Raw genomic sequence first — 71,149 nt, forward strand, 5'->3', positions numbered from 1 at the left:
AATGAATTAGTGCTCCAGGAGCGACGGCTGCTGGTCAAGGAAGAGACCTACGTAGTCGAGAATGGACGGGTGGAGTCCCAGTCTGACCACCTGACCCTAGAGTGTCCCCATTCCGAGCTGTCCTGTATCACTGGAGAGGCCACATACGTGTGGGACCACCTGGGGGGGAGATTGCCCCTTGAGGCTGATCCGCAGCCTCCAGCCCAGCCTGGTGATGGATGCGTTCCTGGTTGACCATCAAGCCCAATTCTTCATCAACATGACTACCCCCACCTCAATAGTGAACTGCGACTTTGAGGCCCATGCCACCAACCACCCAGCATTGTTCGTGGCAGCCGACCCAGCCGCGGCAGCGTTGCCCAGAGTATCGGCCAGGGACGTGGATGTCCCCCTCCAGGCCCAGATACATGCAGGTTACATCGGATTTACCCTGGAAACTCGAATGAGAAGCGCAGCAGCAGAAGAAGTAGCGGCCAATTGCTGGAAGCTCCAGCAGCTAGACCCGGCCCATCCGGTGCGCGTCCAGGGGAGCACGTTCTCTGTTTTGAGGGGAGATGTATTGCTCCAGCTTACCTGCCAACGTAATAAGTACGTGGTCAGGGAGAGCAATGAATGTTGGGACAAGGTGCCGGTGGAGCCCACAGGATTTGTAGATGCCGTGACAAAGGTGTATAGCGGCCACGCCACCAAAATTCCCTGCTCCTCCACCTACCCCCTAACTGTACACGCTGAGGAAGGATGGATAGAGCTAACTCCTGCACCTAAGAAGAGGCCGCCCCCGTTGGATACACCCAAGCAACTGCTGACCGAGCCCTTGGATGACTTCAGTTCGGGAGGATTGTATTCGCAGGCCGAGCTGAACGACTGGCAGCAGCTACAAGCGTTTCCAGCGTATAAGGCCGCCATGCTGACCGGCCTGTCGTATGGCTCATGCGTCCAGCAAGGCAGCTGTTCAGCCACCGGAGACCATGGGATCGTGTCCTACGATATTGACCAACTGGCGGAGGAAGGAGAAGCAACCCTGGATGTCTGGGCTGGGTTCAGACAGGCTATTCACGAGTGGGGAGATGGCGCCGCCATACTGTGTCTGCTGTTGTTGATCCTCAAGCAGCTGGGAGACTTAACCATCATCTCCCTGGCAGCCGCACAAGGAGGTGTACGAGCCGCCCTGAACGCGATGTCACAAGTATTCCTGTACCACCCAACCTTGTATCGCAAGGCCTTGGCCAGAGCCAGGCTCACCCATGCCAAGTCCCGGGACTTTTCAGTGGACTGGGATGCCATTCCTATTGGCCGGGAAGCAGCCAAGGAGATGGTATCCATGCAATCAGCCGATAGTGGAAATGACCGCCCAGGCAGGCCTGGGCCACACTCTGGAAAGCCCCGCGGCCCCTCGGGAGGCCAGGCTGTCGCCCAGACGGTCAACCTGGTAGCCAGTGCCCCAGCCGCTGCCAACAACAACCAGAATGCCCCGTTGCTGACCAGTCCCGCAGCGGCTGCGCCCCATGCCAACCTGACACCCGCTGGCGCCGAGCTACATGTCCAACAAAAGCCAGCCTCTACCTTCTATCCCACGTTGGGGGCCCATCAGCCCTGAAAATCACCACTAGGATTCCATTGAATCATTATCTCTTGTATATAATAGCCCCTAATGAGCGGGCCGAAGGCCTCAACCACTGTCGGAAGTCTGGCAGGGAAACCCCCTCCCAGCCTTCCAAGGGGAGAGTTGTGGTATTCGGCAGCCGTGAGCCATGTCTATGGCAACCCTGACCTTGGTTCGGAGAAGGGCCGAGGGCCCTCCCCCGAGTACTGGGGAAGGGGTCAGCCGACCCCCTCCCTATGCCTAAAATTAATGATAGATTTTGACAGCCTTATTATGGTTAAGCTGTATTGTTAATTCCCCCCACCCTTTCCAGGGATGGGGGATCATTATTGCCCAAACTGATTATTGTATATGTATTTATATTGATTCTGTTTATGATTACTTATTCCAATCTGTGTATTTATTGTTTGTTGTATATAACTTTAGTAAACCTTAGACCCTGAATAAAGGAACATCTGAATAGACTCTGTTTGTTACTTAGTGATTGCTAGAGAAGCGTAGCTTCTCTATAATATATGTGTCCACGTCTGTACGCACTGCCGTAGTCATTTGAACTCGGGTGTCTGCCATTTAACCTAGGCGGATACCACAATAACAATGGAGGTTATTCTTGTCCGCTAGAGAGATAACATATCTAGACAGAATATCCAACAATTATTTGGAAAAGATTTCCTAAGGTCCAGATAATTTTTGGCCGGGAGTTAGCACAAGAAAACTTCTCCCACACTCCGAGAAATTAAAAAATATGTGTAGAACACCTAATGAATAAAAGTCTCTTGGGACTAATAACGCAACAACTAGTCTAAAGCAATTGAACAATAGAATCTGGGGGTGAGATTGCTTTATGTCCTAGCGTCATATTCATGGTTTGGTTGCATTAATAGTTGCAAGAACGCCATGACCAAAATCACGAAACCTTAACTCTCCACCCTTGAGGTTGAAGTGTAAATTAACCATAAGTCCTAATTATAGTGTCAAGGAAATTGATGGGAAGGATGCAAACTCAAATCCGCGTTATACCAAAGACGTTAAAAATAATACCTACCTGCTCTGTTCGACAAAAAAACATCAAATAGTTTGAGTATGGGGAATGCCTTGGCCCCAAACATGCACAGTTGTCTGCAATGTACAGTACCACGGGTATAAGGTGAAGGATCAAGAGTCTAGTCTGTTGATTACAGATGCAACTCAACGCGATATAAGCAACATCAACCTCCCTTTTATTTTCTACATAATTATTTTAAAAATTTTAGGGGGGGGGGGGAGATGTACTCAACAAGGCACTTTAAGAGAAAACACGAGATACTTTTGGTACATATAAGTATTTATATTTATGTGTATTTGAGTAATTATGTATACTGCACATATGGTGAGGCATTTTGCATATTATACAAGGAAAATTTGTGTTTCCATTTTACTGCTAAAATTAGTCACCAGAAACAATTAGCAAAAAATCCACAACTAATGGATCTTAAGGGATAGGACAATGAAGTTAAATTGATGTACATTGTACACCCCAGTTATCAATAATACAAAGTAGCTTGATGTCTGTCCGTCCGTCCGTCTGTCATTTAAGATCTCGGTAACCACTGAACCGATCGGATTATACTCTTCAGGGTATATACCTATTGGTCCTGTGGTGGTTTTAAGCTATTTTTTTTGGGGGGGGGGGGGACACCACCAACCCCCCTAAAAATGAAATTTCCCCTACCTCACAAAAATTGGGGGGGGGGGGGGAGAGTATTGAGCACCAGAAATTTTTTTTTTTAAACTACCTTATGAGGCAAAGCCCCTAGAGGCTAGGAGCGAAGCTGCTAGTGGAAAATAAAGTTACCCAGACCATAAGTTGTACCAACAAATTAAGGCTTAATAAACTCATCCAAAGTTTTTAAGCCAAGCAATGAGAGATGCATTTGAAATTTTTTCTTTATCTATAAATCTTTGTTTTGCTATTTCATCTTATTTGTTGAGGCGGGGCTTTTCTACAATTAAGGTCGTTACGTTCCTAAATTTAAATGTTTGTATTTTTTGTCACACCCTTCATTAAGAAACCCTAAATGCATATACTTTTACATTAAGCATCATTATTTAAGCAATTTGTTCAGTCTCCTAAATCTGTTTGTGTGTATTTGTCTGAGAGTTATATTGTGCTTCCCTAAAGATATAAAGTTCAAGAATTGGTTTGCTGTTTTTTAAGTCAACTGTTTTATCAGTTTGAAGTGAACACCAATAAATGATTTGTTGATAAATAATTAATTATATTGTTACATTAGTATAATAGTTATAGTATTATAAACAGCTTTCCGTGGATATGAAAAAAAATCATAAGATTAAAACCAGTTTTGTTAGACCCGAGGGGCCAAGACCTAGGCTAACAAAACTTATATTATTTTTTAAATTTTTATTTATAATCGTGGGAAATTGTCTGTAATACAATGCTATACATGATTTTTTAGAATGGCTGAGAAACGGTTAAAATCCAGCGGATAATAATTGGTTTCGAAGGCGTACTGGAAAGGATATTACTGCATAGTATATTTCCTATTAAATGCATATACAGGTACTTTATTATAATCTCTAGCACTAACCTTCAATTTATTTGTAGCTGAGACGAGGAAGGGGGCATTGGAATGTAAATCATACCGTTACCCAAAGATCTATCGTTCATTGGCTTTAAAACTTTGGGAACTAGGTGTCCAAACTATTTCCACAAAAAAAGTAAATCTACTGAACGGGGTTATATTGTATAATATAGTTATCTTTCACTAGCGGATACCCTTCCCCAGATTAGTTGTAAACAGAGGCGTGCAGAATGTGGGTGTTTTCAACCCACTGGTTCTATACGTTGAAGCGTTACGTATGGACAGACCGACCCTAAATATAGTAAAGTCTCGCTTCTTATAAAGTCATTGAATAAATTGAATTATTTATTGAATCTAAGAGCAATAAATATAAGAAATATAAATGTTATAACATGGTCTGCATGAATTATAAATGTAAATATAGTAGCATGAATCACTTGAAACTTAGGTATACCTATCAACTAAGATAAGGTACATAATATAGGTCTACCACTTTTGTAAGCAAGCTATAACTCATATAAAAAGATGTGTCAAAGTTTTATTATAAAGTTTCCTTGGCTTATCATCTTAGGGGTCTTCAGTTTATTTTGATATAGGTTGGTTTATTAAGTTGAGTGTCTGAAAATTCAAACACTAATTTTAATCTACAGAAGGGGTAATTTTGTGTATCATCTTTGGTCTGGATGTACATCAATTTATCGGTCATTGTCTTATCCCTATAGATCTCTGCCCTTTACAGCAAGCTCATGGAGATAGGTATTCCTGTAATGTTTTTATGTGATTCCTGCTTTAAACAACAATAAAGACTAGAAGTATGAATTCTTTGATTAGGGATAAGGATACAGTTTAAGGAAAACGTTTAGCACCAATTTGTTATCTTTTAAGATTTAAGTAGTTAAGGCAAAAAAAGGCTTCACCAATGCAAGGATTGATGAGACATTGGTCTGTATAATGTGTACTAGTATCCAAAGATTTTATGGATAGATCTCCATTTTATTTTCTTAGAAAATTTGGATAATTGTTTATAATGATTGGTGTAAAACTTTGGATACTTAAAATCTTTAGTACCTTGGACACTGCTGGTTTTTACCAACTAATCAGAACTTAATAAAATTACCCAAAGTTTGAAAGACAACTTTGGGTACCGGTATAATTTACAGTCCAATCTCCCCTGCCTTCTTGCATATTTATCAAATCATTTTCCATAATCCATATCCTGATTCCAGTTTATGAGAAGATTGAATTTTGTAAAGATTTGTGAGGTAATCAAGTTCTGAAATGTGCTATCACAAAAATGTTGCAAAATTTTCATAGAGATTGAAGAAAATATATCTAGAATATTTTTTTTAAAATAGTTTAACTACAATTTTTAATTAGTTTCTAGAAATAAAGAAGATAAACTTTAAAGATATTAAAATTGTGGTAGTGTTGAATGCAACCCTTACTCGTTAATGTTTTAATAGAAAACTATATAGATAGAACTGTAATATGAAAAGATATAAAAACAAGATATAATTTGTCTTGTAAAATATTCAGATTATAGAATCAAAATGTCAAAATAAAACTTCTCATAAGCAAAACATTAATATTCAAGGAACTTCAAGCAAAGAATAATAATACTGAATTTAAATGACTACGACACAAATTTCTTAATTTTTTGTACAACTTCTTTGTCAAATTTCTCGTCCTTCTTCACAAGGGCTATAAATACAAACACAGCCAAACCTAAAATAAAAAAATATTTTTCGTACTTTTATTACAAGTAGGTATAATCTAATAAGGAAGAATATCAAATTATTGTCTACTGTCTTGTAACATATTTCTTCATCAAATTCTAGAAAAAATCCTGTTGAATAAAAAGTGGAAAACATCCTAAAACGTCTAAGAAAGATATTCAATTATTATTATTATTTCAATTAATATTATTTAAGAGTATGTTGAATTTTTATATAATTCTTTTAAAAATAATCAGAGTAATTTGGATGTATATTACGAAAAAAACATTTTTACTTTAATGAAATAGAATAGGGAGTTGCTACTTTATAATTATGTTTAACTGTCACATTTTCTGAGTGTTATGCTTCGCTTTGTAAGATATTTTCATCCTCGTTGAAAATATTAAAAGGTGGATAACACTGACCTGCAGAACATACTCCTATTAATGAACCAACCCACTGAAACAAAATTTTTAACATTAATAATTTTATCTACAAGAACAATGAATCTAGTGCAGTTCACGGTAAAATGTTTCTGGAAACGATTATGTTTATAAAACAAGGATGACAACATCCATAAGTAGCGAAGCTCAAATATTATGATTGTATATCAGGAAAAAAATACTATAAAGCAGTTTCATATAACAAATATTAATATTGGTAAAATAGGGAAATCATCACACCTTTAAAATCACACAACCTTATAATCATGAAAACTAGGAATCGATCTAGCACCGCAATTAATAGACAAATCCTAATGAGACTTGATGGAAATATGTAGAACATGAGCATACTCAATCCCTGATAATTTCAACCGTAAATCCTGAATAGGAATTGAGAAAACCATGAAAACCTTAAAAATCTAGGAATCGATCTAGCACCCCAATTAATAAAAAAAATATTAATGAAACTTAGTGAAAATATGTAGAATATAAAATTAATTAATCCCTAAAAATTTCAGCCCTTTATCTTGAAAAGGAGTTGAGAAAATCACAAAAACGTAAAAATCTAGGAATCAATCTAGCACCCCAAATAACAAACGGTCGGACAAAACAATGTATATATTAGATGGGCATATATAGTGGGAATCGTCACTAAAAATTTCAGCTGTCTATCTTGAATAAGAGCCGAGAAAATCACGTTTCCCCCAATTCATTAATTACGGACGGACAGACGGACGGACAGACGGACGGACGGACGGACATTGTGAATTATAGAGTAGCTTCGCTACTAAAAACTATGAACTTTAAAGACTCCCCCCCCCCCCTTTAAATAACTTTAAAGTTAAGTCTGAATGAATCCTTCAATTTTAGGGAATCCTATCACCATCAAAATTTGCAAAAAGTTATTCAGATTGTCATTCATGATTATTGAGATACGTTTCAATTTTATAGAGCAAACATTTAGTGTATGCTAAATGTTGTTTGAACATGAATAAAGAGGGTGCCATGTTCACCAAAATATTTTTCAATAAATAATTAGAAGTATAAAAGACTTTGTCACTTGGTGAATTTATCAAATAAGATAAAGTTTAAGTTTTTGATATCTACTTTACCTGAATTCCTGATCTTGCATTTAAAGTGGTAACTCGTTCACAGGCAGCACCTCCAAAGCCGTCTCTTAACAAGAAAATTTAATCAAATTTTAATGTCTATTGTTAAAATAATCAATATAGATTAAGTGCCTACAAAGGTTTAATGTTTGTCCGTTAGGATCTCGCTAACAGCTTAATAAATTTGCTTCACCATTTTAGAAAGGCTTCCTATAGGTACCATGTTAGTTTTAGGCTATTTTATTGCCCCCTAGACTTAACCCTCTCCCCCAATGGAAATTGAGCCCCTGGATGCTAAAGAATAGAAATATAAATACCTGGCATGAATATGGGTTTTGTGAATAATTTGATCTCCAGGTACTTGATAAAACTGTTTGGCCTCTAAAATATCAATATTCATCATAAACATATCCTTATTAACCATGTAGCTAGCTAGATGTTCTCTACATGGAGGGAGGGGACAATGGACTTTAAATTACAGTTTCATACCAATTTTCATATCAATCTTGATTGGTTTTTTGAACCAATAATTTTAACTACAAAAGGGGTAGGTAATTTTGTTTATAATTTCTAAGTATGTACATTGAATCATAAAAGAGTTAGGTGCTATCTGTCTAATGCATCACTCCTAAGATCTCGCACACAGCTGGTCCAATTAAAATCTTTAATTACAGGGGGATATCATTTTTGAATTGGGACATAAATAAAACTTATGTAACTCTACAAACCCCAAAGATTACAATTCTTTTTAAATATACATTATGCAATTAATATTTACCTTGATAATAGCCTGACGAAGACTGACTTTTACCAAATATCATCTCAATAAACCCCATTTTTCAATATAATTTTTACAAGTTCTGAAAAAGTACCTATACATTTATTTTTTTTAAATCAAATAGTTTAGTTTAAAATCTAAACTTTTTAGTATATATTATAAATAGATTTTCTAAATTCTTAATGTATACAATTGGCATACTAAAGGTGTAAATACTAAACTGTTACTGAATCTTTTAAAAGTGTTCTTTGTAAACTGAAAATTTGATTCTATAACAGTATTTTAATGTTTACATAAGTTTTGAACTCAGCTGATTGTTATGAAATTGTTTTGATTTTAATAGCAGACGGTTTTAGTGGTTGGTCGAAAACTTTTGTAATTTTTTTCCCCAACACTAATTTTCCTGATAAAATTATTTTTATGTTTTGTTTCATGGTGTAAAGTGAAAAGTTTTAAATAAAATATATAATATTTAGCTTTTAAAAGAAAAAATATCATTAAGTTTATTTAAACAAAAGTATATTTTTTTTTAACAAAAACAAGGGGAAAAAAATTAAGAGAAGAAAAATGTAATATTAGGGTTGATTTGCCTGAAACGACGACTTTTGTGGGTGAGGTCTTTATGAGGGTTAGAATTTGGGGGAAGAAATGAAATGGGAGCAATTTGAGGCTGAATAGCATTTTTTCTGGGAAGGGGAAGGTGAATTATCAGGAATAATGAAGATACAAACAAACATTAAATATTTTTTTTATAAGATTTTTGTTTCATTACCTATTACATGAATGCGACATTTTGTTTTTAAAAATAATTTGGATTTTTTTTAAAGTTGCTTTTTTTCGCTCTACGCCTGGTAAGGTGAAATCGGTTAAAAAAGGGAAGTAGAAGTGAAAAAGGGTTGATTTTTGTATTGATCTCTTGGAAAAGGGGGAAGGGGGGCCGGAATGTGCGTCTGTATTGCCGTCAAGAATAAATGGAGTATGAAGAAGTATTTACTTTTTCATATTTCAATAATGAATATAAATATAGGTAATATTTTACAACCCTCCAAAAATAGCCTACAATCTTCGGAGTGGATACAAAACCGCGACAAACAAAACCGCGACAGTTACAAAACCGCCTCAAAACAAAACCGCGACAGTAACAAAACCGCGACAATAACAAAAATATTACTATGTAGGAATTTTTGTAGGGATACATGGCCGCAGCGCTCGGCCCCCTGGCCTACCTAGCCGCGGGCGCTCGGCCCCCTTGCCCATAACCTAACCTAACCTAAATATTGTAAAAAAAATATTAAAAATTTGAAAAAAATCTACCAACCACTTTTGTAAAATCCAGAAAATTCTAAACTATAAATAAGTTCATGTACATTAAACATTCAAACATATAAGTTAGGTTAGGTTAGGTTATAGGCAAGGGGGCCGAGCGCCCGCGGCTAGGCAGGCCAGGGGGCCGAGCTCTGCGACCATGACCTTCTAGCATTAAGATTTTTTTTATTATAGATTTTTAGTATTAATAGTGACTGCGCCCCTTGCATCTAGGGGCTTAATATTCAAAAGAATATGGAAGGGCCAAAAAATAGCCTAAAACCATACCTACCCAGATTTGTATAAAAATAAAGTAGCCTAAAACTATCCCGAGACCTTTCAGTAGCTTCACTGTAAAGGAAGACCATATCGGTTCAGTGGTTAGAGAGATCCTTTGCTACAGACAAAAAAAAAGCTTATTACTTTATATATTGGACTAGCGGCTTCGCCCCCAGCCTCTAGGGGCTTTGCCCCAAGAGGTTTGATCAACCTAATTTTTGCATTTTAGATTTAAAAAGAAAAAGTAAAAAAATTTTTTTTTTTTGGGGGGGGGGTATTTTTCATTTTTGGGGGGGTTGGAGGTGTCCCACCCCCCGAGAAAATAGCTTAAAACCATCACAGGACCAGTAGGTATATTCCCTGAAGAGTAGAGCCCAATCGGTTCAGTGGTTACCAAGATCTTAAGCTTCAGACGGACAGACAGACGGACAGACGGACAGACGGACAGACGGACAGACAGACGGACAGACATCGTTCTACTTTGTATTATAGATGATAGATTTTTTTGTAATGTCGCGGTTTTGTTACTGTCGCGGTTTTGTTATGGGGCGGTTTTGTAACTGTCGCGGTTTTGTATCCACTCCCAATCTTTGCATGAACAATAAAAATATTCCCTGAAAAGCATAGTTCTTATTATTTCTATATACGTTTTTGTTGACCTTCTTCGCCTAGAAGGACGCACGTACCGACAAACACGGCCTAGCAAGCATCATAAAATCCTTACATATAGTAAAATTATTTTTTGTCATAAATTACCCTCTATTCCTGAAAAAAGGGGGCTCAAATTGTAATGGTATGAAGATTATGTGGGGAAGCAAGAATTTAAGCCAATTGTTGCATAGAGAGGGGGATTGTAGCGTGGTCTCCATACAAAGGAAATAAAAATACTAAACTGCTCAAAAACAGAAAATATATCATACAATAACTAAAATCGAAAAAAAATAATCTAATTTAAATTTGAGTTTTAAAAGTGTTTTTTTTCGTCAAATAAATTATATTTAGTATTTATTTAATAAAAAAATAATTTTTAAAATGCATGATAAAAATATTTTAATACGTCTATTGTGTTTTGTTTACTACGACGGTTGTTTTACCACGAGTGCGGCGGCTTGGTCGCCATCTTTAGTGGGGATTCGGTGGCGGAAGGTCGCAATTTCGCCGTCTTAGAGATCTTAACTTGCAATAATATAGACTATTAAAACGTTTATTATTAAATATTTTGTCTTTATTTGTAAGAATTTTAGTGTTTTATTATAGTTGAGCTACTCTAGTTTTTTTGTTGAAAACGTTTTGGTTAGATTAGGTTTCGTTTGCTGTTATGTATTAGAAGTCTGAAATTTGTTGTGAAGATTCTCTAAAATTGCTTTGATCGAACCGTTTTGAGTTCTTTCTACATGGGAAGGTTCAAGGTTATTTTCTCTGTAAGTCAAAATATGTGTGCTTTTATTATGATTAAATTTTCAGACTACCACTCCCCCAAACCAAATCCACACACAGAATGTCCCGCGGCGGAGATAGAGACGACAGACGCGGGGATGGGTTCAGACGTCCCCCCAGGGACATTGATACCATGACCTCTCTCAGAGTTGGTAACCTGCCATTTCAAACACAACACGATGTAAGTAGAGAATTTTTATTTAATATTTATTGTTCTACAAATGCGATTAGTCCGTCTGTATACAAAAAATCTTAGAGGCAATCGAGCAAAGACATATTTTTGATATTTTGATTCCTTTAGATAAGAGGGGGGGGGGGGGGGTTTCCTTTACTTTTCCAACTTTTTGTCCGATTTAGGGAAAATAGACCTACCAAGAATTAGTCGTGCAATATTTTAGATCGAAATTCGAATTTTAAGTGCAATTTATTGATAGATTACGAGATGGCTGCTTTAAAACCCCACCTACCTTATTTACTTTTGAAGGGTTTGTCATTTTAGAATAATCTTATAGGCTTTGTAAACGTTACGGAGTTTTTTTAGTCCTGTGTAGATAACCTTAGCAGCCCTATCGCTGAAACTTCTTTAAATCATTTTAATTTACTTTGATAACCATACTAAGCCTTTAATTAATTATATAAGTTTCGTGAATTTTAAATAGTTTGTAATAAGATTTTACTTTACAAACGTTTTACATTAGTTTTTTTAAAACAAAACGTTTTGCTAATTTATACGTTTCTAGCTTATTTTTAGAAATGCAGCTACTCTAAAACTAAGGTCTTTTTATTTATGGGTGGGTATATCAGCATTTGTCGACTAGAGCCTCTTACATAAAAGTTAATAATACTTGCCACTTTAAACATATACCTTTTTAATGGGTTTTACATTCTTCGCCCTTCCCTAGAAGTTAGGGTCCCCCAAACTAATACTGTTTGAAATTTTAGGACCTGAAAATTCTGTTCGGCAAGTACGGAGATATTGGAGATATTTTCCTTCCCACAGACAGAAACACTGGCAGGCCCAGAGGATTTGCATTCGTCAGATATCATGACAAGAGAGATGCCGAGGTAATTATTATTTTACGCATATTTCCGTAAACGCGGATAATTGTCCACGAATCTCTGGGATTTTCACGGATAAGACAATGGACTGTGAATTATGTTTTAAGATTAATTATATTATTAGTTTTAAGTTAACGAATGAAGAAGCTTGTTATAAAAATTTGGGTACTTGTTTTATTTACATTTTACAGTCCAATGTCTTCTCCCTCCCTAACCTAACTATACCAAAATGTGCATAAATATTAAGCCCATGGAGGGGGGGGGGGGGCTAAATTTTAAGGCAAATATTCTTTTTATTGTAAACGTAATAGAATAACGTCTGATTAAAGACAAGTGTTTCATAATATTTTATTTGACTTCGTAATTTTTTTGAAAATAAAACCATAAATATTTGTATCATGAAAAGAACAAAATATTAAGAACTTTTTTAAAATTTCGTCCGCAAACGAATTCCGACTTTTAAAACTTTGAACTAATGGTTCAATATTTTAGAGTTGAATGGTGTGTGAATGAATAAGTTTAAAGTTGATTTGGTTCATTACTGTGTTTGTTGTTGTACTGTACAGACCTGTACTGTACATACACACACACACACGTGCAGAAAATAAGATGGAAAAGAAAGTGGCAGAGAAAATTTTCGTCGGATGGTTTGGGAAACAATGGTTGTTGATTTGTTGAGCTAGTTGCGCGTCTACTGTACAGTCACAGTGCCCCCTATTCAACCCTACGGGGGCCGTTACTTCCTTATGTTCGGCGGTGTCTGATAACAACTGCGGCAGGCAGCGGTGTATGCACATGATTGCTGCTGTGCCTTAGCTTTAAAACGGCACACAGTGCATATTGGTGTCTGTACAAAAATAACAGCTGATTATGGATGATTCTTACATTTTAACTTTTTAGTGGAGAATTTTCTTAACCAGGTAAATAACTAAATATTGGATTCATGGTTTTAATATTTATATTTAGGTTCAGACTTCAGAAACTTATTTAAGTACAAATATATCCTTAGTAGCGCAGCAATACATTTCAGTATATAAAGTTACATTTGGAATGCAATGAAAATTTCAATCTTACTATTTAAAGCTTCGCAAGTTATATTAAAGAAAGATTTTTAAAAGACAGACTGATTAAAAATGTTAGATAGATAGCTAGATCATGAATCCAAATGTGGTTTTTATCAAACCTTTTAAGTCTCCAAATCTAATAATTATCTTTCTGCAGGACGCGCTCGACGCTTTGAACGGCCGCACATTCGATGGCCGTGACATGAGGATCAGTATTGACGAGGGCAGGCCAGGAGGTCCCAGGTACGAGTCTTTATCATTATATTGAGCTGTACAGCTTCTCTTTAACTAGGGTATTTCGGTACCCAGTGGTAACTAGGGATTTCAGGGATAAGATAAAATGTGAATCTTGTTTATGAACAAAATTACAATTTCTTTTGATTATTATTAGATGTATTAAGATAAAACCAGCCAATTAAGAATAAGTCATCTATTTTGTAATATTTGGTAAATTACCTTCATATAATTTACTTTGTTCAGAGGACATGACCGTGACCGTAGAGGTGGTGGTGGACGTGGAGGTGACCGCGATGGAGGCCGTGACCGCAGGCGTGACCGTTCCAGGTCTCGCTCCGGTGGTCGTAGAGACAGATCCCGCAGCGGCGGCCGCAGGGACAGATCTGATTCACCACCTGCCCGCAAACGCAGGAGCCCTTCCAGTAAGTTTTATGCTATTTTATTTAAGATTATTTACAAACTTTTTATTACATACAGGATATTAAATCTATGCAGATTTTATAGTGCCAAAATTAAAATTCAGATTAAACTTATAATTAACAGGCAAAAGTAAGTTTAGTTCTTAAAAGAAAATCTGCAATTTATTAAATTGAAGTGTTCATTTTTACTAATCTGAAAATATTTTGATAGAGCTTATCATATTTTTTGCGTTTAACTTTACAGAGAATTCTTAAATTCACAATTAATATTTTTATATTAACTTTTTTTTCAGGATCTAAGAGCCGTTCTTAAGCCAAGACACAGCTCTCGGGCTCAAATGAAAAGTTTTTTTATTGTAAAATTTACTTTAAATGTTCAGCATTTTGATAAAATAACATTAACCAATCTTTTCATAATTGATTTGTAATCAAGCTAAATACTGTATTTCTTATAACCTACCAAAACTTTATTAAAATTGTATTTGTATTTTAATTTCCTATGATACATTCTTCATTTTTCAATGCAAAAATCAAAAATAAACCAACAAAATAATTAAAGAAAATGAAATTTTCTAAATTGCATTTTTGTTCAGAAACCATATTAAAGAATTATTGTGTGATTATATTTTGTTGCATTATTAATAATTCTTGTTTAAAACCAATAAATCTCAATTCTTTTGTAAACCGTTATTTTTAATTTTACTATTTACGGAGTTACATTATATTTTAACGTTCCTAGCAAAGGTTAAATGTTTGTCTGTACCGAAGGATCTCGCTAGTCACTGAACTGTTATGGTTTTCTTTAACTATTTACAACTATCATTTTGGAGGGTACCACCACCCTCCCAAGAGAAATCGCCTATAAAAAATAATTTCCCAACTAAATATTTTAGTTGGGTAGTATTTGTAGATAAAGATTTAGGAATGAATAGATTCTCGCATTTCCTTAAAAATGTCTTGTTGACTAATGAAACGAATTCTCAATCATATAACTATCTCTAAATATTAATATAAACAACATTTTAGAACTAACAACTATTAACAACCTTAATTAACGATAAAAATTACCTTGTCATAATTTTTAAAGCGAAGCTTTTCTATGATTATTCAGATAGCTTTTTTCGTTAATTTAGTTGTCCTATCTAAACTTTGTATAATGATTCCTTTAGTAGTTAGGTACGATTTAGAAAGCGTAGCAACTAGGGTTGGGCTAGTTATCCGGCCAAATTACCGGATAACTGGCCAAATTACTACATATTAAAGTATCAAAAAAGGATATAGTCCCTTACATGCCCATACCACAAAGACCTCACTCATTGCCATTATTAAGGAGAACTTCGCCAGCTTGGACAGGGGGACATGGTGATCAGGGTCTGGCGGCGACTTTGTTGAATAATCTAATAGTCTTATACCCAATTTGCTTTTCAGTTTTTGAAATCTAATAAAATCTTTACAATTGACGATTTTATGTTTATTTGTTGAAAAAATAGAATTTGTCCGGTTTAATTTGCCCCGCCTGCCCTGTACTGGATGATCATTGGTTCAGGGATTCTTCACAAATATTTTCGACCGTCTTTCTCAAAGGGGGGGAGGGGGGTTTATGCAACCATCTCGTAATCAATGTATAAATGGCACTTAGAATTTGAATTTTGATCTGAAATTTTGCATGACTAATCCTTGGTAGGCCTATTTTCCCTAAATCGAACAAAAAGTTGGAAAAGTAGCGGCTTAGCCGTTTAGCCATTTGTTGGATATTTTCAAGCGAAATCCATCACGAAACATCTCTCCAAATAATGCTCTTTTCCGCTCCAAAATGTTTTCAAACGGTTCTAGCCGGTAGTTGCTGGTACTAGAAATCTAATAAATGTTTCTTGTATCATTTTACATGATTTAAAGCAAAAATATGTTTCAAAAAGTAGATTTCTACGTAAGTTATGACAAATTTGCCCTAAAAATAGCCAAAAAACGGCTAAACGGCCGAGCCGTTACTTTTTCAACTTTATGTTCGATTTAGGGGAAATAGACCTACCAAGGATTACTCATGCAAATTTTCAGATCAAAATTCGAATTTTAAGTGCCATTTATACATTGATTATGAGATGGTTGCATTACCCCCCCCCCCCTTAGAATCAATACCTCCATTATATTTCACACAGACAAACATTTCAAATTATAGAGTAGCTTATCTACTAACAAAAACATAGGTATTTATTAAACTAGTTTATTTCATTATTGGTCTTGTATATTTATTTACATTTTCCAACAAGGTTTATCTCTTTGGTCAGTGGTTTTAGTCTATTAATAGTATTAACAGTTTATTCTTATTGTACGTACATATTTCAGAAAGCTAAGTATAACATTAAAAATCAAAATTGTCTCTGTTATTAACATCATTTTTAATTCATGAATCTTAAGGTAAAAGACAATTGAGGAAACATTTATAATAGTTATTTCTCGCATCGTATTATAAACAGCTTTCCGCGGATATAGAATGTTGTACAATTATAAGATTAAAACTTTTTTTTTAGCCCCGAGGTGCCGAAGGCACGGGCTAAAAAAACTGGTTTTTATCTTATGATTGTACATTTTTATATTCGTAGAAAGCTGGATATAATATGATGATGCTAGACATACCAAAATAATCTATCCATTTATCATCATTGGTGATGTGCATCAATTTAACGTCAATTGTCTTATACCTTAAAATCCAGGGCTTTGCTACTATTTAATTTATGTTATACGTAACTTTAGGAAACGCAGTGGGAACAATAAAGATTTTTTCCCAGTTGCCGATTAATATCCGCAGGATTAGAATCGGTTATCATCCATACGAAAACATTATGCCTAGCATCGTATTAAAGACAGTTTTCTACGAATAATAAAACAAAAATTAAACCTGTTTTTTTCATAACTGGTTGTAATCATATAACATATCATTTTAATATCCGCGGAAAGTTGTCTATAATACGATGTGATAAAAAAAAAAACTATTTAAAGTTGCCACCATTAAAAATATTCATTTTTTCTCACAAATTTTCATAACAAAAATGCTTAAAGTCACCACTAGATTTAAGCTAAAAGTTAAGGATAATTTTTTAAAAGCTCTAAATCTTAATTAAATTACAATAAATATTTGATTCTAACTAAATACATTTGATTTTAATAAAAATATGTTTTGTAAACTTATTATTTCAACATGAATTGCTAAAATATTTCATTCTTAATAAACAACCTATATAATAAATATAAAACAATGATATATAAATATTAATGATATGTTATCAATTATTACTTTTGAGATAAATCATATGAGTAATTGTTAATAACTATTAAACAGATTATAATAACATATAAATAACAAAAAATGCACTAAAAATAGGGTAACCGCACGACTAAAATATGTATATTATCTCAATGGAGTGAATGGGGTAAAAGGGGGAATCGTTATTTTAGCCCGCTGCGTGTTTTCTTTATTAGAGAACATGATAATCTGCTATAAGATGCATGTAATAATGTATTCATCATTAATATCTCACATGCATTGATAACCTTTCCATATTATAAAAAATTGTACATAAAAGATTTAATAGTGGGGTTACCCTATTTTATTTTTTAAGGATCGACCTTATTATTTACAAAACTCATTGTATAGATATATAAAAAAAATCTAGGAAGCAATATTTTATAGTACAGCTTCTTTGCCAATAAATGAATAGCAGGGATATTAAAGGATAAGAAAATGCACATCCCAAATTATGATAAACAAAATAAGCCCTGCTAATGTTAATCAAATAAAGCAATACTATAAGTACCTGCTACAGTACCCATGTAGGATTATGTTTGTTAACTATGGTACAAGTATAATTTACAATCCAATGTCCCTTGCTTTCTGGCAAGTCCAGTTTGTTAATAGTCATGGTTAGGTTTTAGGCTATTTTTAGCTACTAGTTTTGAAGGGAGGCATAAGAAGCTGCACTTTAATTAATACATTTAAATAACTAAATTGTGTAATGATTTTTCTACAGTGTGATGATCAATAATAACAAATTAAATAAACAAGAAATAAAAAAAATTGGCCAAAATAATAACAATGATAATTTTCAATATTCGATGTTTTCAACTTCCAAACTTGTAAGACCTGTTTTTAGACTTTTGGTCATTGTATATTACAATCAATATCTGTATAAAATTATATTTTAAGTTCTTGTATAAAAGGCAAAAGGGTAATTTTAAAGGGAAGGTTCTTTTCTGGAGAAACCTTTTACAATAGTGGCGTACACAGTGAATGAATGAGGTGAAAAGGGGTGAGGCAGGTCTCTTTCCAATATCAATTTTAATTGGGGTGTCGATTCCGTACGGTTATGATTTAGAATGTATCAGGTTCTTTACAATCCTCTGTCTCGTGTCCAAAGACCTAAAATACATAAACATTTTTTAAAGTAACAGGATGTCTCTGTAACCGCTAGTCCTTTATGAATCCTTTACAGGGGAGCTTGATATAGGTCCCACGAAAGTCTTTATATAATCTAAGATAGGGTACCATTACCGTACAGAAAAAATACAGAAAACTCCAATTCTTTTAATATAGTAGGTTGCAGACTAAAAAGAAAATAGCACGAATTAGAAATATCTAAGCAAGTTACAATTAAGTAATCTATGGGCTTTTACTATACTAATCCCAAAAGTTTTATAAAAACGTTTTTTATTCATTGCATTGGCTTAACAACTTTGGAGACATTAAATGAAAAATGATTGGTTGGTTTATTAAGTTCAAACATTTCAGCCACTAATTTTAATCTAAAGGTAAATTAGTGTGTTATCATTGGGGATGTACATCAATTCATCGGCGATTGTCTTATCCCTTTAGATCCCTGAATTTAGATAAAGTCTTAAATTGATAAGAGAATCCCACAACAAGAAAGATAATATTGTTACCTCGCAAGTTTCACAATAAGGTCTTGGGGCAGCATTTCTCTTTCCGTTATGCTTCGTATTGGTCTCCTCTTCTTCAACTACGCCAGCCTAATACAAAATGATGCAGGTTTTAAACAAAAAAAAATGCCGCCAACTCGCATTTGAACACTAGTGTAATCATCCAGAGAACCCAAGGGCATAATACGCTTGTAATTGGATGTAATACTCTACCACCCACTGCACTGGTTGATATTAAGTTAAGTAATATCCATTAGACAACCAAAATTTTGATTGCACGACCTTTGTCTGAGAAGTGTGCAAGGTAATGAGTTGCGCATGACATAGCAGTAGTAGGAACCATTTTTAACGTCTTTAATTATGACGCTGTCGGGCCGAGATTCAAACCTATCACCTCCCCGTCACCTGTAACCACACCCTTGACAATAAAATAATACTTTCTTCTTAGCTAAAGTAAACCTCTCTAAAGTTCGCACCCCCACAAAACCTCATGGATTTGGGTTAAGAGCGTGTACAGATTTTTGTGTGCGCTTCGCACATCCCCTTAGAAAAAAAACCTGTGCACGCATTTGAGGGACCATTCTTGAATACCTAAGTGTACAAATACCTGTTTAGGACAATCCTCGGTGTCATGAATATCAAATTGATCACAGATATCACAGTAAAGCCTGGGCGCTGATTGGCGGCTGCTCACGCCGTTGAAGAAGAACTCGGCGGTGTCATCTAGAAAATTTATATATAGTTCTCCTTTAAAGGGTAGCTCTTCATAGATCCTGGGAAGGTTTACAACTATTTTGTGGTAGGGTACCACCACCCTCCCAAGAGAAATCACCCATATAAAAAAATGACCCCAACAATTTTTACTTTCTTTTTTCTTTATAAAACTACAATTGAAAAAGGTTTGGGTGATTCCCTCCCTTCCTCAAGGGCCCCTAGAGGCCTCTAGGGGCATATACGCTAGTCACAAATAATAAAGAAAACCAACTCCTCCATTCTCCACTAAAAGTATTTTTACCAAGAATGCCAGCATTCTCGAGAAGATCAATCTTGGACTTGAGTTTATCATTCTTCTTCTGCATGTCCACAATCACAGAGTTTAGGAAATCTATCTGTCCCTTCAGGTTCTCATCACCCGCAGGGCTAGGCGAGGGCGACCTGAAACATAATTAAGTTGAAACAATAAAGTGTAGAAATTATGACCTTTAAAGTTAGTTAAGTCAGTAGGTATTATTCTATTATTCGTTGGCTTGGGGATTTTTAATAAATCTTGATTGGATGGTACAAACTAGAAATATACCTACTAACTTAATTTAACCAATAATTAAAACTATTTTAGAAAGGTTAATATTGGTTATCATCATTGCATTGAGGATATACTTCAATTTTATCATCTAACACTTGTAATCCTAATATAAAAGTAACAGGATCTGTGTCTGTCTGTCTGTGTGTAAAAGAAAATACCCCCCCCCCCCCCATACAAATCTAAAATTGAAAGAGTGTTGAGAGGAGTCACTTTCCAACATTTAAAAGCCCCTAGAGCCACTAGTACCTGGATGATGTAGTGTATCATACCTTGTTCGTTGACTAGAGGATTTTTAATTATACCTTGATTGATTTATACAACTTAGCAGTGACCAAACTTTTCAACCAATATGATTTAATTTTTTAGAAGGGGTAACTTTTTTTTGTCATTATTGGGGTTGTACAACAACTTATCGGCTACTGTCTTATCCCTTAAGATCCCTGTATCATACCTTTGTCTGATAGTAGCCATCCTACTCTCCACAGTCAGGGTCACAACCTGGGTCTCCAGATCTTTCTTTTCTTGTTCCAACATCAGTACTTGTCTCTTATAACTTGCCAGCTCTACATTCTCGTGCTTCAGGGATTCTAATTCTCGGGTCAGGCTGCTAGCATCCTTAATAAGATATTTTATTGAATACAATACATCATAAACAAAATCCGCTTTCATAATGATTGATGACCTTTCGAAAAAAGAGGAATAAAATACGATAAAAAATATCCATGTTAGGATAAAGTTTCAGACAAATGTACTTCTAACTAATTTGGCTAGGTAATGGACATCTAAAAACTGCCTAGAACAACAAGATATTATTTAATCCCTTTAAGATTTAAAATCTAAAGAGAAAAATGATTAAATGATTGAGTAGTACAAACCTTATAAATATCCAACTTTATATCAATGTAATCTAATATCAATTTTGTTTATACTTTATACTCATTAAGATTACACTGTACATCAATTTATCGTCCATTGTCTTAATATACCTTATTAAAACTCAGATTGGGAGGGTACAATTGGCTGTTTATTACACTAATCCCAAAAGTTTTATGATAACGTTTTCTTATTCGATGGATTAACAAATTGTGATTAAATGTTTCATTACGTTGAGTGTTCAACATTTCAACCCCTGAAGGTTCGGATAACTCTGTGTATCATGATTGGAGATGTAAATCAATTTATAGTCCATTGACTTAAGATCCTTACACTAAATTTTACCTTAGATTGATTTTCTAATCGTTCCAGGAGTGTTTGTATCCTGGTCTCCAGTCTGAGCTTGTCCCGGGCTATCTCTTCAAATAAGAATTCATTCTTCTTGGTGAGGTCAGCAACCTCCAATTCCAGGTTCTATAGAAAGACAACAAGATTAGTCGACATGTAAACATATGACTTATTGGCAGTAAAAATATCAAAAACTTTTCTCATATAGTAGAATAGTAAACCAATTTTCCCTTTGTAAAATCATATTCTCCCCATAGCGATATAGATGAAAGCATATTAAAAGTAGGTATTATATCTATTTGGTTCACCATTATTTCCCCCAAATACTGTTTTTGAGATCTTGTGCTTCATTAGTGCTGAATAATAGCAAATTCAGAGTGGAAACTAGTAACCAAAAGATGCATCAGCATTTTATATTAGTAGTGAAATCATCCTAAATGAATAACGATGCTGCTATTATGAAAATTCGACTTTGCCTATAATTTATTCGGTTCTCAGTGTATATAAAAGTAACATGATGTCTTGTCAGTGTTTGCGTGTGTGTATAAATTTTAAATCGATATGGTTCTCCTTTAATAAGTAGATTCTCATAGGTCCAGGAAGATTTTTAACTATTCAAACTTTTTGGGTGCCCTAAGGCCATAGAAATGACGAGAGAGCAATAGCATTGAAACTTTGTTTGAATTGATGGAAGAACCGAACACTAGATGCCTTTTTTTTCAAAAACTAAAAGCCATAAAAATGACCCCCGCCAAAAAAAGATAAAAAACTTGCCTGGTTTTTCTCATGAACAGATCGCAGGTCACTAACTTCATGATACAATTTTTCTAGCTTCTCCTTGAGTGTATCTCTCTCTGACTCAAGATCATTGACGGATATCTGAAGAGTGTCGGCACGAGCACGTTCTGTAGAGAGGCTTTGCTCTATGTCTGCTAGTGAGCTTGCGCCTTAACACATTTATCATTATTTAAGTTTTGATAACGTAAAACTAGAAGGAAAACAAATTTGATCACTTGAATTAATTAATTTAGCATAGGAACCACAAACAAACTTGTATGCTTATTTTAGGTTTAAGGGGGGGGGGGGGTTAATGCAACTATCTCGTAATCAATGATTAAATGGCACTTAGAATTCGAATTTCGATCTGAAATTTTTCATGAGTAATCTTTGGTAGGTCTATTTTCCCTAAATCGAATAAAAAGTTTGAAAAGTAACGGCTGGCGGCTCAGCCGTTTAGCCGTTTTTTGCCTATTTTCAGGGCAAATTCATCATTAATTACGTAGGAATCAACTTTTTAAAACATATTTTTGGTTTAATTCATGTTAAATGATAGCAATAACCATTTTTTATATTTCTAGTACCAACAGCTACCGGCTAGAACCGTTTAATAAGGTTTTTGAGAGACAAAAAGTATTATGTGGAGATAGGTTTCGTGACTAATATGCTCTTAAGATAGCCTAAAAATGGCAAAACGGCTGAGCCGCCAGCCGTTACTTTTCCAACTTTTTGTTCGATTTGGTGAAAATAGTCCTACCAAGGATTATTCATGCAAAATTTCAGATCAAAATTCGAATTCTAAGTGCCATTTAATCATTGATTACGAGATGGTTGCATTAAAAAAACCCCTCCTTTTGTTATGAGAATGGAATATCAAGACTTACTTTTGTTATGAGAATGGAATATCAAGACATATTTTTTAATAGCAAACAGCGATAATGCTCATTTATTTCTTTTCTTTTGGGGATATATTCCCTTATCCTAGACTGGTAGAGATAGAAAATGACAGAAATCATAAAAAATATATTTGAAATATACCTTGATTCATAATTTCTTGTTTTTCAGAAAGTTCTACCTTCTGTTTCTGATATTGAACCTGAATAAATCAAAATAAAGTTAGAACTTTTCGAAAAGCGAAGCTTTCCTATATTTATGGTGTGTACTTTAATGCTTTAAACAAAACCTTGTTCCATAGACTTCAAGCCTTGCAATATATTGAAAGACAACGAAGTGGCGGGTTTCGTCGTATTTTCACAGTAGCTTTTGATAGGTTATTTTAGGTTAGGTAAATATTAATGATTGCCCCGCAGGGTTAAAAATTGCCCCAGCATGGTTAGAGCCACCCGCAGGGGCTAGAAATAGGAGAAAGGCTACACTGAAAATACGACGAAACCCGCTACTTCGTTTTCTTTCCATGATCTGAAGATTGCAATGAGATTTAAACTTGAAGAATTGCAACTCTTAGTCATAGACAGAAAATCCTTATATCAATTTTAAATATAGTGATGTTGTGCTAGAACGTTTAGCTGAAAATTGAAATCTAACTCATGACGTAGGATGGACACAATCAATTGCTAAATTTTTCCACAAACGTTCTAACGGACAGACAGACATTTCGAATTGTTGAGTAGCTTCGGGTCTGATGACGATAATTTAATTCAGGACAAGCGAAATAAATCTAAAATAATATTTGGGGGGGGGGGGGGCAGATTAAAAAGGTCGTTAATTCTATTATGTATTGCCCCCAACGACAGCTGAAAATCACGCATAGGTTTTGTGATTTTATTAATTTCGTTGTCGGAATAAGCTGAATTTAATCTCAGTACCTGTAGAGACTGCATCTGGCTGTTCATTTCCTTCACGCTCACTTCAAACTCAACAATCTTGAGGCTGAGGTCTTCGTTCAGGTTGACAATATGATCTCTCTCAGAACTCAGGTTCTTGACAGATGTTTCCAATTCGTGTTTGCTCCTACGCAGGTTCTCGTTTTCTGGGCAGTTCGAGAATATTTTAATTCAATTATATACATACATTAGAAAAAGCAGCGGCTGTTTAACAGGATGACAATATCAGTCGTATGTAATATAGGGATAAGTAAGTACATTTAGAAAGGAGAATTGTCAAAATAAGTTTCAGAAGCCTATCTCATATAGCAGCTAAGTAAATCCAAATCCCGTGTAGAAATGACATTTCTCATGTAAACAAAGAAAGTAAAGCCACGTTTGTCTAATAAAAAAATTGCCAAGTAAAAAAACTGACTTTCTATTTAGGACAAACAGGCAGAGTGAGATAGAGTAGCTTCGCTACTACAAACCAATTTCAACAATTTATTATAAATATTCATTCCTGATTGTAGTTTATCAATCTTTGAATTGGCATGGTCAACTTCACTCTTCATACTTCCCTCCAGAGACTCAATATCAGAGTTTAGATTCTTGACAGTCATTTCTAGGTCAAGTATTTTGGTCTCCTTGTCACTAATATCTTCCTTAAGCTTGTTCACCTCCTCCTTTTTGGTCTCAATGAGTTTGTCCATTTTGCCAACATATTCAGATGTTTGACAGGCAATCTTTTCATTGAGTTCTCCAATTTTCTTGTTGAGATTTTCATTTTTCACAACTAATTCTTCAATTTCTTCTTGGTGGCGTTCGGTGATTTCTCTGTTTTCATTGGAGAAACTTGCCTCTTTGATATCCAGGTCAGCGCTCAATTCTTCCAATTCATCCTTGGTATCTTGAAGCTTTTCCTTGGTATACTCCAGCTCTTGTTCTTTTGCAATTAGATCATCCTTGGTTTTATTTAGATCACTGATTTTCTTGTCAATTTCAGCGTTGAGCAATTTCATCTTGCCCTCATGTTCAACTTTAAGCTTCTCAATGATAAGATCATTTTCAACCTTTATATTTCCCATTTGTTCTTTTAAGAACTTAGCTTGTTCTTTAGCTTCATTCAGTTTGAGTTCTGAATTTTCAAGACGTTTAGCCAATTCTTCTTCTTTGCGTACCATGGCTTCTTTGTGAACCTTTTCTTGATTTAGCAACTTGCCACAAAGATCATCAATGGTCTTGTTTTGATTCTGGATTTCTTTGTGAACAACAGAGAGTTCATCCTCTTTGATTTTAAGATCGTTGACAACATCAACAAGTTCACCCATCTCAGTGTCATGTGTATGCTTAAGTCTTTCAAGTTGAGTTTCAAGATCTTTTCTTTTCCATTCTGTATTGCTGAGCTTTTCAGACTTGACAGCAACTTCATCGTTGGCCTGGTCAAGTTTTATTCTCAATGATTCGATTTCCTCATTCAGGTGTTCAGATTTGGAATCATTCTCTTTGGCAATTCTTTCCTTTTCCTTGTTGAGTGCTTCTATTTTGTTTTTCAGCTTTGTCAACTCTTTTTCATTTGCTGACTGACTTTCAGAAAGTTCTTGAGATAATAATTCACATTTGTCAGCAAGTTTGGTAATTTCTCTTGAATTTTCATCTTTCAGAGATTCATATTCTATCTTTTTTTTATTCAAAATGTTTTCTAAATCAGAAACCTTGTCCTTTTCCCTTGATAAAGATTGTCTAACATCAGTAAGCTTATTGTTAAGATCAGCATTGGCAGCTGTCATGGACTCAAGATGAGTTGAGGCATCACTTGATTCGTCCTTCACACTTTCAAGTTGATTCACAAGGTTCTGCTTTGATTCTTCTAATTCTTTCACAACATCTTTAAGTTTCTTCACTTCAGACTCAAATGCTTTTAGTCTCTTTAATTCATCTTGAAGTGCTTCTTTCTCTGCCATAGCTTTCTCAAGCATCTCAATCTTTTCAGTAAGATTTGAATCTTTTTCCTTTAGATCATTATTAAGAGCACTAAAGTTTTCTTCTGACTCCTTCAATGCTTTTTCCAAATCTTTGATTTCAATTTTCAAGTTGGCCACTTGGGATTCTTTACTTTCAGATACAGAGGCACTGTCGGTTTTTAGAATATTTATCTTTTCTTCCAATTCTGTGATTTTAGCCTCTTTACTGGATATCTTTGTCTCAAATATTCTCTGTTCAGATTCAAAATCTTGTTTCATGCTTTTGATTGTACCCTCATATGTTTTTGTTTCTGTTTCAAGCTTTTTGGAAACTTTCTTCAGCTCTTCCTCTCCATCTTTAATCATCTTGTTCATGGCAGTTTTTTCAGCTTCAAATGAAGATGATTTTTCTGTCATTGTCTTAGTCAACTCCTCTTTGCTCTTTTGAACTTGTTCTAGCAATGACTCATTGGCTGTTTCAAGCTTCTTCTTGGCAGCATAAACAGATTCTAAGTCTTCATCTCGCTTGGCAATGGCGTCAGTTAGTCTTCTCATTTCTTCGTCCATTTTGCTCATGTTATCCTTGACAGTGCCAACTTCTTTTTCAGCAGCTTTCCTACAAAAAAAAATAATTGTTTTTAAAAAGTTCTGCATTCACAAGATATCATTATGATTGTCCTGATAATTTCTCACCTCATAAAACAGATAAATAAATATTAAGACAAATATTTGAAAAGAAGTAGAGACACATAAAAAGGGCAAAAAAGACAGAATATCATTGTAAAATTTAAAGTAGATGTTAAATTCATTTGTCATGGATATATTGATAATAAGACATTTTGGAAGTCTATCAATCCCAATAATTTTCTTTTGAAAATGAATGATTAATTTTGTAGATGCTTCTTATTTAGACAAATCTTAACAAGCTTTTAAGGAAATAGGACATTTTAAGTTATAAAAAAGCCTCACTTATTATAAATAGCTTTGTTATATTACCTTTGTTCAGAGGCGGTTTCCAGGTTAACTCTTGTTCTATCCAGTGTTTCTTCAAGCTCTACAAAACAAAAAAGTTGAAAATATCTTGTAATAACAATTAGATAACATACCTATTAAGAAAAGCTATAAGAGAGATGGAAAAAGTAAGTTGATTGAAAATGTACATATTTTATGTGAGTTTAAAAAATTGTCAGAATCCTAAGCAGTTAAATAAACTTAAATTCTCCTTAACTAGGGTTGGCAATCCGGATCCAGATTCGGCCCAATTTTTGGCCAATTTTGGAATCCGAATCCGGATCCTGAATCCGTTTTTTAATAGCGGATTCCGGATTCATATTTGGTAGGCTAAAATTTTCTTTCAACTCCTCCTTTTTGAAGGCAAAGATTTTCATCATTATATATATCTTTTAAAATCTGGTTCGATTCTCAGAAGTGAATTATAGAGAACACCAAGAACATTGATTTTTAGGACATATGTAGCACTTAATTTATAAAAAATTTTAAAAATCCTTTTAAAATATTGCTAGAATCCGGAATCCGCCAAAAATAAGAATCCGGAATCCGCAAGGAATCCGCCACTTTTTTGACGGATTCTTTAAGAATCCGGCCCAAAAATTGGACGGATTGCCATCACTACCCTTAAATCCAATTTATACATAAGTACGTATATAAGACAGATAGAAAAAATTGTTGTAAACAAGATTAGAAATGATCATTTAACATTTGAAAAAACGACAAAATATATCATTTACAAACATAGAAAATCATAAAAGGATAAGAATGATACTACTAAAAATTAATCTTTTCATAATCAAAAATTCCGGCTCAGTAGCCGCCTGTAAGCCTTGGGGAAATCAACCTTTTACCATTCTAAAAATAAGTTGCAAGTGTATACCTGACCAAAAATATGGCGATCCCTTATTTCAAAAAAATTCTCAACGGATTCAAATTTGAGTTTGTGGCGGCTTATGCGCAGTTGCCAAACCTTCATAGAATTATTTACTATTTACTAATGTTGTAAAAAAATTGTAGATTACCTGTCAATTTAGATTTAGCTTGATTGTACTCTGTCATGATGCTCTCAAGTTGTGATTCTGATGACTCCAATTTGGTAGACAGGCTGGCAATCTCACTAATCTTTTCTTCAACCTGATAAGATTTATTATTCTTTGAGTGTACATACATAAAAACATTAAAAAGAACAACAATATTAAATGAATTAAAAGAATATTATGTAAATTTATATATATATACAGTCAAATTGTATTGATATGGTTATTTTATATATAAATTTAAATGGCAGTTTCACAGTATCTTAAAAGTTAGTAAGTATGCAGTAATGTGTATTCACACATTGTTTTCATACAGGTCATATAAGTGAAACAAAAATAGAAACCTGACTCTGGAAGCTGGAGCCTGACGTATTCAGGTTGGACTTCAGGGAGTCTACCTCCTTCTGCTTGGCCTTCAATTCATTATCTTTACTCTTCATATCTAGCCCAAGGTTATCTTTGGTGGCGAGTAACTCCTGGTTCTCTTTTCTAATGTTGTCAATTTCGTTTTCAAGCTCAGATGTTTTGTTTTTGTTTTCTGCTACGGATTTGTCAAGTTTGTTCTTTAGCTCCTAGTACAGAAAAATATTGTCAGAAACTTAAAAACAAATTGCACATTACAATTATATAAAGTATTAATACAATCTCTTGAATAAAATATTTAATTTTTAACACTATGATCATCATAAATGAAATAACACCTAGTAAGTTGACAAAATCAATCAACAAAGTCTGCTGAACAAATAATTCCAGTCTTTTTACGGACAGTCACCAGTTTTTCAATAGGTGCTTTAATTATAAACAGTTTAGGTATTAAGATTCCTACCACAGACGTTTAAGGGGGGGGGGGGTTGACAGTGAGGTGAACATTCCCCTATCAAACTTTGTTACCTCTCATTATAACAACCCCTCCCCCCCCCAAACCTCCTTTGAAACCCCCACAAACCATCTCAACAAAAAAACATCTTGGACGTCCTTGATTCCTACCTGTATTTCTTTAAATTTCTGTGCAAGCTCTTTAGAATTGTCGCTGTACTTGGATTCCAAGTCTTCAGATTTAGATGAAAATGTTTTCAGTTTGTGGGTAAGTTCTTCTATTTCATTCTCTTTTGATTTTAGGTCAGTTTCCAGTTGTACTATGGTCTCAGAGGATCTAAACAGTTATGATTTAAATTTTAAATCATCTAGAGGTGTATTATACTCATAAAAATCATTTGCAGATCACCGCTTAGGGCTTAGAAAAAATGACCAAAATCGACCCACCCTATTTAGCATCGTACGTTGATCTTTTCTCCAACAACTTTAATCTACAAGAGTGTTTGTTTTATTTATAATAAATTGGGAATGTATTTCAATTTATTGTCCATTGTCTTATCCCTTAAGACCCCTGGAAACTTGAATATCTTACTTGAAATCAGCTGTTTTAGCATTCTCGACCGTGTCCTGCATCCTCTTTTTCTCCGCCTCCAGAGCAGTCTCAGCTGTCTCTGCTCTACGCTTTGTTCTACTCAGCTCGTCATTCAGAAACATCAGCTGTTCTTCAGCTTCAAACACCTGCACACAACATCAATAATTAGCGAAGCTCATGTATCCAATATAAAAAAGTAACAGGAATATGTCTGTCTTATTCTATCAGTGTTTCTGTTTGTTTGTAGCTTAAGAAAACAATCCCTCCTTCCCTATACCAACGCGGAAATTAATTCGGGAAAAAAGCACAAATCCTTTGCGTGATTTTCAGCTGTAGTTGAGGGGCAACACTTAGTAGAAGTGACAACCTTTTTATCTGCCCCCCAAATATTATTTTAGATTTATTTCACTTGTTGGCTAAACCTCATTCCTACACCCCCACCACCCTCGAGAATAAAATAGCCACCCTCAAAAAAAATCTTTTTTATTTTTCGTTTCGTTAAAATTGAAAATGGCGGGATGACATTTAACTCCTTCTTTCCTCAAGTGCATCTAGACTTAGAGGGCTCCAGGGGCGTAGCCGTTAGTAACAGATAAAATGAGTTATTTATGGTTAGCAGAATATAAAAAGTAAATTCAGTAATTCAATCTGTCGTATTTTATATAACAGCAATGAAAAATACATTTCTCTATAGAAGTTTGATACCCTAAAAAGTACCTATTACAGATTGTATCTTGTAATTCTAGGAATCATTGTTCGAAAGATCAGATGAAAATTGCTGACAAGACAACATGTTTTAAATGGACTTACAGGCCCTAATTGAAGAAAAGCATCGCTTTTAAAAATATGCACCAACCTTATTGGCCTCAACCTCCAAGTTTTCTGACCTCTTCTGTTCCTGTGCAAACTCACGTGATAGAATTTGGAATTTGTCTCTAAGCTCCTGTTGGAAATAAAGAAGTTGAATTTATTTGTATATAATAAAATAATGCTAGAATTCATTATCTTAAAAAAAATACTCTTTAGGCCTACAGAGAATCTATGTTAATGTTGGATCTTAGCTATTAAAGATTATTTATTCTTAAACCAGTTATATTTTATGTGCAGATAAAAGAACAATTATGTATGTCAGACGTTTTGCCGATTCCATCAATATTCTATTCAATTTAAGTTAGGCTGTTGTTCTGTCTGTATATCTACGAAGCAAGTTAGTTTATAACAAGTTTTATTTTTCTCCTTCTACTTATTTTATCCCATAATCTTTCTCTCACTTATTGGTAGTCGGGAACTACAATTTTGTCTCTCTTTTATTTCTGTCCAAAACCTAGCTTTATACTTGATTAAGGGGGGGGGGGTTAATGCAACCATCTCGTAATCAATGTATAAATGGCACTTAGAATTCGAATTTCGATCTAAAATTCTGCATGAGTAATCCTTGGTAGGTCTATTTTCCCTAAATCGAACAAAAAAGTTGAAAAAGTAACGGCTAACGGCTCAGCCGTTTAGCCGTTTTTTGGCCATTTGTCATAAATTACGTAGGAATCAACTCTTTGAAATATATTTTTGCTTTAAATCATGTGAAATGATACAAAAAACAATATTTTCAGATTTCTAGTACCAGCAACTACCGGCTAGAACAGTTTGAAAACATTTTGGAGCAGTAAATAGTATTATGTGGAGATAGGTTTCGTGATGATTTGCATTGAAAATAGCCCAAAAAATGGCTAAACTGCTGAGCCGCCAGCTGTTAGCCGTTATTTTTACAACTTTTTGTTCGATTTAGGGAAAATAGACCTACCAAGGATTACTCATGCAAAATTTTAGATAGAAATTCGAATTCTAAGTGCCATTTATACATTGATTACGAGATGGTTGCATTAACCCCCCCCCCCTTTTATTTCAAAAGCTTCGCTTAACCTTAACATTGATGTACTTGTTTCTTTTTAACAACTATAAACAATTTTAAAAATTGGTAGGTACCTTAATTTTAATTTTAACTATAAAACAAAGTTACCTTCAAAGCTGTAGAATCTTCCATTAACTTTTTATTTTCTTTCTGAAGTTTTTCCAGATCCTGACTTTCTTTCACACCCAAGGCTTCTACTTCCTAAATAAGTTTAAATCTGATTAATACCTCTGGAACGGTTAATGACAACGTACGGCCAGATCTTAGTATGTTCCAAGGCACTAACATCTCATCTATTTAAGACAAGTAACCCCTTAGTTACACGACCTTAGTCTAGAAGTCCTAAACGTGCATAATTATAAATTATGCCTTTTTTGGGCCAAGGCATTCTCCGCACTTTGTGGGTTTTAGATGCAGATTAGTCCTGGATATAATTATTCCAACCGACGTAAAAACATACAATTCTTGGACACCAAGCCTTTTTTGTAGGGAGGGGGGGAGGGGGGGTATGTTTAAAATGTATGAAACGTAAAACATTTACATTTTTTGTTTTTTTAATAGGTTTTAGGTGCAATGCCTAATCCTATGGAACCCATCACTTAGGGGTGAAGTAAAATCGAATATATTTCCCGAAATTTGGGAAGAGAGAGGTATATAGCCACCCCTTAACTTATAATACACCCCCAATACAAGAGGGGGGGGGGGGAAGTTTTGACACATTTGCGTAAACATGGCACCTAGGCTTTATCTTTGGACTGAGAGAATAGATTATTAATGATAAAATTATTCTTATATGATGAATTTCACGAAGTTTTAAGATTTTTTGGATAGGCCTTCAGGTTTCGGAGCTCCATGCCTCCAGGTGGTCTCTGTACAGGTAAAAATGAAAAAAAAAAATTTTTTTTAAGTTACAAATCAACTTATAAAACAAAATATGCATCTTTTTTCTTCTAATATGTGAATAATATTTTTAAAAATGCATATTTTGTTTTATAAGTTGACCTGTAACTTAAAAAAAAAAATTTTTTTTTTTTTCATTTTTACCTGTACAGAGACCACCTGGAGGCCTGGAGCTCCGGAACCTGGAGGCCTATCCAAAAAAATCTTAAAACTTCGTGAAATTCATCATATAAGAATGATTTTATCACTAATAACCTATCCTCTCAGTCCAAAGATAAAGCCTAAGTGCCAGGTTTACGCAAATGTGTCAAAACTTCCCCCCCCCCCCTTATATGCTCCGCGAATGAATTAAGTATTACCTTTAATTTTTCAAGAACTTTCATGTTATCCCCTCGCAAAGTTTCACACTCGTATTCAACACTCTTTAATTTGGACCTTCACATATAGATATTTGTTAATAATCGAATACTTTTTAGTAGCGAAGCTACTCTATAATTTGAAATTTCGGGGTATATCTGAAACTTTTGGGAGGAGACGTGATTTTCTCGGCTTTTTTAAAGATAGACGACTGAAAATTTTAGGGATAAAATACGTTCAAATTCTACATACTTCCATCAAAATTCTTTGATATTTGCATATTGGTTTAGGTACTCGATCGATTGCTAGATTTTCACAATATTATAAAGAGGGAAGTCATTTTCTAGTAAATCCCGTAAAGGTGTGTGTTATAAGGCCTAAAAATAGTAGTAGAACGATAAGGTGCTCTATATATTTGTATTCCCTATTGAATAGAACAATAGGGAAATTTTTTTTTTTTTTTTGATAACCGTACCTGGAATATCTTTAAAAAATAAGAAATTTCTATCAAACGCTTTGTTTGGCTCAAACTGACTAAAATTTTAAAAAAATATAATTATAATAATAATGTTTTCTATAGGTACAAGGTAAAGGTTAAGAACAATCTATACCATTAAACAAAGGAAGAAGCCATTCTTTACAGGTTGATTTATTCAAGGTGACAAAAATTAGTTTTATGTTTGTGGAATTTCATGTTTGTTTGCTTTGAAGTAGAAGGTTTCAATGTGCATTGTTTCATTTCAATTTCACTACAGCGAACAACTACATTTTAGAACATTTTTTTCTGTAAATTAAACTTTCATTATCAAAAAACTAACTTGTTTTTCAACTATATTTTGGTCAATCTTTATTATAAAAAAAAATATTCTGGCTTTAAAATAGGATTTGAAACTAAAAATGACATACTACACAACAAGCAAAGAAAGAATATGACATGCAACCTCCACTTTGAATCTCTTACCTTCTTATATAGATTGTATATCTGAATGTTTTCAAAATTGTCTGTATGTAACTTGTTGTGTTGGTTTGTTTCACTAAGTCATTGTATTAATGATTTGTTAAAGTTTCATTTTAATGTTCACTGCTCGTACAACCTGTAAAGAATGGCTTCTTCCTTTATTTAATGGTATAGATTGTTCTTAACCTTTACCTTGTACCTATAGAAAACATTATTATTATAATTATATAATTTTTTAATTTTTGTCAGTTTGAGCCAAACAAAGCGTTTGATAGAAATTTCTTATGATAGATATTCCAGGTACGGTTATCAAAAAAAAATAAATTTCCCTATTGTTCTATTCAATAGGGAATACCACTATATAGAGCACCTTATCGTTCTACTACTATTTTTAGGCCTTATAACACACACCTTTACGGGATTTACTAGAAAATGACTTCCCTCTTTTTAAAAGATTTGGTGAATTATTTTATAAAGTTTCATGTTTTTTTTTGTTTCATTGATATTTGCATATTGGTTGGGGTGTTTGATCGATTACTAGATTTCCAAGAATTCATTTTTAAGTTGGAAAGATTATTGTGTCTGATTTACTATACCATAGCTATAGGGTAATAAATTTATTACCTTATAAATAAGAGAAGATAGATAAATTATTGTTTATACAGGGTGTTTTTTTTTAATGGAACAAAAGTATTGCTTAATATAACCCACTTGCCATTGACAGAAATTAATAATCTATATCTTAATTACTTCATTGGGTTGGGGCACTTTGTATAAGAAAAAAATATTTAGCGATTTTCAACAAATTATGCCTTAAAAACCGGTTTTTTCAAAGTACCTATTTTTGGAAGATTTTTGGATCATGACCAATTTAAAGAGTGTGCAAAAATGCGTACATTTTTAAAAATCAAATTGTGTGGCTTGTGTTAATAGTAGAAAAATGTTATGCATACCGTTAGAATTGTCATAAACTCTAGTTTTTGGAAATATATGTATCTTATTCATGCAATTTGTAGTATAGAAGCTACGTTGGAAAATGTGAGAAAGGATGAAAAGTTTTAAGTAAGTTGGGACATTTTACCACGTAGCTCCTAAACTATACGTAGCACAGGAATAGTTCTTAAACACCTAAAAAATAAAGTTTATAACGATTCTAACGATATGCATAACATTTTTCTACTATTAACACAAGCCGCGCAATTTGAATTTGAAAAATGTACGCATTTTTGCACACTCTTTAAATTGGTCATGATCCAAAAATCTTCCAAAAATAGGTACTTTGAAAAAACCGGTTTTTAAGGCATAATTTGTTGAAAATAGCTAAATATTTTTTTCTTATACAAAATGTCCCAACCCAATGAAGAAATTAAGATATAGATTATTAATTAAGGTCAATGGCAAGTGGGTTATATTAAGCAATACTTTTGTTCCATTAAAAAAAAACACCCTGTATTTAAAATGTACCTTAAATCATTGACTTCATCAGATGGTTCAATGGTTGATTTATCTCCACTAAAATAATATCAAGTGAATTTTTTTTGTAGCGAAGCAATTTTCACTATGCAAAACCCCTACGGTTGGTCCCCAACCCTGTAGGGGCTTAACCTGTGGTTTACCTAATCCAATCTAAAATAGAGTAAAAAAAACGAACCCACCACTCTCATTATTATTAATCTATTAAAAAAAAGAAGAGGGTTATCATTGCTCAACAAGGAGCTTTTGTGAAAGCGCCAAATTTTTTTAAGTAAAAATTTACCCAACAATCTGTTCTTCCTCCAATCTAAACTGAAGATCTTCCACCTTTTTCCTTTCCTCGTCAAGTAGTAGCTTCACTTTGGCACATTCCTCAGCATGGCTTGAAACCTTAGCTTCACTGGCCCTAGAATAGTTATTTAACGCATCGTATTACAGACAGCTTTCCGCAGATATCATAATGAAAAATTTTAAGTTTACAACCAGTTTTGTTGGCCCCGAGAGGCCGAAGACACTGGCTAACAAAACTGGTATCAATTTTATGATTTCTATCTTAATATTCGTTGAAAATTTTTCTGTAATACGATGCTATACATGATTTTCAACAAGTATTGCTGATAACCTGTTCTAATCCACCGGATATTAATCGGCTTTAAAGCCATAGTAGCAATATTATTTTCATGACTATCTTTATAGGCTTTATTGGTCATAAAATAGCTTTACTGGCTCTATGTTATTAAAGGCATTGACTAGCAGTTGAGGCCTCTATAGGGGCACATAATTGAAGAAGGAAAAGGGGTACCTAGTTAACCCTCTTTTTTTTTTTTTTTTTTAATTGAGAGGTTGGGTAATTTTTCTGATACAATATCTCCTGGAAAGGTGGATGTACTGTCCCTAAAAATAGACTTTACTGTTGATTAACAAGCTTCACTGTGGAGTAGGGGATTTTTTTCCCCCGGCTTCTTTAATGCATCAGATTTAATCTCATCCCTATAAAACATGTAGGCTATGATAAAACAATACAAAGGCTGACTTACTCTAATTGTTGTTTAACTTCCATCAGCTTGTACTCAACTTGGTCTGTTTGACCGGCAGCTTTGGCAACCTCCATTCTCTCTAAACATTTAAACAACAATTAGGTAATTCTAAGCTTAACCTGGATAACCTTTTGAGGACGGTATCTATCATTAATTCTTTTTGGTATTTCTTTGGTAGAGGATATTTCTCTTGGGAGGGTGGTCTGGTGGTACCCTCCTTTAAAAAGTTATAAACCTTCCCAGGGCCTATTAGAAGCTACATTGTAAAGAAGAACCGTATCGGTTTAGCGGTCAGGGAGATCATTAGGTACAGACAGACAGATACACACAGAACGTGTTACTTTATATAAGGATTCGAACCAATGGCTGTCGATCAGAGTTAAACAATACGGCCGGACGGACCTACCCTAAATGTAGAAAAGCTACCTATGCTTTAGAAATAAACGCGCCATACTACATACCTAGTTCCCGTTCTCTGAGAAGTTGTTCAATATATTGATCTTTCTCCCTGAGCGTGTCTTTCAGGGCTGACGTACTGGACTTCACAGTGGCTGGGGTTACAAGTCCAGCCTTAAAATAAAAGAAAGGGTCTTTAACTTATTAAAATTTCTTAAACACTAAACCAACCCTTTGTTATTTAAAAAGTATAGGTAAATATATATTTCTAGCATCTAATAGGGGTTTAAAATCAAAAATACGTTTAAAGATACTGCGCTTTTTTTTAGACATTATTGTCATTTTTAATTATGTTCTAATAAGGTCCAAACAAGAACCTGTTTAATAGGAGTAGTAGATGATCCAAATGCTATGTTGACACTTCCAGCTGTGCTTCTATCCGACAACGTAGAACTCTCACGCCTAGGCAACCACAAATATAATGCAAAGTGGGAACATTGGCAAGGATGTAAAGATGTGAGACAATAACCGAAAAATAAGAGGTTGAAACGTTTGAACACTCAACTTGATAAACCAACCAATCAAAAACTTACTAAAGTTCCCAATGTTATTGTTAATAAAAAAAACGTTATTATCAAACTTTGGGGACTAGTGTAATAAACAGCCAATTGTCCTATCTCTCTCTCTGGAACATTGGACTGAAAGATATACGGGTACTCAAAGTTATTTAATCTCATTATCCTATTCGTTTGCTCAAAAACTATTATTCATTCGACTTTAAGTAAATCGGGACATTAATTAGATATTTATTAGAAGGTTCAATCTATCAGTGTACAAACTGTTAGTTTTAACTAATAACTTGAATCAACAACTGGCTAATTTAGTTAAACATAAGAGATGTATATCAATTGATCATGTATTGTCTTATCCCTTGAGATCCCTGCAAACTTTGACAATATTTTAGTTACATTGTAGGGATTGTGTCCAGTGATTTTAAGGGATAAGACAAAGGACGATAGTTACACATTCTGTAGATTAAGGCTATTGTTTGAAAATTTTAAACAGTGCTAGTTTGAACCAATTTAGGAGGTCCCAAAGTATTGAAATCCACCAAAGATAAAAACACACACACACACCAAAAAAATTATATTCACCTAAGCTTTCCCGGTGTTAAAGAAGATGGTTTCATCATTTTCATTTTCGGAGATTTTGTTACCTTAAGTTAAATAATAGTTATTTAATTTATTGTATCGTATTATAAACAGCTTTCCGCGGATATAAAATTATACAATTATAAGATTGAAACCAGTTTTATTAGCCCCGAGATGTCGAAGAATCTTCGCCAAAAATTTACCTACCTATCTTTTACGTTTCTCTATAACTGAAAACTCAAATTCTTAATATAAAGCAGGTTCGATGCCAAAACTTACTTTATGAATAGGAGCAAAAAGACCAAAGTTGGGGGCACATTCAAAATATCTCTCTCCGTCCACTGATCCATCGTTTTTACCTTAATAACAGCAATACTTGTTATGCACATGGCAATTTTAGCACCGGCAGAAATTTAGTTTATGTACTATAACATCAATGGACATAAAATTATTGGGTATCAGTGTTAGATGTAGTTTTGTAATTAACATTTTTAATATGCCTGCATATGCAATGCGGAGGAGGTTTAAACATTTTGACAAAAAGAAAATCCAGTTAAAACCAGGAGAGCTTAACTGCCAAGATACTATTGGGTCTAGGCTATCCATGTACTGTAAAGTATTAAATACGCAATTTCTGTAGAATCTAGGCTACCACTGAAGTGACGCGAAGGTCAAATTAAACGTACATACATGTCATAATCCTATGGTAGCTACGCTAAAAGTCGATTAAAATAATTTTGTTTACCTATTGCAGCATCAAGTTCAATTCCAGCCCACTCTCCTTTGGCAAACTTGGGAAAGCCAAGATATCTAAATAAAATATTTTCATTAGATTATCAGTGCCATGACAGAAGATAAAATATTTTTATATTCCACCAACCCTTCCTCTGTTTAAGTGCAGGAAAGGGTGCTAGCAACGATAACTGTAATAAACCTCAATAATTCCAACCTAACCTAACTATTTAATGGCTACTGGCCTATCAAACAGGAAGGTATACCTTAAGTTCCAGTTTTGGTTGCAGAGAGGGCACTAGTGACCATAATATTATCTCCAACCTTACCTTAGTAAATCTTAATCATCCATCCTAATCCTACCAACCTCTTAATGGCTATGGTTGGCGGCTATGATCTTTGACTTATAAAACAGGAAGGTATACCATAAAGTTCCAGTTAGATTCCAGAGAGGGCATTAGGAACTAAAACACTAACTCATTCTCCAATCTTATCATATTAAACCTCAGTCCTCCTAATCAAACCTTAACTATTTTATGGTTTTATCAAGTAGGTATACCTTGGCTTAAAGTTCCAGTTTCAGTACTATTAGAGGCACTAGCAACTATGAAACTATCTACAACTTTAACACAACAAACCTCACTTCTACTAACCAAACCCAACCTATTTTATGACTAAATCAGGTGTAGGTTTACCTTAAAGTTCCCGTTTTGGTTCCAGAGAGGGCACTGGCGACTTTGAAACTATCTACAACTTTAACACAACAAACCTTACTTCTACTAACCAAAACTAACCTATTTATGACTAAATCAAGTAGGTGTACCTCAAAGTTCCAGTTTTGGTTCCAGAGAGAGCACTGGCGACTATAACTCTGTCTCCAACCTTACCGTAGTAAACCTAAATTCTCCTAACCAAACCACAACTATTTATGGCTTTATAAAGTGTAGGTTTACCTTAAAGTTCCAGTTTTGGTTCCAGAGAGAGCACTGGCGACTATAACTCTGTCTCCAACCTTACCTTAGTAAACCTAAATTCTCCTAACCAAATCGCACCTATTTATGACTTTATAAAGTGTAGGCATACCTTAAAGTTCCAGTTTTTGTTCCAGAGAGGGCACTGGCGACTATAACTCTGTCTCCAACCTTACCTTAGTAAATCTTAATCATCCATCCCAATCCTACCAACCTCTTAATGGCTATGGTTGGCTATGATCTTTGACTTATAAAGGAAGGTATACAATATAGTTCCAGTTTGATTCCAGAGAGGGCATTATGGACTAAAACACTAACTCATTCTCCAATCTTATCATATTAAACCTCAGTCCTCCTAATCAAACCTTAACTATTTTATGGTTTTATCAAGTAGGTATACCTTGGCTTAAAGTTCCAGTTTTAGTACCATTAAAGGCACTAGCAACTAAGAAACTATCTACAACTTTAACATAATACACCTTAATTCTCCTAACCAAACCACACCTATTTATGACTTTATAAAGTTAAGGTATACCTTAAAGTTCCAGTTTTTGTTCCAGAGAGGGCACTGGCGACTATAACTCTGTCTCCAACCTGTGGTGGTCCAACTCCACCAGATAAACTAAAATAAGAAACAGGGGTCAAACATTTATAAATGTAAGAAAATTAAGGGAGGGAGGGGAAATTGGACTATCCTTATACTAAAGTAACAGGATGTTTGTCTGTCTGTGTGTCTGTACCGAAGAATCTCGCTAACCGCTGAACCGATCGGGTTCTCCTTAACAGGGTAGATTCTCATATGTCCCGGGACGGTTTTTAACTATTTTGGGGGAGGGTACCACCACCCTCCCAAGAGAAATCACAAAAAATCGAAATTTTTCTTACTTTCTCGATTTTAGAAAGATAGTTCAACGCAAACATAAACGTCAAACGCAACATAGACATATTTTAAAAATAAAAAAAAACATTTAAAGTGCCACTAGAGGCCTCTAGGGGCGTAGCCGCTAGTAATCTATAATGGAACAATTTTTTTTAATAAGTTCGCTCAAAAACTTTGAATACTTTTATCTTCATTGTGTTATACAAATTAGATTAAGTAGTGTCCAAAGTTTCCTACCAATTGAAATAAATTAGTTTACATTATATTGTTTTATCACTAAAATTCCCTGAAGGTAAAATAATACCTAAATTGATTCTTAAAATCACAAAATATTTCATTGAAGAATCACAAGTTTGCTAGCCACATTCATAATGTACCCAAAGTTTATGAGCCAATGAATGAGAAAATGCATTAAGATATAATTTAAGTACCCAGGTTTATAATTCAAGGGCTGCGAGAATGAGTTTCTAAAAATAGAATAATTTATAGCAGTGGTGTATATTCTGCACAAGATTTTTTTCCCCCCGCTACAAAATTTTGTATTCCCCCCCCCCCCCCCCCTAGTTTTTTCAGCCAAGGAGATAAGAAAAATAGGAAAATATTTAAAGAACTTTATATTTTATTCATTTTATCACCTCTCCCACCTATTTTTTTAGTTTTTTGTTTCACATAGAAGGGGGGGGGGGGAAGATGAGAAAAATGTTTTCAATTCTTTTAATTTTTACATTTTTTCCCCCCAACCACATTTTTTATATATTTTTTTTACCCCCCCCCCCCCCCCCCCTTAGCAGGGTCAATTTTGCAGACTATACACCCCTGATTTATAGTCTAATGTCCCCTCCCTCCCTCAGTTTAACTAATAACAACATAAAATAATTCCAGATAGACTTGTAATGTCTAGATAAAGTATGTATGTAAATGTAGCCATGATTCTCTGAAGTTGGGATTCAGATGCACACGGAGATTGGAGGTGAGAATCCTTGATAAAGTTTACCTTGACGTGGACTCTGCTGGTGAAACTGTTGTGGATGAGGAAGGGATATCACTCGGGTCCAGCCCTGCGGGGCCAGCTACCTTGCTCATCCGTCGTATGGAAGAAGACTAAAAAATCATGGTTAAGAAATATGAAAAATACTACCTAGGTAAATTAAAATGTACATTGTTGATGACAAAAGAAGCTAATAAAATACATCAACTTCTTTAGCTTTAAAAGCGAAGCTTTTCTATATTTAGGGTCTGTCTATCCGTCTGTCTGTCTTTCATCGTTAATTTAAGCATGTTAGAAATGTCCTATCGATTTTTAAACGTTGCATGGTGAAACCTGCGACAGTTATGTATAATATTAAAAGCGTACTCTAACTAAAAAATCATTAATTTCCAAAAGTCCGTATGTCAATTTAAAACACGTTGATATTTTTATTTATTTGGGCAACATTTTTGCAAATGATAAAAATAATATTATAACTAAGTCAATTATAAGCGAAGCACCTCTTTAAATGGTAGTGAGAATTTGAATGAAGATACATAATTAAAATGAAAGTTCTGTGCCAAAAAATCTGTATTTATCATAATCATAGAGTAAATAAGCTTCTTTAAAAATGTTCTAACCTGGGTTTCAGCCATTATCACAGATTGTTTTCTTGAGAGACGGTTTAACCTTGAACAAAAGAAAATTAAATCCATGCAAAACAAAATCAAGCTGGAAATCGTTAAATAAAAGTAACAGGATGTCTATCTGTGTGTTTGTACCAAGGCTCTAACCGCTGGACCGGTATGGTTCTCATTTACAATAAAATCTCCCCTGGATAACAAAAAACCACCCATTTTTTTTAAAAGCGAAGCTTTTCTATAATTAGGGTCGGTCCGTCCGTACGTCCGTCCGTCCGTCCGTAACGGATAGCTTTTTTCGTAAATTTAGGCATGTTAGAATTGTCCTATCGATTTCAAATTTTGCATGGTGATTCCTTTAGCAGTTAGGTACGATTTAGAAAGCGTAGCAACTCTATAATCATTACCAAAATGTCCGTACGTCCATTTTAAACATGATAATTTTTTACTTTTTTAACATCAAATTTTTATGTGATCTAATTATCCGATTGATCTGATTTTTGGTATATTGATTCCTGGGACAACAAAGTATAATGTAATAAACGAAGCAACTCTATAATCAAGTCCTAAAAATGTAAGTATGTCCATAAACATTATCCTGTATCAAGCAGTTTTTTAACAAATTTACTCACAATTTTGCTTTGACTCTTATACATTTATATTAGGATTATTCAGTTCTGAAACTATACAAGTGTTAACGTCCGTTTGTCCTACCGTTTCAGTGCTTCGCTTTTATGGATGTTGTCATCCTTGTTCTTTTAAATCTAAAAGAAAAAGTACTTCTAGAGGCCTCTAGGGGCGTATCCGCTGGTAACAAAATGAATTATACAATGAAGCTAGCGTTCAGTTATACTCTATATCATGACTATAAGAAAACTACTCTACTCTAAATAAAAATAAAAATATAATATGGAATAACTGCCGACATGTACTGTTTCATACCTGGAAAAAACGCCATGATTTTCTGGACAGGTAAAATATTTTTCTCCTCCAACACTTCCATCATTTTTACCTAATAAAATTCAAAATAAACTAAAATCGCAGTCTTTTTTTATAGGTATTTTTTTTTGTCGAAAGGTAAATTTTAAAACGTTTTAAAAAAGCTAATATTTTAAAATTTATCCTAATTGAGCATATCATTTTTATAGATTTTCTTATGGATAAGAGTTTTAAAACAGATTAACAACATCTTAAATACAAAAGGATCATAAAACTGTTATATGCAATATAAATAATCTTTAGAGGATTTAGGCAAATATATTGTTAAAAGTTAGAGAATGAGAAAAAAAGGTTTGTCGTGTGTACTGTGTATCTTGTAGTCTGAAAATATTTGCCTGTTTCATAGCTAACTACCTATCATATATATTATATATATATACCTATACACATTACACACACACAATTTAACAAAGTTTAATCAACAATGTCTCATTTCATTTGTCAGTCGGACAAACCCTAATTACAGAGTAGCAGCTTAATCAAAAGATTACAATAATATTACCTTTTGGTTCATCAAGCTCAATGCCCGCCCATTCACCAGGAGCAAAAGAAGTTGTACCAATAAACCTAAATGGTTAATACATAATAAAAAATAGCTACCTAGGGGTATTCTTGTCACAAAAACTGTGAATTTGACAGCGAGAAATTATATTTTGTATAAAAACTACGTTTATGTTAGTGGTAAATGATGAATTATGCCAGGTAAAACTATTGCACGTGATATTACTAATATTAAAATGACAAAAACACAAAGGTTGTAATTTTGCTAGTTGTAGAAATGGCAGCGCCTCATAGAGAAAGTATAGATGATCACTCCTATAATGGGCCAATAGGAATACATTTTATGAACATATTGTCCACATCATTGGTTAGAAAGTGTACCTATATTATTATGAAATTGAATCAGAAATGTGACCAAAAATTAACATAAATAGAAATTCCTTTTTAAGATGGATTTAAGTCTGATTTACCATCCTGGGTAAAGTTTATTAACCTACCTAATTATTCCCTTTTTGGTTCCAGCTACCCAGATAGTATCTCCTAGTTGGAAGGCACCCTCATCTCCCCCTCCCTTAGTGCCTCCTTTGAGGGATACAGAGGAGGCTTCCCGGCTTAATTTTCCCCCTGAAATAAAAAAAAAATAATTAGTATGTTTGGTGCGTTGTGACCAGGGAGGGGGAAGATATTGGACTATAAATTACACTGGTACCCAAAGTTTTAAGTTTACACTTTATTTTAGTCGTTAGCTCAAAAATTTTGAGTACCATTATTAACATTTGACATTGGAAATTATACTGGTACCCAAAGTTTTAAGTTTAAAACTACTTTTTTTTAGTCGTTAGCTCAAAAATTCTTGAGTACTTTTATTGAATTTTTATTGGTTGGTTTCAAATTAGAAGGAAGTGTCCAAACTACCTAGTCAATTAAAAATATTAATCTAATTTTGATCATTCTGGATGTAGGTATATCAATTTATCGTCTATTGGTAAAAATAAAAAAGTACAAGGTAGTTTTAGAGCAAAAGTGTTATAGAAATCATAAAACCTCTTTAAAAATATTAATAAGTTGCATGGCCGACGGGTATTCTTCAGAAAAAACACCTACTCTAAGGCGTTAAAAACAGACAGACGAACGAATAGACAAGAGAAAATTATAGATTAACTTCGTTAGTAAAAATCATAGGTATAATTCAACAAAAATAAGTTAAAACTGACCTATAGATGTCTTAGCGACTGGTATGTGACTCGCCATTTTTTTGTTACAATATTATTTGTCAGAGCTTCGTGTTTCTAGATTTTATCATTCTTGTCTGAAACTTTACAATAACAACTACAAATGTTGTTCTTTAGTTTACAATTAATATCAATTAGAAATCATAAGCAATACATATGTAGAAGAAATATGAATACTAATCTAATTCAAATAAGGTAGGTAACTACATCAAATGATAGGTATAAAGTGTAGGTATGTGTTTAAATGAAATGCCATTTTAAGTTAATATTTCATATTTTAAGTTTAAACTAAAAGTTATTATTACATCAAAAAATGAGACACATACAGTAGTGACTTAAAATGTGAAAAGAAATTATTTTTGATAGCTTCAAGCTATTATACTAAAGTTTACAAGTTTAATGAAATGATTAAAATTCCTATCATTTTTAAGAGAAAAAAAACAACGTTATCTAATTATTTGATACAAAAAATCATTAGCTAAGCAATAAATGAAATATGAAATTTATAATAATATTACATAATAATAAACAAATGCTATATTGATAGGACATAAAACATACAATATGGTACAAATATATGCAAAAGATTATACTTTAACCAATCGACATTGGAACCGGAGTTTTGTTGTTGGAATTATTCATAGTTGAAGTATTGTTGGTTATGGCAGATGTGGTTTTGGGTTCGAGTCCTCCTCCATTGTTTATATTATTGGTAGTTGCTGATTCTCCTTGTTTTATAAAATCAGAGGGATCCGCCTAACAGAACAAAATAATTTAATGTTAGAAAACAAAACATGAGAGATGCTTAAAATTAACCCATTATAGCCAATTATTATTGGAAGCTACAAAAAATAATATTGTAAATTATACTGGTACCCAAAGTTTCATGAATAATGTCTCTCATTGATTAGCTTAAATACTTGAGAACTTTTACCAAATCGTAATACGAGAGATCGAACTAAAAGTGTCTAAACTTATCAACCAATAGTCTTAATCTAAAAAAGAAAGGGGCAATTTTGTACCTAATCATATGGGATGTACGTACATTGTACATGAATTTAAAGTTGATTATCATATCCTTAAAGATAAATGTTCTAAAACGCTGACAATTGCTAGAGATTAACAACCTGAATTCTCATTTGTTTGATGAGAGTGCCATCCTTAGCCCTCGTCTCCACCATGGTGAGGGTGGCCCTCTCCCCATTCACCTCACTGGATTTCTTATGGTCAGGAGGATACCATTCCTGAAGATAAAAGGGAAGTAAAAATAAAGTAAGTCCCTATGTTGTATTTTTTCTTCATTTTAAGACTGATCTGATTGTCATTTCTTAAATTGTTATGAATAGGAATGATATAAAAACATACATTCATGTTCTGTTATGCATTATTAAGAAAGCTTACTTATTATTTACTATACCAAATTATAATATATGTAGGTATTACATTAGGAGGTGTAGAGCTTTATTCCTCTCAGCTTTACTGTTAAAAAAATTAGTAGGAATTTTTGTCTGTTAAAACTTCGATGACAAATAAGGTGATTGGGTTTACTATTTTAAGATACATTTAGTTAGCTTTCGGGATGGTTTAGGCTATTCCATTTCATAGTTATAATTTGTTAATAATAAAATACCACCACTCCTTATATTTTATTGTTGGTAGACTAGAACCAAATTAAAACCTCATTCGCAAAACTTTAATCATACCTTCAGTTGGTAAATAATTTCTGTTTCATAATCAGATTCATGTTCCGACTCTGAGCTGCTTCCATCATCTGTACTTGGATCTAAAAAATCACAAAATTAATATCAATCCTATAATATAAAGTATTAATGTTTTTTTTTGTCTGTAGCTTAGTATACTCATAAAAGGTAGAATTTCTTGCACTTGGAAATGTATTATTTCTTATCACTGCAATGGCAAAGATTAAATATTATTTACATCCTATAGATCCTAGAGGAAAGAAATAAATTTTGCATACTAAAAACTTAAGGGGAGTTTATATTGAATGAGATAGATGCTGCAATTTTGTAAATGTTATTTTATTTGAGATATTTAGCAAACAAAATCGGTTTATAATATTGATTTTTAAATGGCGAGTAGTTGATCTGACGGCAGACAGTTCTAGATATTGGTGACTTGTTAAAAAGTTACAATACAATATTTATAATCTGCTGCCAAGCCCTGGTTTAAATAATTAACCTGAAGATTCGCCAGCAGAATCTGAAGCAACTCTTGGTTGAAGTTTTGGACTTGGACTTTTCAGTTTCATCTCCTCTTTCTTTCTCTCTAGTATCTCCTGAGCTATCTTCTTAGTATCCTACAATTATAACAAGATTAGAATCATATTATCTTTCTTTCTCTCTAGTATCTCCTGTGCTATCTTCTTAGTATCCTAGAATTATAATAAGATAAGTATTATATTCTCTACATAGTATCTCCTGAGCTAACTTCTTAGTATCCTAGAATTATAATAAGATTAGTATCATAATCTCACTCTAGTATCTCCTGCGCTATCTTCTTAGTATCCTAGAATTATAATAAGATTAGTATCATATTATCTTTCTTCCTCTTTAGTAATTACTGAGCTTAATAAAGGTCATAAGATGGTTTTTAGGCTTGGGGGGGAGGGGGAGGCGGGGGGTGGGGTGGGGGGGGGTTAATGCAACCATCTCGTAATCAATGTATAAATGGCACTTAGAATTCGAATTTCGATCTGAAATTTTGCATTAGTAATTCTTGGTAGGTCTATTTTCCCTAAATCGAACAAAAAGTTGGAAAAGTGACGACTAACGGCTGCCGACTTGGCCGTTTTAGGGCTTTTTTAGGGCAAAATTATCGATAACACCAATAAACTTTAGAAAAATTTCTAGTACCAGCTAGTAACAGTTAGAATCGACTAAAAAAAGGCTGGTAGAAGCTATAAAATGCCAAGAGTATCATTTTTAGACCGAATAATGTAAAACTTTCATTCAAAAAGTTGATTCCTCCGTAATTAATGATGGATTTGCCCTGAAAATAGCCAAAAAACCGGCTTAACAGCTGAGCCGCCGGCCGTTACTTTTTCCAACTTTTTATTCGATTTGGGGAAAATAGACCTACCACAAGTATTACTCATGCAAAATTTCAGATCGAAATTCGAATTCTAAGTGCCATTTATACATTGATTACGAGATGGTTGCATTAACCTCCCCCCCCCCCCCCCCACCCACCTTACTTTGGATGGATTAAGGTTTTTGGCCTCTTCCTTCAAATAACCAAAAAATCAAGGTGCAGCCACTAGTTTACCTTAAAGCTGAAAGGATTGGCCCGCTTGTGTTGCTCCATCTTGTTCTCGTCCGACCTCCGCTTTCCAAAGATTGATTTCTTCATCTCCTCCTTCCTGCCCCCGCCTGGGACAGAGGCATCATCCTCAGAGGCCATGCTGTCAGATTCAGCTTCTTGGGCACGAAGATCCTCAATCTAGATATAATAAATGAATATAGGAAGCCAAGCTGGTCAATCCTTTCATTAGTTAATTTTAATTGGTAACTTTTTAAATCAAAGTGGAACTAAGTGGCCACCACATCAAGAATAATAAAGAAAATAAATAATGCATGTATGAATTAAAATAACCAGCTAAGTACCTTCTTGCTCCTGGGACCAGTGGGGGTCTCTGTTAATGCGCCAGTTTTGCTTGAGGTATTCTCGCCGCTGCCAGGTCGGTGGGTGGCAGCAGAAGCGGCTCCGCCGCTCATTGGGTCATCATCCTCGTCGAGAAGGCGACTTTCAAAGCTGCTGTCAGAGTTGGGAGACTTCTTGATGGCTATGCCTAAAATTTTTTTAAAATGTTGTTACTTCGAACTATTGATTGGATTAAATAAATATGTTTGGAATCTGACTGTTGTGTGTTTATTTCAGTAGGTACTATTACTGTTAAAATAGGATGACAAAATGAATTTAACAATATAATTATACCTTCTCCCAATAAATTCTCCCATTTGATGGCTTTAAAATCTTTGGAACTTACAAGAAATGAAATCTTGATTGATTACTCCACACTAGCTATGTATTAATGTAATAACTTTTCCAACCCTGATTTTAATCTACTTAATGTTAATTATAATTAGGGATGTATATTAATTTACCACCCTCCATCTTCTTATCCCTGAAGATCCCTGCTATTACCTATCTTTGCCTTCTTAAGGCCGTCAGGTGAAGGCTGTTGTTGCTGATCTACAGATTTAGGGCTGGCTGTCTCATTCATGGATTCTTTAATCATGTTGTCGGTCAGATTCTTTACCCTCACTGTCAATGGTTCTTTTATCCGTGGGCTAATGGAACTTTCCTGAAAATAAGTTGCCAAAGTCAGAAAAAAAGATTCAACATTTCTTTTAGATACTTAAAAAAAATATTTAGGCTCTAAAATGTTGTTTTAAAGATATATTAACACCTTTTATTTATTTTTTCACATTCCTAATAAATGTGTCATAAACAGGAAAACAAAATACATTTTTATAATGTACGTTAATTTAAGAAATGGTGCGTTTGTATATGATGCGACAGACATATGAAAATGCTCCTATTTATAGAGAAGCAACGCTACTTAAATTAATGTTCCTTGTTAAAATGGCATTTTTTCCATTAGCAGTAGTGCAGTGTATTTTTCATTAAAAGTATTTTTTTATCAAAAAACTGTAGCTGCAAAGAAGCATAAAATCATAAAATCAACCAACCTTAATTTTTATCTTCTGACTAACGTCGACATCCTTAGCCCTAGGGCTGATAGACGGCTCATTCTTGGCCTCTTTTCTAGGGCTCAGGGGCGGAATTTTGATGCGAGGACTGATGGAACACTCCCGCATTTTAGGGCTCAGTGGTGGAGAATGAGATTTGACACTTTTAGCGGGAGATTTCGTTTCTTTGTCTTTATCTTTGTCGTTTCTTTCAAACAGTAAGTCGTCAAAAAGTTCTTCCGCTGGTTTTCTATATCAGATAAGATTAATAAGTTGAAAGTTAGGTAAGGGTGCTTTGATCAAATAAAGTGCCTGCCCCCCCCCCTTCCCCTTTTAAAATAAATTAAAAATATGCTCTCCCCTGCGAGGCCTGTACCTGCGGGGCTACCTAACACCCATAATAACCTAACTTAACCTGACCTAAAGTAATATACAGTGCTTAACTAGTTACTTTGTGGGAAATCGTCACTTGAAATGTTGGTAACCCTTAGATAGTTATTATTGAAGTTTTAAATTCTGTAACAGACCTTGGACTTGAAGGTGGAGTTTCTAGATCAGAATCTGAGTCTGATTCTTTGTGAGATTTTGTACTGGCGCTCTTGTGTCTCTTCCTTTTCTTCTCTCTTTCCTCATACCTTTAAAAATAAATACATAAGGTTGGTCTTTGAGCTTTATTTAAAACTAATGCCATAGCCATAGTCACTAAGGGCTTCGCGACAATACTTTACTCTATATTTAATTGAATCTCATTTGTACGGGAAAAACTGTTTAGAATAGTATAGTAAACATACAAAGAAGTATAAAAACTAAACTTCAGTTGATATTACTAAACCAGGGGTGTACATTTTTAAATCTAGATGAATTTCTTTACTCCCAGCACCCCTCTATAAAGGAGGGGGTTTTGCTGAACATGCGCATCGGTATTAAAACTCTAATATTTACTGAACCTGCCTTAAAATAACCTTAAATAATATGTAGGTAATCAATCTGAATCAATATTTTTTAACATTTATACATAAACACAATCTTTCTAAATTTCTATATAGTTTTGTAGCTAACCCAGGAATAAAGCTAACCTTTTAGGGGGTTTAGGGTTTCGTCCAGATAAAGTTTCGCGAAGAAACGGCGGCTTCGGAGATTCTTCTTCCTTCTCATCTTCGCTTGTTTCCATTTCTTCCTCCTTGTTTTTAAAATAATTAAAAATCTTTCAAACAAGTAGCTAAGCTAAGCTCAACAAAATCAATTGGAAAAAACTTCAATTGCAGGGTGCTTAATATAGACATGCTTCTTACTATTATAATATTGTGCTTAATTATCCAAGGATTCAATATAAATTCCAAGTCAAATTTAAAATCGATATGACAATTCTGACATACTAAAATTAACCATGGAAAGAGCAATCGATTATGGACGAACGGACCAGCCTTAAATGAAGAAAATCTTTCGCTTTTAAATGTTAGTCGACTTGAACTTTGGTACCTAAAACAATGTAGGTTATAATTTATCATTCTAAGATCAGTTACCTTTCCAACGCTTTTAGATCTTTTGCGATTTTGTTCTTTTTCATCTTTCTTTGACTTTCTTCCGCGTTTTTGAACATTTTCAGCACTGGCTACGATTTTGGCGTTTTCCTAAAATATATTTTAAAAATTCAGAATAAAGAAAAGTTTACCTAGGCGAAGAATGCTACGAATTAATACTGAAATAAGAAGTTTTTGATAATAAAATATAGAAAAAAGATGACAAACTTCAAATTTTATATGCTATAATAATAACAGCCAAACAGATGATAAAATAAAGAAAATAAATAAATTTCCGACATATATCTTTAAAATCAGTCAAGAAAATGCAGACAAATCACAAAACTTAAATAGCCTCATTTCTCTAATAACAATCTATTCAATTGCATATCTTTCTTGGGACTGAGACAAATAAGAAGATAAAAAAAATATTTTTAAGATGGCCTTCGATATTATTACAATAAGTTCTGTCTTTTTAATCACAATCTTTTTTTTTTATATTACCTTGCGAACAAACTGTTGGATAAGACGTGGATCCAGAATATTTTCCTCTGGCTCCCAGGTAGAATATCTGGGAGACCATCCTTTCCATTTCACCAAGTATTCGGTCTTTCCTTTCTTAAACCTATATAAAAAAAATACCCTTCGATTTAAATTGTCATCAAATTTAGAGACTTCAAGCATCTCTTTGATGTTGAACAACTTTTTGAGGCGGACATTTCTTTATTTATGTTTCATTCGCCTCCGGCTGACCGTTTAGCTGTTATTCGCCGCCGAAGTCGTGATTTTTGGCGATTTTTGCCGTTTCCGAGGTTTAAATAGACATTTAGGAGGGGAAAGAGTTGTCTAATCAATTGTCATCAAAAAACATTCAACTTACACTTAAATTGCACTTTTTAGACCAAAAAGGATTTTGTTGGCTATTTTGGGGTAGGTAAAATAAGTAAAAAAGTAAAGTATTCGCAATCAATGAGGAAATTAGATATATGATTTTGGTATTTTTGTATGACACAGTTTTCGCCCGACCCAATTAAACGTTTCCCTTTAAAAACTCTGTCGATAAATACCAATATACCTTTAACTACTTTTAATGCTTATTTTGATTTTGTTGTGTAAAGCTTGGACAGCATTCAAAGGTTTAATAAGGCTATACCTACCCAGGGAGGGAGAGAGAGACATTGAACTGTAAATTATACTGGTACCCAAAAGTTATTAAACACTTTCTGTTATTAGCTGACTTAACAACTTACTTACATTAATTCATCCGTTCAAATTCAAAACAGCTATAAAGAGATTATTTTTTACTTATCATGATATGCAACAATACTATATAAATCTAATTTACATTGTCTTATCCCTTAGATGCCAAAATATACATTACCTTTTCTTTGTGATAGCCTCGGCCGCAAAGACCTGATCTCCAAGATCATGGTCAGACATCTTTTGCATAGTACGGACAAGTTCAGTGTAATTTACCATGTATGCGCATCATATGCAGTCATTTAGCAATCCGTTATCTGAAAATAAGGAAAATTATATATTCGAAGTTTGCTTACTGAATAAAAAATTTAATTAAGGTCGGTTCGTCAGTGAAGGATATATGGCCGGCATGTTAGAATTGTACTATCCACTTTAAGTTTTATATTATAAGAACTGAAACAGGTAAGATACAATTTAAATCGCATGAATTTATTTAAGTGTACTTAAGTATATTAGACTCAGTTATTTAAGTTGTTAAATTATTCCTATTTCATACTAACTAAAAATCCATATAGTAAATATAATTAAGAGCCATCTCCTTACGATTTCTAAATCGATATATATATGTCGCACCAATTTTTTTATGAACTCTAATAAAATAATACTTCCAACTGGCTAAAATAACGATAACCCCGTCCACCCCCTTTAACATTCTGCTAGATGAACAAACTGACTAATAAATGAGGTCTAAATTATTCTATATATATATTGATTAATAAAAAGTTAGTGATAAAAAGAGCTCTATTAAGTTAGGCATGCACAGCTAGGAAACCCAAACACCTAGGATTTTCAACCTACAGTTCCAATTAGATGTAGGTGATAAAAATATAACAAATAAAACACTAATTCACATAAAAAAGCATATTAACAATGAAAAATAATGAAATGTGTGCAAATTATACTTAACTTTTCCAATTATTCAATTACTAGTTCTTTAAGAAAGTTAATAAATATGATTAATTCATTAAGAATGTTAAAATATTCAATATCAAATACAATATATCACATTTACAGCATAAAAACATAATTTAATAAATTAAACCGAATTTGAGCTTTTTTTAATTTATAAAGGTTTATTTACATGATAAAATGATGTGCGCGGCATTCAGTGCGCGTAATAACCTTATAATTAAACAAAGACGACATTTATAGAAAGTTGGACAAAAGTTATTGTACGAAATTTTCCTGTAATTAATTAGTAGGTTTTTTTTCATGGAAGAAGGGAATGTTGGACTGTAAATTACACTGGTACCCAAACTTTTAAACCCACGTTTTAGGCACCTTTATTGAATTTCGATTAGTTAGTTCTAAATTAAACTAGTAGTGTACTAATTTTTCAACCAATAATTTTAATCTATAGTTGGTGTAATCGGGTGTAAACTTGTTTATCATAATTGAGAAGAAGATTAATTTATCGTCCATAGTCTTATCCCTTAAGATCCCTGTATTTTTTAGGGAATCTTCACATTGGGATGGTTTCAGACATTTGAATTTTCTAAGCTTTGGTAATACAAAGTTGAACTATGTCTATCTGTCCGTCTACCTGTCCGCTTGTCTATATTATAAGGCTTAAAATCTTGTTAACTGCTGGACCGATTTGGCTTTGTTTTTCAGGTAATATACCTACATTAACCGTGGCATACATGGTTTAGGGCTATTTTCTTGCATTGCATAGTAAGACATCACTACATTGTATTGTAGACTAATTCCCATAAACTAGAGCCTGATTGGACCAGCGGCGGTTAGCAAGATCTTTAGTTTCAACGGCTATTCAACAATTTTTAGAAAATGTTTAGAAATTAAAATGTAATTCAAAACATAATTCTGGATGATCAAAGCAAGGGGTAATTAAATACAGAGAAAAATAAGTTCAACCCCGTTATGGTGACTTAGCAGACAGACTCAGAATAACAATAACAACAAAACAAAAGCAGACAACGATTACATATATTTTCACCACATATGTTTTTAAGTTAATTAGATTATTTTAACACCTGTTAGGGCTACAGTTTGTAGACTTTTAAGTTATAAATATACTAAGACATTTATAAATTCATTATAAACAGACACTTTTTTTTATGAAAACAGTGTTGGCATTTTAATGTCATAGATCTTTATGAATTAAAGAACCAGTTTTTTATTGTGAATTTGACATTTAAAGAAAATAATTTTGTTGTTATTTTGATTCAGAAAAGTATCACAGAATTTTCTATTGAGGGAGAAGACAGAAAAATAACCTAGAACATTCCCAAAACATGGCTTTAAAAAATAAATAGCTGAAAACCATATCATTACCTAAATGAAGCTTATCTGCTTTTAGGATCAGAACTCAATTGATTCATCGGATAGTGAGATATATACGGACTTTTAAACATTACTCTTTATTTAACTACTAGCGGCTACGTCCCTACAGGCCTATTGTAGCAGTTTGAGGTTAGGAGGGATTCGAACCAACCCCCTTTTTAAAACTCCTTTTCTAGGGTTGACTTTTTTAAGAAGGTGGTGATACCCTCCCCCCCAAAACAGTTAGAAACTTTACCAGGACTTATGTATGACTGTAAATGAGAACTATATCGGTTCAGGGGTTAGCGAGATCCTTCGGTACAAACTAGACATCCTGTTACTTTTATAAAAGTATAAAATAAATTTTTAGAAAAAATGGATGATTCAGACGAAGAGCCTCTGCTCAGGCCTGGCCAGGAAGAGAGACAAAATTTACTTGGAGATAATTCAGGTTTAATAACCATGGGAGGGAGGGGCTATTATGTCAATTATGTTGGTCCTCAAAGATTTGTGCATACGTCCTTTCTGTTGTTGGCTGTAAACTTTGGTTGCACTAAATCTTGATTGGTTGGACAAACTAGCAGCATTCAAACTTATCCACTGTTAACTAAAATCCAGGGAATTTTTTTATCATAATTTTGGATATGCTCTAAGTAATTCACTATTTTTTACCCATATCCCCTAAGATCTCTATAAATAAACCTGCTTTTATGTTTTCTTTAATGAATTATAAATGAAATAATCAGAAAATGCTTATAGTTGAACAGACAAAGATTAAGAAAAATTAAGAGATTTATATTTTTGAGATATATTTTTTTCTGATCAATTATCTTACCTATTTATTTTAGAAAATGAGGATGATGATTTCTTTTTACACGGACCAAAGCCTAAACTCCCATCTAGGGGAAACTTGGATGGTAAGTTTTCATAAAAATATTTTTTTATGCTAGCTGCTCTATAATCAGCATACGATTACGTACGCCAATTCGTATGCATACTTATTAGTGGCTATAAAATTCTTGCTTATTACAAACCTCCGTGAAAATTGTAGGACAATCGGTACAGCCTTTTACAAGATTATAGCGGATATACCTACATGTAGACATCCTGTTACGTCAGTATATATTATTCAGTGCATGATGTCTCTTATGATAATATATCTTTCTTTATACGTATCTCTTTACTATGATTTGGTGTAAAAGGCCTGTTTTTATTGCTACGCTAATGATTTAAATGTTTGTCCTTGTTTTCTATCGGTTTTTTATATTAATTTTACCTTTTTTAGGGGTTAGAGGTCAGGTGCAAGAAGTTACAAGGTATGAAATGTACCATTTTATATTTTTAGTAATGAGGCTACTCTATAATTCACTGTTTGTCCGTCAGTTCCTAACGATATGGGATAAATGTAATTTACTCGGCTGCTATTTAGAATAGACAGCTGAATTTTTGAGTGATGATTCTCCAAACTAAAAAGCGTCTAAAATTTGTTTTCCTACTTCTTTTACTGTCCGTCGATCTATATGTAATGATTTAGGGATTATCAAACTTAGCCATAAAGACGATAGGACAGACAGACAAACAAAGAAAATTGTTTGTAAGAATTCTGAGCTGGATCTTTAAATCATTTTAGTGGTGAGCCAGATCGGGGTGAGCCGAATTTCAGTCAATCACAGCGCGGCATTTCATAAAATGCTGTGCTCTCATTGGTGGAAATTTGGCTCACCCCGATCTGGCTCACCACTAAAATGATTTAAAGATCCAGCTCTGATTGAATTTGACAAATGTTTAATAATTTTTTTTTATTTTAGTATTATGAGAGAAAATATGGCTAAAGTATTAGAGAGAGGAAGTCAACTATCTGAGCTAGGGTAAGTTTTAAACTTTTTTCAAAGCAAAGTTTTTTTTATTACATTAAGGATGTTCCTGTTCTTACATGATCTCGTTTCTTCTACAGATTTCTGTAATAATAAGATATAATTTGGAAAGCATAGCAACTTTTTTTAACATTAATTGAGAGCCTTCCGTTCTTTTCAAACATATTTTTTAGCCCTGGCTCAGTACCCAATGCAAATATAACCTATCCTAAAAAGACCCAAAAGTTTCCAAATAAGGAGGGGGAGGGGGGGGGGGGGTTACTAGTGCTATAGGGTACTTTGTGTTAAAGCGTTATAATTTAAAAAATGATTTTATTTTTTCATTTGCAAATATTTCAGAGACCGAGCAGAAAATCTAAATGACCTAAGCACCGAATTTATGAGACAGGTTTGTAGTTTTATTCTCTACCTGCGACGGAGCCCCTAGCATCTAGGGGCTCTGTATTGGTAGGGTGTAGCAAAAAAAAGGACCAAGGAAATCTTCAACAAAAAAATGAATAAAAAAAAGACAAAGGAAATCTTCAAAAAAAAAAAAAAACCAAGGAAATCTTTTTAAAAAAAGGGGAGGGGGGATTTTTTTGTTTTTGGGGGGGTTGGGGTGTCCCACCCCCCCAAGAAAATAGCCTAAAACCACCACAGGACCAGTAGGTATATTCCCTGAAGAGTAGAATCCGATCAGTTCAGTGGTTACCGAGATCTTAAGGGACGGACGGACGGTCACACAGACAGACGGACGGACAGACAGACAGACAGACAGACAGACAGACATCATTCTACTTTGTATTATAGAAGATATAGGTATTATTAATACAACAAAAATATAATCTATTATTTTTCCGTATGGCTTCCAAACCGATTCTGAGCCATACTGAAAAATCATGTATCGTATCGTATTAAAGACATTTTTCCACGTATAACAATATAATAGTCATAAAACTAATACTATTTAGTTTTGTTTGCCCAGTCCTTTGGCCTCTCGCGGCATACAAGTTGAAATTAATCTCAGAACATTTTTTATTGTCGGCGAAAAGCTGTTTTTTATACGATGCGATAAATATCTATTGTAATATTTAGGGAACAAGATTACGACAACAAGTATGGTGGCAAGAAAAGAAAACCTTGCTTATAGGATCCACAGTTGCAGTACTTTTTATAATTCTTCTAATCATTATCTTTTCAAGATGAAAATTTAATAAAAAAACTAATACTAATTTGTTATTAGGATAGGGATGTTATTTTTTAATTTGTCTAGTTTTGCAAAAATATTTTTTAAGGTAGGATTGATTCTTGTAGATATTTCGTAAATCCTATAATATCAAGTGGTAAGGTTTTTATTGTCTGTATCTTAAGAATTCTATAACTAATGAATAGATTGGGTTTTCCATTTTAGGGAAGCTTTACATTGGTTCTGTGATTGTTTTAGGCTTAATTAGAGTCTTGAATGGGTTTTAGGCTATTTTTCTACCCTTCCCTTCTAGATGCCATGCTAGAGACGAACCGCTAATTTAGGTATGAAGGATAATAGACAGCTTAAAGTATTTAAATATAGCCTTCATTAAAGGGGTATTTTGTAAAACTATTTATATTTCATATTACAAAATACTCTGTATTCGAGAGCACAGAAAATAGCCTAAATCCAACCAGGATTCTTACGAAGCTTACCTAACCCATATTAATTCAATGTATAGTGATATCTTTCCGGACAAACAAAAAACTTACCACTTTTTATGTTTCTAATGGACTATTATGTATTTACAATAATCTCCTCTACCTTTTTTTTTGATTTTTTTTCTGAAACCAAAAATAACAATATAGGATGATATAAGAAACCAATATGCATGTAATTAATGTTAATTGTATTCATAACTAAGGGTTTTTTAAAATTAATTTTTAATGTTATACATTACTATTTTTATTGTATATCCATTTTAAATAGTTTAATTTTTGTAAAAGAAAGTTAATTTCCTTTTTTATCCAACAATCTTTGAATCTTTAAACAAGCCACTAAGTATTAAAATATTTATTAATTAATACCCTTTTTATTGAAAAAATAAACATAGGTGTATTTTTTATTTGATATTTTACTTATATATTTCAATGTTATAATTGTATCACAGATAATTTATTGTAATAAACAATAAATATTATATAAAAAATCTTCTATTCTTTTTACCAGTTTATCCTTTTTACCTCCTGATAAAAATTTATCCCGGGGAAATGTACTTGATTGTTAAAAAGACTATGGGAATCGAACCATGGCGCGTGTGTCTATTTTTCTTATATTTTTTACTTATAATTACCTTGTTAGAGTGGTATTCTTTTTCGATTTTAAGTGCTCATCTATAGAAGCAAGAGCATCATCTGCATGTAATTGAAAGTACTAACTGTGCAAGGTGAAGAGTTGCGCCTGTTTATGGGCCAAGGGATTCCCCCTACCCTCACTACTAGTGTCACTTGTTAAACCAAGCAGCAGTAGGTAGCATTTTTAACGTCTCAAGCGGTGTGGACCAGACTCTGTGTTACAATGTCACAATGACGACCAATGATCTTATTTATAGAGCAGCTCTGTTATTCAAAGGGGGAGGCGGATGTGCCACTTTTTGAAACCAAAACTAAAAGTCAAAGGAACTCAACCAAAAAAAGAGTTACAGGTCTGAGATTTTGCATGGCAGTTGCTTTATAGAGGTACAATATGGAACTGTGAAGAAACGGCGGCGCAACCGCCGTTTCCCGCCGAATTTTTTTTTACAATTTCTCGGCGGTTTTCGGCGGATGCGCCGCCGTTTCTTCACTGTTCCATATTGTAACCCTATAAAGCAACTGCTATGCAAAATCTCAGACCTGTAACTCTTTTTTTAGTTGAGTTCCTTTGACTTTTAGTTTTGGTTTCAAAAAGTTGCACAAAGTTGGTTGGTCATTAAGTTGATTGTCGACACATTTCAACTGTGGTATCCGCCGAGGATCGATGGCAGACACCGGAGTTCAATTAGATTACGGCAGTGTGACAGACGTGGACACCTTACTATAGAGAAGCTACGCTTCTCTGGCTTTCACTAGATAATGATCAACATCTACTTTCAGTTGTCACTTTATTGAAGGGTTAAGAGATACTGGAGTTATATACAACAAACAATAATTACATGGATAGGAATAAATAATCATAACATAAAAGCATAAATAATACATATACAATGGTCAGTTTGGGCAATAATGATTCCCCCATCCCTGGAAAGGGTGGGGGAGAATTAAGAATACAGTTAACCATAATAAACATGACAGATTCAAATCATTAATTCTAAGCGTAGGGAGGGGGTCACTAGACCCCTTCCCCAGGACTCGGGGGAGGGCCATTGACCCTCCACCGAACCCCAGATCAGGGGTGCCATAGACATGGCTCACGGTTGCCGAATACCACAACTCTCCCCTCGGAAGGCTGGGAGATGGTTTCCCTACCAGACTTCCGACAGTGGTTGAGGCCTTCGGCCCGCTCCTTAGGGCTAAAAATATATACAAACGATAATGATTCAATGGAATCCTAGTGGTGAGTATCTTCTTAGGGTTGATGGGCTCCCAATGTGGGATAGAAGGCAGAGGCTGCCTTGGGTTGGATACGTTGGTCAGCGCCGGCAGGTATCAGGTTTGGTGGTGGCACATTTGTTGCTGGAACGGTCAGCAGTGGGACCTGCGGGTTGTTGTTGGCAGCGGCTGGGGCACTGGCTGCCAGGTTGAGTGTCTGAGCAGCGGCCTGTCCTCCTGAGGGGCCGCGGGGTCTGCCAGAGGGCGGTCCTGGTCTACCTGGGCGGTCATGCCCGCTGTCCGTTGATTTCATAGACACCATTTCCTCGGCTGCTTCCCTGCCGATGGGAATGGCATCCCAGTCCACTGAAAAGTCCCGGGACTTGGCACGGTTGAGCCTAGCTCTAGCCATCGCCTTCTTATACAAGGCTGGGTGGTACAGGAACACTTGTGATATCGCATTCAGGGCTGCCCGGACTCCTCCTTGTGCTGCTGCCAGAGAAATGATGGTGAGGTCCCCCAGCAGTTTGAGGATCAGCAGCAGCAAGCACAAGATGGCGGCGCCATCTCCCCACTCGTGGATGGCTTGTCTAAATCCTGCCCAGACATCCAGGGCTGCCTCTCCTTCCTCCGCCAGTCGGTCAATGTTGTAGGACACTATCCCATGGTCTCCTGTGGCCGAACAGCTGCCTTGCTGAACGCAGGAGCCATAGGATAGGCCGGTCAGCATGGCACTCTTGTATGCTGGGAACGCCAGCAGTTGTTGCCAGTCGTTCAACTCAGCCTGTGAATACAAACCACCTGAACTGAAGTCATCTAAGGGGTCTGTCAACAACTGCTTAGGCGTATCCAGCGGGGGTGGCCTTTTCTTGGGAGCAGGGGTTAACTCTATCCAGCCTTCCTCTGCGTGCACAGTCAGGGGGTAGGTGGAGGAACAGGGAATCTTGGTGGCGTGCTCACTGTATACCCGCGTCACGGCGTCTACAAAACCTGTGGGCTCCACTGGCACTTTGTCCCAACACTCCTTGTGTTCGCGGACAACATACTTGTGCCTTTGGCAGGTCAGCTGCAGCAGGATGTCTCCCCTCAGTACCGAGAACGTGCTCCCCTGGACACGCACCGGGTGGGCCGGATCTAGTTGCTGGAGCTTCCAGCAGTTGGCCGCTACTTCTTCTGCTGCAGTGCTCCTCATGCGTGTTTCCAGGGTGAATCCAATATAACCTGCATGGATCTGTGCTTGGAGGGGAACGTCAACATCCCTGGCCGACACTCGGGGCAGCGCAGCCGCGGCTGGGTCAGCTGCCACAAACAGCGCTGGATGGTTGGTGGCATGGGCCTCGAAGTCGCAGTTCACAATTGAGGTGGGGCTGGTCATGTTGATGAAAAACTGGGCCTGATGGTCAACCAGATATGCATCCCTCACCAGGCTGGGCTGGAGGCTGCGGATCAGCCTCAAGGGGCAATCTCTTCCCAGGTGATCCCACACGTAGGTTGCTTCCCCAGTGATACAGGACAGCTCAGAATGGGGACAATCGAGGGTCAGGTGGTCAGACTGGGACTCCACCCGTCCATCCTCCACCACATAGGTCTCCTCCTTGACCAGCAGCCGCCGCTCCTGGAGCACTAATTCATTGCGGTAGAGCTGGCCCTCAAAGTGGACGTCCTCCCCCTCGCAACCCACCCCCTCGGGGCTGTTGACGAGGGCGCCCACTACATCAACGGTGAAGAACAGGGGGTGGTTCAGCTGGAACGTCAGTGGCTGGGTCTTGCCTGGCAACGTGTATACTCGGTTCCTGGCCAGGTCTCGGCACGCTTCTGGGTCTATCTTGGTTGGCCTCATGAGGGTGGGGACCGAGGTCACCTTGAGGTGACCCCATACCCCACACCTGAATGTCCACTGGGACACGGTGAGCTGACAGCTGAACCCAGTGGTTTCCCTCACCTTGACTTGCTGCAGGACGTGGATGTCGTGGCCCAGGGGCACCTCCTGGTGTAGGGGCTCCGTGTCACACATCTTTTCTTTGTTGTAAGACGTGACATGGGTGGGGTTGGCACAGTCCCACCCCACCAGGACGTAGCTGGTTGTAGGCCACACGGCTGCCAGCAGGAGGCCCCACAGGACCATCCACCAATGGGAGAGGCTTCCAGGTAACCATCTTCCTCGTGCACGCGGCTGGGGATCTCCGGCTCTGGTCACGGCTGCTTCTTGGGGCTGGACACGGCTGGGCTGCTCCTGGCTAGACACAAATTTCCATTGAGCGTTATCTGTATGCGGCCGAGGCACCCCGATACCCTCCCCAATGACAGACTGGCAAGCGACTGGCACTTGCCTGGGTGTCGGCTCCCCTAGCCCTAAATGCTCCCTTCCCTGGTCCAGGGCATGCCCAGTGGCATGGGGCTGAAGTGCATGTGGCACAGGCTCGCCCTTACTCAATGCCCTCCCCTGCCCTAGGAACTCAGGTGCATGTGGCACAGGCAAGCCCTTATTTTCCCAATTTTCAATCTCCCCAGCCTCAAGTGCAGGGGGCACAGGCAAGGCTGGGTGTTTACAAGGTTTTGGATTCAATACATTTAACAAATTCAACTTATCCTGATGGTGAGCCGCTGGGTTCCCTTGGCTGGTAGAGGGCTCTGGATGGCATGTAGCTGGACTCTCCCTGCAGGCTGGTGGCGCTGGCTGGCATGTAGCTGGGCTCTCCCTGCAGGCTGGTGGCGCTGGCTGGCTGGGGGTGACGGGTGTCACCCCTTCCTCTGGGACCGCTGGCTCGTTCCAGGACTCAGGTCTCTCGGTGGCGGCGACGGTTGTCGCCCCAGACATCAGGTTGGAGGCTGGCTCGTTCCAGGATCCAGGTATCTCGGTGGCGGCGACGGTTGTCGCCCCAGGCACACGGTGGGAGGCGCTGGATAGCACCCCCCCATCATCCCAGGTGGCGACGCCGGGTGGCGTCCCATACATCGATGCAGAGGTGCTGGCTAGCACCTCCTGCCTCTCTCGTTCAGCGGCTGCCAGGGCCTCCCCATACACCGTCTCAGGGACGCTGGGCAGCGCCCCTCCACTCTTGCTGGGTAGGCTCAGTCGGGCAGGTTCCATCATGTTGAGGCTGAAAGGCTGGGGCCTCAGCACCTCTGGCTCGGCTATGTTGTTGGGCTGTATCAGCTCTGGCCCCAGATGGTTAAGACTGAAGCCTAGGCCAACCCGGTTGGGCTCAGCCGCGCCGCCCAGTACGTTGATCCTAGCTGGGACAGTCCCGAACTGCGGCATCCCATCGGCTCGGTCCGCAGCTCTGGAGGCGGCTGCTTGCGGTGGTGGTGCTGGGGGCGCGCTCCCTTCCATATGGGCCACTCTGCTGGGCTTCCCTGGAGGGGCACCTTTGTCGGCGGTGCGCCTGCGGCTGGCTACCTGGGCCCAGTCAGCTCTACACTCGGCCGCCGTGTGGCCGTCATAGTGGCAACGCTCACACTTGGCAGAACGGTCACGGCGTGGCTGGGTGCGCCTCTCCTCTAGGCTAACTTCCACAGGCGTTGGACAGTCTCGAGCTCGGTGGCCTCTCCCCTGGCAGCGGTAGCAGCGGCCTGGAACCTTGTCATCTGGAGCGACCTTCCCCATCTGGTGGAGACCCGGAGCCAAGGAGCCAATCTCCATTGGCTCCGACTCGTCATATTGGGGCAACTGGATGCAGGCAGATCCAGTCAGCCCGTCGGTCGAGTCCACTAAGCACACACCTTCCTTCAGCTGCTTAGTAACCATGGTCACGGTGAACATGGCCTTGCGAGTGTACTCAGGTACACTCGCAATTTCATGGTTCATCATGAGGCGTTTTACATTGGCGTTACGAATTCCACGGTTTAATTCGTCCACCAACAATTCAAGATCCTCATGATTGTAGGCGTCCCTATACAAGGCGCACTTTGTTGATATGTACGCCTGTATAGGTTCTGTCGAGTGTTGCTTGTAGTCCCTAAACGCTTGTTTAAGCGTTTGGGACTCAAAAGCAGGGCGAAATAACAATTCACACTCGGTCTTGACCTGCTCGTAGGTCAAGGCTTGGCCTGCCTCGCCAAACAGATGGGACGCCATTTCCGCCGCTTGCCCTACCAATGACAGTAGTAGGGCGTTGCGGCGGTTGAGGGAATCATGAGGTGGCACGCGGTAAGCCGCCCATGACATTTCCAGTCGGCGGATATGTGCCGACCAGGACTGCTTGGGCGGCCCTCTATACTCCGGCAGATTGCTCAGCATCAGCTTGCGGTACTCGGCTGGGGCCGGCTGAGGGTCATCCTGGAGCCATCCTGGGGCTTGGTCACCTCCTGGGACTTGATGCTGGTCCATTGGGTCAACGGTGAAACGGCGGGCACAAAGTTATACAGAACTACAATGAATGGGTTGTCACTTGAGGCTTCCTAGCCTAACAGCCAACACTGTTTGTATCACTAGGTTGGGAGTTTTAGTTGCAATGGTATAACTTAGCTGTACTTATCAATAGTTAGGTGTTGAGGTAGATAGATGTTGAGGGTCTGAACTGCTGTCAGGAACTGATTGGGTTTTCCCTTATCACACTAGAGCTAGGAGGAAAGAAACTTGCAATTCTTTATTTGCTAAAAATACCCCTGTTAGATGCTATGGAGTAGCTCTGCTCTGGTGTGAAAGTGTGTGTGTGTGTGTGTGTGCGTGGAATCTTCTGTCCTTGTAACGCGCGTTCGCGCCGTCAAATCCGCGCACACGGGGAAAACGCGCTCTCACCCCTCAGCTCGCTCCCTCATTGGTCCGCTTCGTCCGTTGGATTTATGATGTTTTCCGCACTTTGTTGCGCTACCCGTGAATGGCGCTCTGTATATCCGATCGCTAGCTCCACACTACAGACGGACTTAGCCTAGTGTGGGTAGGAAGGGGGAAGCGCGTGAGGGGACGGGGGTAACTCCGTCCGTTCCCACTGTGAGGGAGGGGGTAACTGTGTGCTGGTGTAATGGGGCCTCTGCTTCTTAATCTTAGGCTTATCTGTTATATAACCCTGATTGTATTTGTCTTCAAATGGAGAGGGGCCCCCTCCCCTTCCCTTGGAATAAGGGGTGTATTTGTTATTGTGCTGTGGGCTTGAGATTGTTTTGATTATATTACATCTAACTTTTATTGCTGTCCTTATCACAATTGCATAACAGATTTGTTGACCAACTCTGTTCTATTTTTAGCTGTTATCACAATAAACAGTAATCCAAGCCTGTTCTATTCTTAGATTTATCACAACACAACAATTTGTTTGCCAAGCTTTGCTCATAAATCTATTGTTTGGTCATCACATTAGGGTGGTAATCCCTGCAAATGTGATATAATATCTGTCTTCTAGATGGGTGGCTGCGTTGTAGCTTCTCAGGATACTCGGGGTTGACGTAGTTTTTTTCTGTTCTGGTGCACTACACCCGTATGTTAGCTCGCAGCTTGCAGCTATGTGGCATGTTTCAGCCTATCGGCGGCAGGGAATGTCCCGTCCTGCTAGCGCCACTGGTTCGGATCCTGCTATTTCTTGCAGTAAAGTTGGCCTATTTTCAGCCGTCTACACGTATTTGGCTTGTTTCAGCCGGTCCGCAGGCCTGTTTCAGCCCTTTTGGCGCTCAATTCTCCGTTAGATATCAGCGCTGCTCGCGGTTATTCGTCAGATTTCGCTGTTTTGCTTCCACAACTGCCGGATGCAGAGTTAAACTTTGCTGTCCAGGGTGGGTAATTCAGGTTGCTTGCGTCAGTTTTGCCAGATTCACTGCTGGGAGTACCTTAGCCTCAGATGCGCGTCTGCTCTACACTTGTGGTTCGCCGTAATCTCACACAGCTGTCACCAAAGTTGTGGTATCCGCCGAGGATCGATGGCAGACACCGGAGTTCAATTAGATTACGGCAGTGTGACAGACGTGGACACCTTACTATAGAGAAGCTACGCTTCTCTGGCTTTCACTAGATAATGATCAACATCTACTTTCAGTTGTCACTTTATTGAAGGGTTAAGAGATACTGGAGTTATATACAACAAACAATAATTACATGGATAGGAATAAATAATCATAACATAAAAGCATAAATAATACATATACAATGGTCAGTTTGGGCAATAATGATTCCCCCATCCCTGGAAAGGGTGGGGGAGAATTAAGAATACAGTTAACCATAATAAACATGACAGATTCAAATCATTAATTCTAAGCGTAGGGAGGGGGTCACTAGACCCCTTCCCCAGGACTCGGGGGAGGGCCATTGACCCTCCACCGAACCCCAGATCAGGGGTGCCATAGACATGGCTCACGGTTGCCGAATACCACACAACCACTACTTGTAATCTACATAAGGGGTAATTTTGTGTATCATCATTGGGAATGCACATCAATTTATCAGCCATTGTCATATCCCTTTAGATCCCTGCGAAACAATCATCTTTTTAAAATATTTTTCATTGTGATCTTTATCCTTGAAAAATAACCAATTTTATATTTCCGTAGCTCGTAAAAAAGAGGCTAGCTGACGCCAGGGATTGGAAGGGATAAGACAATGGCCGATAAATTGATGTACATCCCCAATGATAAACCACCAAATCACCCCTTCTGCAGATTACAGTTAAAAGTAAACAACCCAATGTCCCCTCCCTCCTGAGTTGACGCGATGATATGTAAAACCGCAAATAATTATAAAACAAGCAATCAAATTGTTCGTGTTTGTGTCCGTCTGTAACTTATTGTTCATCTAGACTTTGTATATTTGTTTTGATTGCTATTGCAGTGTTACTTGGTGTTTGCTGTCTTATAAAATCACTTTTTGACGCGATTATTGGTTATTTTTACAAAAAAAAATTTCAATTGTATCAAACTATATTTATAACTAGTGTTGTTTTAAATCTAATGTATTCCGACAATTTTTACTAAACATTTGAGGTGATATTATATAGATAAGATAAGATATGATTTGTTTCAGAAGCGTGCATTTGGGAATTGTATCCCCCCCTTCTAGATAGGTGTTCTTTTCAACCCCTTTTAAACAACCTAGTTAAATAAGTCACATCCCAGTAAACGAGGTGTAACATATATTTTTCAGATGTCTAAATTTATTTTGTTTTCTTTAATACTGACTTTGAAGTCACAAGTGTTCTTTTGTCTCTTTGATTTGTTGAGCTTCTATATTGTGGAAACAGTTGCGTGCATAAGAGGGACACACTCCCCGCTGATACATTCCTATATTGCTGCCAAGGGGGTATCAAGTAAAACAAGGATGACAACATCCATAAAAGCGAAGCACTGAAACGGTAGGACAAACGGACATTAACACTTGTATAGTGTCAGAACTGAATAATAATAATATAAATGTATAGGAGTCAAAGCAAAATTGTAAGAAAATTTGTTGAAAAACTGCTTGATTCAGGATAATGTTTATGGACATACTTACATTTTTAGGACTTGATTATAGAGATGCTTCGCTTATTACATTATACTTTGTTGTCCCAGGAATCAATATACCAAACATCAGATCAATCGGATGATTAGATCACATAAAAATTTGTTGTTAAAAAAGTAAAAAATCAACATGTTTAAAATGGACGTACGGACATTTTGGTGATGATTATAGAGTTGCTACGCTTTCTAAATCGTACCTAACTATTAAAGGAATCACCATACAAAATTTGAAATCGATAGGACAATTCTAATATGCCTAAATTAACGAAAAGAGCTATCCGTTACGGACGTACGGACGGACCGACCCTAATTATAGAAAAGCTTCGCTTTTAAAAACCACACACCAATTTAATTGGGGGAGGGAATGTCCATTTAAGAAAGTTTTGACACAACTGTTTTTTTCCACAGCTGTATTTCTGTATGAATAAATTACTATATATTAAAGTATATCATATGATGTTCACAATGAGTATCTAATTTTTGTGTATATTCTACTAACAAAAAGATATATTTCTTAGAAGTTTACATCATAACATCCTAAGCCTCACACAACCCTTTCCATAAAATAACAGCCCTCTTGTCAATATTACATCCCCTCCGGACAATCCCCTATGCACGCCACTATATGGATGTCATAAGTGTTGTTGAAGGAAATTTATCGTTGGAAGTATTTGACAAGTTTTGAAGAATAATAAATAAGAAAATGATTCCTTCGACTTGGCCATCCACATTCCAATTAAGTTGAAAGAAGTAGTAAATATGACAATGGCGTGTTTTCTTGCTGTTGGGGAGGTGTCAGGTTCGCGGCTTGACTACGCCTCGTCATACTTAAGACGTTAAAAAAATATACTTACTGCTGCTATGTCTGGTACGTGATGCTAATAGAGTATGGGGAATGCCTTTGCAGTTATAATTGAAACTATATAGTCGAAATAAACCATTTAATGGCATGTAAGCCCAATGTCGACAGTTTTAATAGGGTAAGGTATTAAACTAAATAAACATATGTTGTCATTTAATGGATATAGGATATACATGGATATATTGATAGGGGAAAACTAGTCGTAAATTTAGCATGCTAAACGTACCTCATTTATTGGTTAGTTCTTTCATCTATTAGGAGGGGAGATGGAGTATTGGTGTGGATGGAGAGTATCGTTATTTTAGCCAGCTGCGATATTACTGTATCGGAGTACATAAAGATCTGACGCAACATTCATATTACAAAGATTTAAGAAAGTCTTATAATGATAAAATAACAGCGGAAAAGAAAAGAAACTTTCATTTTATATAAATAGTTTGATAAACACACCAGAAATGTCAAAATTGAAAAATTTGGCGCAAACATTTTATTGAAATTTATAAAGGGATTCTTCCTACATAAACATTACACTATTCACTAAATTTCTTTTTTTGTCCTAAAGAGTGTCGCTTTTTTTCTCATAATTCCGTAAAAGTTGAGTTGTAGTTAAATGCTCTTATTAGGTCAAACTGTTTTGAACTAAGGACCGTTTCATATATATGATTATGCATTTGAGCATAATTATGAACATTTTGACTTAATACGAGCATTTGACTGAAACCCAACACTTAACTTTACGGAATTACGTGAAAAATGACCTCCTTTTTCAAATTTGAACAATTAGGTCTAAATACAGCGATGCTGTTGAAACTAAATAAGTCAAGTATATTAAGAGGTAGGTTCCATTTTGTAAAACAAAAAGACAAAATAGAGAAAGACAAGGATTACCTGTTGTCAAAACATTATTTTATATACCGGCAGTGTTTTGGATCCACTTCAGGTATAGTCCCTTTCGTGGCAACGCCCCTTAAGGGGCGTTTCTTCTTGTTTTCACAATAGTTTTTCTTCTATTTCTAGCCCCTGTGGGGGGCTCTAACTCTGCGGGGCAAACACCTAACTAAACTTAACTTAACCTAACCTAACTTAACCTAATTAACCTAATTTTTTTTTCTCTAGATGTTTTTATCAGCTATTGCCGGATCCACGCTTCCAGAATAGGATCTGGGGACGGCTACGACAGATTAAGTACAAAAGCATGATTCCGAATTTGTCATCAGAATTTTTAAATTTTTTAATAATAATTTGAAATAACCAAAAATAATTTTGAAGAATAAAGCCTACTCAAATATACGTTCTTCCAATTATGTCACAGTTTATTTTTGAAGTTTTATTTTTATTTGGAACTTCCAATAAGATTTAAATTTTATATTGGTTTACCTATGAATTTAACATTATGAAATATTAATGGTAGGGGAAATATAAATAGCCAAGAAAAAAAAGTTTGGCTACCTTAAAAATATAAATTTATTAATTTTTTAAAAACACCGTTTGTTGAATAACCATGATGCAAAAAGGGGATATTTATAAATTTTATTGAAAACAAGACTATTAATGGTAATAAACCACATAAACATGAAATAAAAATCTTCTAATTTAATTCTTTTATATGAGACCAGTAGGCATATTCCCTGAATAGTACAGCTCGATTGTTTTAGTGGTTACCAAGATTTTAAGCTTCAAGCGGACAGATAGACAGTCATCTTTCTACTTTGATAGAAGTTTATTTTGTTTGGATCTTACTAACCACTGAACCAATGGAGTTTTACATTTGGCCTTATCAGGTTTAAGGTTGAATTCCCCCCACCCCATCTTTATAAATTTAAATAATGTTATAAGCGCAGCAGCTAATATTGTATAAAGTCCGATTTCTAGAAAAAATATACATCATTTACTTTCATTTTACTTCATACAAAAAGTAATAGGCCATTAAAAAAAAGTTGTCAAGAAAATAGTCATGAAATAATTAAACAAATTAGGGTAGGGTTATAAATAAAAGGCTAACAAGGATGACAACATCCATAAAAGCGAAGCTCTGTAACGGTAGGATAGACGAAAAAACATTTGTAGTATGTCAGTACTGAATAAGAACATAAATGTATAAGTCTAAACAAAACTGTAAGTAAATTTGTTGCAAAACTGAATGCAAACAGGATACTGTTTAAGGACATACTAATGTTTTTAGGACCCTATTATAGTGATGCTTTGCTTATATCATTGTACCTTGTTGTAAAAGGATCAGTATTTCAAAAGTCATATGAAGTGAAACATGGAACTGTAGAACAAGTAATGCGTGTTTTAAAACATGATACAGGAAAATAAGGCTATTTTTTTCAGTCCCGTGAACAATATTTTGCGTTGTCTCAAGTTATAAAGGCGTACAAAAGGTACTATTATTATATTTCAATCTTTTCTCTTTGCACGTTTTTAACAATAACAGTGAACTTACATATATTAGTTATTTATCGCATCATATTATGAAACGGTAGGACAAACGGACATTAATACTTGTATAGTGTCAGAACTAAATAATTAGAATATAAATGTATAACAGTAAGTAAATCTGTTGAAAAACTGCTTGATACAGGATAATGTTTATGGACATACTTACATTTCTAGGACTTGACTATAGAGTTGCTTCGCTTATAACATTATACTTTGTTGTCCCATGAATCAATATACAAAAAAAACAGATCAATTGGGTAATTAGATCACATAAAAATTTGTTGTTAAAAAAGTAAAAAAATCAACATGTTTAAAATGAACGTTCTAGTAATGATTATAAAGTTGCTACGCTTTCTAAATCGTACCTAACTACTAAAGGAATCACCATGCAAAGTTTGAAATAGATAGGACAATTCTAACATGCCTAAATTAACGAAAAAAGCTATCCGTTACAAACGTACGGACGGTCCGACCCTAATTATAGAAAAGCTTCGATTTTAAAAATTGTAAAATCAGTTTTGTTAGCCTTGAGGGGCTAAAGGTCCTGCCTAACAAAACTGGAATAAATTTTATGATTTTTATTTTAACATTCGTGGAAAATTGTCTCCAACACGATGGTATAAATGATTTTGCAGTAAGGCTGAGAAC

General features: G+C 35.7%; 5 protein-coding genes and 1 long non-coding RNA gene across 6 annotated transcripts; 2 read left to right on the forward strand and 4 right to left on the reverse strand.

The window, feature by feature from the left end:
* Window positions 1–4,517: 4,517 nt before the first annotated feature.
* LOC145332594 (uncharacterized) lies at window positions 4,518–8,326 on the reverse strand. The gene is made up of 5 exons (XM_080177605.1): window positions 8,231–8,326; window positions 7,770–7,833; window positions 7,456–7,519; window positions 6,326–6,359; window positions 4,518–5,910 (listed from the first exon to the last, which is right to left on the reverse strand). The coding sequence occupies exons 1-5, from the start codon at window positions 8,286–8,288 to the stop codon at window positions 5,819–5,821; spliced, it is 312 nt and encodes a 103-aa protein (XP_080033731.1). The 5' UTR covers window positions 8,289–8,326; the 3' UTR covers window positions 4,518–5,818.
* A 2,606-nt stretch (window positions 8,327–10,932) lies between these two features.
* LOC145332593 (putative RNA-binding protein RbpA) lies at window positions 10,933–14,714 on the forward strand. Its single transcript, XM_080177604.1, has 5 exons — window positions 10,933–11,432; window positions 12,194–12,316; window positions 13,532–13,617; window positions 13,855–14,033; window positions 14,324–14,714. The coding sequence occupies exons 1-5, from the start codon at window positions 11,313–11,315 to the stop codon at window positions 14,341–14,343; spliced, it is 528 nt and encodes a 175-aa protein (XP_080033730.1). The 5' UTR covers window positions 10,933–11,312; the 3' UTR covers window positions 14,344–14,714.
* Window positions 14,715–16,237: 1,523 nt separating this feature from the next.
* On the reverse strand, window positions 16,238–16,870 carry LOC145332598 (uncharacterized). The gene is made up of 2 exons (XR_013884230.1): window positions 16,730–16,870; window positions 16,238–16,439 (listed from the first exon to the last, which is right to left on the reverse strand). It is a non-coding gene; the product is annotated as an uncharacterized LOC145332598 (long non-coding RNA).
* Window positions 16,871–17,916: 1,046 nt separating this feature from the next.
* On the reverse strand, window positions 17,917–44,706 carry CLIP-190 (Cytoplasmic linker protein 190). Its single transcript, XM_080177591.1, has 34 exons — window positions 44,590–44,706; window positions 43,873–43,999; window positions 43,377–43,441; window positions 42,818–42,887; window positions 41,876–41,924; window positions 41,262–41,368; window positions 39,982–40,009; window positions 39,370–39,428; window positions 38,430–38,494; window positions 37,964–38,043; window positions 37,688–37,749; window positions 36,911–36,995; window positions 36,599–36,707; window positions 36,138–36,216; window positions 35,384–35,506; window positions 35,092–35,139; window positions 32,672–32,747; window positions 31,521–31,613; window positions 30,363–30,449; window positions 29,507–29,652; window positions 29,086–29,251; window positions 28,443–28,670; window positions 28,084–28,195; window positions 27,047–27,104; window positions 24,610–26,666; window positions 24,090–24,253; window positions 23,302–23,359; window positions 22,261–22,433; window positions 21,484–21,612; window positions 20,717–20,880; window positions 19,978–20,117; window positions 19,570–19,685; window positions 18,966–19,052; window positions 17,917–18,444 (listed from the first exon to the last, which is right to left on the reverse strand). Exons 1-34 carry the CDS (start codon window positions 44,624–44,626, stop codon window positions 18,397–18,399), a joined length of 5,295 nt encoding a protein of 1,764 aa, XP_080033717.1. The 5' UTR covers window positions 44,627–44,706; the 3' UTR covers window positions 17,917–18,396.
* LOC145332585 (uncharacterized) lies at window positions 44,691–52,353 on the reverse strand. Its single transcript, XM_080177592.1, has 13 exons — window positions 52,221–52,353; window positions 51,344–51,464; window positions 50,843–50,950; window positions 50,396–50,499; window positions 49,847–49,954; window positions 49,320–49,569; window positions 48,772–48,931; window positions 48,231–48,415; window positions 47,893–48,066; window positions 46,807–46,924; window positions 46,311–46,390; window positions 45,735–45,851; window positions 44,691–45,363 (listed from the first exon to the last, which is right to left on the reverse strand). The coding sequence occupies exons 1-13, from the start codon at window positions 52,316–52,318 to the stop codon at window positions 45,202–45,204; spliced, it is 1,785 nt and encodes a 594-aa protein (XP_080033718.1). The 5' UTR covers window positions 52,319–52,353; the 3' UTR covers window positions 44,691–45,201.
* Window positions 52,354–54,023: 1,670 nt separating this feature from the next.
* LOC145331777 (vesicle-associated membrane protein 4-like) lies at window positions 54,024–57,570 on the forward strand. Its single transcript, XM_080176616.1, has 6 exons — window positions 54,024–54,833; window positions 55,231–55,299; window positions 55,668–55,698; window positions 56,191–56,250; window positions 56,596–56,644; window positions 57,331–57,570. Exons 1-6 carry the CDS (start codon window positions 54,758–54,760, stop codon window positions 57,439–57,441), a joined length of 396 nt encoding a protein of 131 aa, XP_080032742.1. The 5' UTR covers window positions 54,024–54,757; the 3' UTR covers window positions 57,442–57,570.
* The last annotated feature ends 13,579 nt before the right edge of the window (window positions 57,571–71,149 follow it).

The sequence above is a fragment of the Acartia tonsa genome, chromosome 11, assembly GCF_053477335.1.
Source record: "Acartia tonsa isolate MP-2025a chromosome 11, ASM5347733v1, whole genome shotgun sequence".
Classification (NCBI taxonomy): Eukaryota; Metazoa; Arthropoda; class Copepoda; order Calanoida; family Acartiidae; genus Acartia; species Acartia tonsa.

What these genes read in the sequence shown, in the direction of transcription:
- LOC145332594 (XM_080177605.1), bottom strand. Translation starts at nt 8,288, where the DNA reads ATGGGGTTTATTGAGATGATATTTGGTAAAAGTCAGTCTTCGTCAGGC. An exon ending in AAAACCCATATTCATGCCAG is followed by an intron (nt 7,520 to 7,769) that starts GTATTTATATTT and finishes TTTCTTGTTAAG; the next exon opens with AGACGGCTTTGGAGGTGCTG. An exon ending in AATAGGAGTATGTTCTGCAG is followed by an intron (nt 5,911 to 6,325) that starts GTCAGTGTTATC and finishes TTTTTATTTTAG; the next exon opens with GTTTGGCTGTGTTTGTATTT.
- LOC145332593 (XM_080177604.1), top strand. Translation starts at nt 11,313, where the DNA reads ATGTCCCGCGGCGGAGATAGAGACGACAGACGCGGGGATGGGTTCAGA. An exon ending in ATGACAAGAGAGATGCCGAG is followed by an intron (nt 12,317 to 13,531) that starts GTAATTATTATT and finishes ATCTTTCTGCAG; the next exon opens with GACGCGCTCGACGCTTTGAA. An exon ending in GGCAGGCCAGGAGGTCCCAG is followed by an intron (nt 13,618 to 13,854) that starts GTACGAGTCTTT and finishes TACTTTGTTCAG; the next exon opens with AGGACATGACCGTGACCGTA.
- CLIP-190 (XM_080177591.1), bottom strand. Translation starts at nt 44,626, where the DNA reads ATGGCGAGTCACATACCAGTCGCTAAGACATCTATAG. An exon ending in AAGTTCTTGAAAAATTAAAG is followed by an intron (nt 31,614 to 32,671) that starts GTAATACTTAAT and finishes AAACTTATTTAG; the next exon opens with GAAGTAGAAGCCTTGGGTGT. An exon ending in CCGAGGATTGTCCTAAACAG is followed by an intron (nt 19,053 to 19,569) that starts GTATTTGTACAC and finishes ATTTTGTATTAG; the next exon opens with GCTGGCGTAGTTGAAGAAGA.
- LOC145332585 (XM_080177592.1), bottom strand. Translation starts at nt 52,318, where the DNA reads ATGGTAAATTACACTGAACTTGTCCGTACTATGCAAAAGATGTCTGAC. An exon ending in AACCCTAAACCCCCTAAAAG is followed by an intron (nt 49,955 to 50,395) that starts GTTAGCTTTATT and finishes TTATTTTTAAAG; the next exon opens with GTATGAGGAAAGAGAGAAGA. An exon ending in CCAATCCTTTCAGCTTTAAG is followed by an intron (nt 46,925 to 47,892) that starts GTAAACTAGTGG and finishes TTATAATTGTAG; the next exon opens with GATACTAAGAAGATAGCTCA.
- LOC145331777 (XM_080176616.1), top strand. Translation starts at nt 54,758, where the DNA reads ATGGATGATTCAGACGAAGAGCCTCTGCTCAGGCCTGGCCAGGAAGAG. An exon ending in TTTACTTGGAGATAATTCAG is followed by an intron (nt 54,834 to 55,230) that starts GTTTAATAACCA and finishes TATTTATTTTAG; the next exon opens with AAAATGAGGATGATGATTTC. An exon ending in ATCTAGGGGAAACTTGGATG is followed by an intron (nt 55,300 to 55,667) that starts GTAAGTTTTCAT and finishes TACCTTTTTTAG; the next exon opens with GGGTTAGAGGTCAGGTGCAA.